The 72,089-nt window shown below is 36.9% G+C and overlaps 6 protein-coding genes and 1 pseudogene across 6 annotated transcripts; all 7 read left to right on the top strand.

The window, feature by feature from the left end:
- The first annotated feature begins 2,985 nt into the window (after positions 1 to 2,985).
- On the top strand, positions 2,986 to 3,912 carry LOC122104954 (olfactory receptor 5B3-like). Its single transcript, XM_042676008.1, has one exon. It carries the CDS (start codon positions 2,989 to 2,991, stop codon positions 3,910 to 3,912), a length of 924 nt encoding a protein of 307 aa, XP_042531942.1. The 5' UTR covers positions 2,986 to 2,988.
- Positions 3,913 to 10,779: 6,867 nt separating this feature from the next.
- Positions 10,780 to 11,703, top strand: LOC122104806 (olfactory receptor 5B3-like). The gene has a single exon (XM_042675732.1). The coding sequence runs from the start codon at positions 10,783 to 10,785 to the stop codon at positions 11,701 to 11,703; it is 921 nt and encodes a 306-aa protein (XP_042531666.1). The 5' UTR covers positions 10,780 to 10,782.
- Positions 11,704 to 21,701: 9,998 nt separating this feature from the next.
- Positions 21,702 to 22,625, top strand: LOC122105034 (olfactory receptor 5B2-like). Its single transcript, XM_042676122.1, has one exon. The coding sequence runs from the start codon at positions 21,702 to 21,704 to the stop codon at positions 22,623 to 22,625; it is 924 nt and encodes a 307-aa protein (XP_042532056.1).
- Positions 22,626 to 31,260: 8,635 nt separating this feature from the next.
- Positions 31,261 to 31,805, top strand: LOC122104805 (annotated as a pseudogene).
- A 2,146-nt stretch (positions 31,806 to 33,951) lies between these two features.
- On the top strand, positions 33,952 to 44,325 carry LOC122104804 (olfactory receptor 5B2-like). The gene is made up of 3 exons (XM_042675731.1): positions 33,952 to 34,010; positions 40,474 to 41,419; positions 44,266 to 44,325. The coding sequence occupies exons 1-3, from the start codon at positions 33,952 to 33,954 to the stop codon at positions 44,323 to 44,325; spliced, it is 1,065 nt and encodes a 354-aa protein (XP_042531665.1).
- A 3,479-nt stretch (positions 44,326 to 47,804) lies between these two features.
- Positions 47,805 to 48,752, top strand: LOC122105039 (olfactory receptor 5B17-like). Its single transcript, XM_042676134.1, has one exon. It carries the CDS (start codon positions 47,808 to 47,810, stop codon positions 48,750 to 48,752), a length of 945 nt encoding a protein of 314 aa, XP_042532068.1. The 5' UTR covers positions 47,805 to 47,807.
- Positions 48,753 to 61,597: 12,845 nt separating this feature from the next.
- LOC122105027 (olfactory receptor 5B2-like) lies at positions 61,598 to 63,421 on the top strand. Its single transcript, XM_042676118.1, has 2 exons — positions 61,598 to 62,506; positions 63,404 to 63,421. Exons 1-2 carry the CDS (start codon positions 61,601 to 61,603, stop codon positions 63,419 to 63,421), a joined length of 924 nt encoding a protein of 307 aa, XP_042532052.1. The 5' UTR covers positions 61,598 to 61,600.
- Positions 63,422 to 72,089: the final 8,668 nt, after the last annotated feature.

Genomic DNA, 72,089 nt, shown 5'->3' with positions numbered 1-72,089 from the left:
ACTACTATTCATCATAAGAAACATTTTTAATTTGGGAAATTTTGATGTAAAGTAAAATTTAGAGGCTAGAAAGACAATAAATTATCTCAAGAGTATGTCAGATTTTCACATTTTATTCTTAGGAGTTGGGAGTAGAATGGGCAGTACCAAAGTCTTCAAAGAAGATGGGGAAAGGAATACTGAGAATGATGATCAATGAACACTAACACAGTAAGTTAGCAAAAAAAAGCTCTGGTGTGCTATTGCACCGTAGGGTGACTAAAAATAGTAATTACATACCTCTTTTAGTAGCCAAAAGAAAGGATTTTGAATTGTTTGTCATAAATAAATGTTAACTGTATGGGTAGTCATATTTAACCTGATTTAACCGTTAAACATGGTCTTGTAATATGGAAATTATGTATTAATTCAGACATTTAGTTGTTATACAAAAGAGTTGATATCTAACAAAGCAGTTTGTGAATACGATCCATCTTGATCAGTGTCCACCCATTTCATCATTCCCTTTCCCTGACTTGTCTTAATTTTGTAGAATATAGTATGAATTCTCTTTTTTTGCAAATGTAATTAAATTTTATTTTTTAAATACAATGCATTATTGAAATACCAATGAAAGAGCAGCTGAGAGGATGTTTCAAATACTAGAGTGTCTGCCTAAAGAGCATTTTTCTCATTCCAAACATCATTATTTCCATCCTTCCTTCTCCCACTTAAAAAATCATAAATAACTACAGAATTAACCTACATGTTCCTTAATCATCCATTGAAGAAAGACATTGTAATATATATATATAAACACATATGCACAATGATATACTATTTAGCCACACATAATAATAAAATCATATCATCTTCAAGAAAATAGATAGAACTGGAAAACTTCATATTAAAGCAATAAGCCATACTGTGAAAAACAAGTACTAGATTTCTCATATGCAAACTCTAGACCCAGATAACAAAATGAATGACCCAAGTATAAAAGATGGAACTGATTACATTTGGAAAAAAGTAAGAGAGGAGACGAAGAGAAATATTGTGGAGTAAATATGTTCAAAAGAATATAGTATGAATTCTTGATTGCATTCTCCTCCCTTCATTCTTCTACTCCTCCCTCCTTCACCCCACCCCCCCTTGCAAGTACCTATTTCCTGTACTTATTTTGTTGGGCTTTGACTTTTTCTTCCTAAGGAATTTGAGTTCTCCCTAGAGTCCACCATGTTTCAGTTAGTACAATGGTAACTACTCGCAAACCACCCCACGTGTTTACTCATAATCCAAACATTTTTAAAATCAAGAAGTCACAAACATGAACATAACTACTATGTTCCCTACAGGTGTTTTAATTAGGACGTCCCCAGAAAATAAGGGCTGGGGAGCTATAATAGTCTCACAGGGGAATTCTGAGGAGCTCTTCAGGTCCATGTAATTCTATCCAGATCTCCATGTATCAGCCTCTGAAAAACTAGCATGACCCACATCCTAGCATTTGAGAAGAGAGACACTGCATGCCATGTTTCACTGGTCACTACTTTCTTTCCAGTGATAATCATCGTTAATAAAAACATATCTTTTTCTTACCTGAGGACCAGCTGTGAGCTTTCACTCCTGGAAATAAAAATTACATTGGTAGAGTTATAATTAACCACTTCTCCAGATGTTCAAAAACAACCCTTATCTGTTGTTTACAGTCACAATCTGTGAATTATGTGACAAATGTTGTCCTGTCAGGTTAGTTTTGAACTGGGGAAGAATTAAGCAACTCCTCCACAAAACAGAAAGTATTTATGATAAAGTTAGGAATTAATCCATGTGAATGGTTCGTCTTTCAGTACCTTAGAGAAATCATGGAACATTCTAACTTCTTCCTGAGAGAAACAAGATCTCCAATCATGTTTCTTTAATGACTGACATTTTTCTCCAAGAGGTAAGTTCTATATACCACAGAAAATTTTAGTGAGAAAAACAATTTATGGCAATACAAGGGGGAAGTTATATCTACTATGAGATATTTTTAACGGAAGACATGATATCACTGTTTTAATTAAAACAGCAACAAAATAGCAAACTCAAGTAATCTGTGGAGTGATTGTCAACATTTCCGTTGTAGAAAATTCTGTAGCTGCCATGAACTTCTCAGATATTTCTGCAAAACTATGAACCAAAAGCAAGACAAATGACCCTCTGATTGATTATTTGTTGATTTTAATTTTAAAATGTATTTACCTGGGGCTGGGAAGGTGGCTCAGTGGTAGAGCGCATGCCTTGCATGCCAGAGGCCCTGGGTTCAATTCCTCAGCACCACATAAGCAAAAAGAAAAAAGCCGGAAGTGGCGCTGTGGCTCAAGTGGTAGAGTGCTAGCCTTGAGCTGAAGAGCTGAGGGACAGCGCCCAGGCCCAGAGTTTAGGCCCCATGACCGGACCAAAAAAAAAAAAAAAGTATTTACCTATCATAAGAAGTTCGCTAGAACACAAATAAGCAAAAAGCCATAGTAATAAAATGATCTTTCTTTAGGTCTGAATAAATAAGTTAATGAAGTAATATGCTTGAGCTGAATTAGAAACTTTTCCCTAACTTATTAGGTAGAAATTACAGAGAATGTAAATCTAAATAATTTGACATATTTCTGGGGAAGTGGGTAAAACGGAAGTGTCAACTTTCACTGATATTTAGCAAAGCAAATTCACCAATAGGAGAATGTGGTCTACTTTTCAAGTTGTCAAATTGTTTATATTTAGGGAACAGTGTGAAGAATGTTTAAATAACACACATGGTAATTAAAATCTAGTAGTTGAACAATATTAACCCTTTATGTAATCAGAGCAGCACTAAATTGGGCTTTGAGTTCATGATTACATTTAAAGATTCTTGAAATACAATTTATTGCTACATCCAAGAAATGCATACTACTCTTATTTCAATCCATTTGTGAAGCACTTGATTTTTTTCCTGATAGGTGAAGAACATTTTATAATTCTCAGATAACATTGATGGAGAACAGAACGGAGGTGACAGAATTTATCCTGCTGGGACTGACCAGTGATCCAGACCTGCAGGTCCCCCTCTTTATTACCTTCCTCATCATCTACATCATCACGCTGGTTGGGAACCTGGGGATGGTCCTCCTGATTCTCCTGGACTCTCGTCTCCACACCCCCATGTACTTCTTCCTCGGTAACCTGTCTCTGGTGGATTTCTGTTACTCCTCAGCTGTCACACCAAAGGTGATGGCTGGTCTCCTTATGGGGAACAAAGTCATCTCCTACAATGCTTGTGCTGCTCAGATGTTTTCTTTCACTGCATTTGCTACTATGGAAAATTACCTGCTGGCCTCCATGGCCTATGACCGTTATGCAGCAGTGTGTAAGCCCCTCCATTATACCACCACCATGACAAGAAATACGTGTGCAGGTGTGATTCTAAGCTGTTACCTCCGTGGTGTTCTAAATGCCGCCATCTATACTGGTGACGTATTCAGTCTGTCCTTCTGTAAGTCCCATATCATCCATCACTTTTTCTGTGACATGCCTGCGGTTATGCTTCTCTCTTGCACTGTGAGACGTGTTAATGAGCTGATTATTATTTATGTAGCCAGCTTTGATATATTTTTGGCTCTCACGGTAATCTTGGCATCTTACACAATCATTTTTATCACCATCTACAAGATGCACTCAGGTGCCGGACATCAGAAAGCTTTGTCCACCTGCGCCTCCCACTTCACTGCGGTCTCCATTTTCTATGGGACTCTTATGTTCATATACCTGCAGCCCAGTTCCAGTCACTCCATGGACACTGACAAGACTGTATCTGTGTTTTACACGATGGTCATCCCCATGCTGAACCCTATGGTCTACAGCCTGAGGAACAAGGAGGTCAAGAGCGCATTCACAAAATACTTTCTAAAGTCAAAGTAATATTTATGGTTTTCACATTTATTTGGGGGGGGTGCATAATACCTATATTCATTACACTTGAATCGTCTCAGTATGTACCCTGAGTCATATTTTAAAACCCACATGATTTCAAATGCCTGAAGTAATTTCCTTCATCTACAATAACCAAATGTCTGGAAAAAGGGAAACATGACATATATAGGAAGATTATCCTTGAGTGCATATTTTTATAGTATTTTAGATATGCTTATCATAAGCACTAGTTATAATTTATTTCAATTCAATTTTCTCTGTAATGAAAACTTAATGTAAAAATAGCTACATGAAGAAGCACATGGATATTTGAAAGGTATGATGATGTTTAGTGTGTTTGAAGATGTTTGTGACTTCATAGGGCAGAATTTTATATTATGTGGTTGTTATGTGGCTATTTTATGATCATCTGACTCAATGAGAGGACACTCAAATAGTTAAGTATTTCATGTGTGTGTGCTTATGAATATGTTCTGTTGTAGAGAACTATTTAATCTAATTAGTTTATCATCCAATCCATTGTGGTTCTCTCCACTAGAAGAGTTATGAAATGTCTGAATCTTTCTCTGTCTTCTTTTTTTTTTTAAATTTTATTTTATTTTATTTGAGAACATACTGTACAGAGGGGTTACAATTACATGGGCAGGATAATGCGTACATTTCTTACCAAGCATTGCAGCCTCCTCCTTTGTTTACCCTTCACCTCCCTTCCCAGGCTCCCCCCTCCCCCCCACCCAATTCTCTGTCTTCTTTAACTGGAACATTCATATGGTCTTTGGTTTGTGCCTCAGAGCTACTAGTTTTTGGACCTTCAATCTGTAAGTCTTAAGCTCATCACCCTTCACTCTCCACTCAGATTTTTGAACTCAGAATGAATTAAAACCCAACCATGCCAGGTGCTGGTTGCTCATGCTTGTTATCCTAACTACTCAGAAGGCTGAGATTTGAGGATCATGGTGCAAAGCCAGCTCAGGCTGGAAAGCCTGTGAGACTCATTGGAGAATGAACTACCAAAAACAGCTGTAAGTGGTTCTGTGGTTCAAGTGGTAAAGCACTAGCTCTGAGAACAAAAGTTCAGGAATGACACCTAGGCCCTGATTCCAAGTCCCAGGACCAACACATGCACACACACACACACACACACACACACAGAGTCATGTTTATTCTGCAAATTACACAAGGAGAGTATGGCCCTTCTTAGCTTCCATAATCACATGTGTTCTGTCTGACCCATGACAAGTGTATTCTTTTCTTTGGGGGGGGGGGGGGTCCAGTTGTGGGGCCTGAACTCTGGGCCTGAGCGCTGTCCCTCAGCTCTTTAGCTCAAGGCTAACTCTACTACTTGATCCACAGCACCACTTCTGGCTTTTTTCTTTTTGCTTATGTGGTGCTGAGGAATCGAACCCAGGGCCTCATGCATGCAAGGCAAGCGCTCTACCACTGAACCACCTTCCAAGCTCCACAAGTGTATTCTTACAGGTTTATTCATGCCCTGTTGATTCAATTTCACTGCAGAACATTAATAGATTAATGCTTAAGGGTTGTAATTAGGTTTTGAGTTGTGGTATTAAAATATAAACATATGTATCATATTTTTATTTCTCTCCCTATTAGTCTAGGAGTCTTACTTTGAGACAAAACTTATTATACTAATAAAAATCATGTGTTTTATCTTTGCATATTTTAACAATATACATATACATATAAATTAATCTCATTTAATAAAAATTAGTTTATCTGCTTTAATTACTTTTTACAATCTCTCTCTCTAAATATATAAATTGAGTAAGTCAAGAAATTGTTACACCCATACACATGCACCTATACCCACACAGACACACACAGACACACACACACACACACACACACACACACACACACACACACACACACAAATTGTTTTTATCTATTGGGAAAAGTAATATGTCTTTTGCAGGGAAAATGATGGATCTGGAGAAAATTATGTTGAATGAAATCAATCGAGCTTTGAAGATCAATGGGCATATTTTCTGTCCTACGTGGAAGTTAGATCTAAAATATAAAAATATATGAAAATGCCTAGAGGGCCATATGCATCTGTAGTAAAATATGGGGCATGAAGGTGGGGGATGCCCTCTGAATAATTAACAGATGATTTTACAAGACAAAAATCATAAAGGAAAAGTATTTCTTTTCTACAAGGGATGGGATTTAAGGGGAAGGGGTAAATGAACGGAGAGGGGAGGGGAATGGGTGAATGCAGTCACAATACACAATGCACCTATGTAAGAAGACGGAATGACTGAGCTGAGGGGGTGGGTGGAGTTGTGGTAGGGAGGGGAGAATGATGAAGAGCGTGGTATGGCTGGTGATGTGCTTTACCCATAAACTGACATGTTGAATTGAGACACGGTGGTTTAATTGCTTAAAGGTAATAAAATAAATATATTTAAAAATAATTATTTTTAGGGGACAAAATATCTGTAACATAACAAAATTGCAACAACTAAAAAGTATTTTATGTTGGAAAGTCCTTTGTCAATAAGTTTACATTTTGAAGGAGAACCATATACAAACTAAAGGACACAAAATCATTTCTTTTCTATTGTCTTGTGTGTATTGCTGTTGCATTGGTTTCCCCCTGCCCTTGTCCTTTTTCTCACCATTCTGTTCTTCCCCTTCCTTTCCCTTCCCTAATTCAAATAAACATATATACAATACCAGGGTACCAAAATCAAATACAGTGACAACAGAGGATAGGCCATAGGAGGAAGAATGGACAAAAGAAACAAAACAAACCACACATAGTACATTACAAACAACAACAACAAAGAAAAACCTCTTGTGCCCATACAAAATACTTTCTTAAGGATAGATATACCCTACATTATCTCTGAATATTTTATTCTAATTTTATTTCCTTCAATGCTCTCTCTTCTTCCTAAATTTAAGGAAGATTATTTCTTCTCATTAATAAAGAGATTTCCTGGTTCAGTTTTCAGCTATATGAAGCCCTTCTTTTTGAAAGACAGAAAAGAAAGAGTGTTTGGATATTTGGTTATTCTGGTTTCTGGAAGAAGGCAGAGGACTAAAAAATGCTTTTATCAAACTATTTAACCAAAGTCACTACTGAATACTATAGTGTCACCCTCAATAGATGCACAAAAACCCTTTGACAAAACCTTTTATGTTAACGGCTTTGGAGAAGCTAGGAATATGCTATGTTGAAGAATACTTCAATATAATGAAGGCTCTACCTCAATAGATAGATAGATAGATAGATAGATAGATAGATAGATAGATAGATAGATAGATAGATAGATAGATATTACATATAGATATCTATGTAGATCTCCATCTACCTATTAATAGATACAAATATAATATATGTCTAAAGATATATAGCTGAAAAAATATGTAAAGACATGTAGCTGAAATTATATTACTGGCGGAAAACTTCCATTTCTGATTAATATAGTACTGAAAAGTCCAGGCATAGAAATAATCAAGATAGCAATGTAAAAGTTATCCAAATTGGAAAGAAAGGAATCAAATTATCCCTGTTTGCAAATGATGTGATTTTGTTTATAGAGAACCATAAAGACTTTACTGCAAAACTCCTAGAGCTGAGGAACACCTTTGGCACAGTAACAGGACACTGACTCAATGCACAAAAATCAGTATCTTTTTTAGCATATCAACCACTTATGGAAACGAGGTTCTCATTAGACCCTGTATATAGTTTCTCTTAGCTTTTTGTACCTCATGTTTTGCATAATAAGCAATGCAGTATGAAATGGGAGTCACCGAAACAGCAGAACAATGGATGAATCACAGCAACACTGATACTCACTTGACACTATGTGGGATATGAAGATTACAATGGGTGCGGGGGAATAAGAAGGGATAAGTAGGAGATTTGGGGTAATGGAAACAAATGTACTTATTGTCTTACCTATGTAACGGTAACACACCAGCTCATCACCTTTTCAATTAAAAAATTTAAAAATTAAAGAAGGAAATGAGAACAATCTTTTTCACAAAACCCTTTTAAAATACCACAGAATAAAGCTAACTAAGGAAGTGAAGACTCTCTATAATGGAATTCTGAAGGAAGAAATAGAAGACAATACCAAGAAGGAATACTTGTGGTTTGGCAGAATAAACATCGTGAAAATAGCCATACATGTGATCAAACCTTTAAAAATTTAACAGGCAGTCTAATGAAAGGGATTATCAAGCAGCTGAAACGAGGTTATAATGAGGGATGGGTATGGATATATCTAAAGGGAAGCAGGACAAATACATCAAGATAACTCAATGTCCCTGTTTGATAAAGGATGGAGGAAATGTGAAATGAGTGTGGGGGTAGAGAAATGGGGATAACGATGGAAGGAGCGATGGACAGAAAGCACTGGACACTTGGGTGGATGTGTTCATTTGTAACCTCCTTTGACAACCTTTTTGAAGTTCAGAAAAACTAAAGCTAAATTTAAAAAACAGGCAATGTAACTATTTCCTATTCAAGTGAATAATCGCTTAACCTTTAACAAATCAACCTGACACCTTTCTATTTACTCATATCACATAAAATCAGATATTTGCACAAAATTGCTTCATTAAATATTTATATCACTCTTACTGCTAATAGCCAACCAAGACAGTCAACAAAAATATTACTTAACTGAAGAATGATAAAATAATTTCTATTACTCTTCAACAAAAAATATCCAACACTAAGGATGAACCTCAGTTACTAAACATATATTTCTAACTTAAGACCATGTACTCCAAAATTGTAGTAAGAAGCATTCTAGCAGAATTACATGGTTAATATGTTTTTCTTATTACAGCTATAAGGAGGAGAGGCACTAGTTAAACAGAAGATCAAATAAACTGTTACAGTTGAGTACAGAAATGATTACAAAGCCATACATTTAACAAAATTCTTAGATTCCTACACCAAACATTGCTGGTCTTACATGGTGGAAAACATAAATTAATTCAAATATTCATGCAATCAATAAGTGACACATCACACAAAAACATAAGTACACATGAAAACAACCAACTTGATCCCTATAGATGTTTTAATGACTACATCCCTAGAAAGTAAGGTTTGGAGCTGCAGGTAGTCTCACAGGGGAATTCTACAGCGTTCTTCCAGTCTATGTAACTCTCTCCAGATCTCCATGTATTAGCCCCTGAAAAACTAATATGGTGCCATACCATATCATTTGAGAAAAGATGAACTACACACCATGACACATTAGCCATTATTTTTTAATGCAACAATAACCCTTGTTGGTAAATACATATCTTCTTCTGAAGATTGACCATGAGTCTTCACTCATGGTCAGGAAGAGCACACAAAGATAAAAAATATATTGGCAGAGTTTTAACTATTCATCTGTCCTCCAGGTTTTTCTAAGACCTTTCTTGTTTGATGTTTTCAGTCACCATCTGTGAATTATGTTGCATCATCAGTTTATTTTCTAAATGCAGAGGAGGGAAGCAACTCCATTAAACAGGAAAGATTCATGATACTTTTAAGAATTAATCCATGTGAACAGCCCTTGCCTTAAAGATTTTGAAATATATTGACTACAGCCTGAAAGAGAGAGACTAATCTTTCTGTGACTGGCTTTTTCTCCAACAAGTAAGTTCTGTATGCTATACATATCATTAGTAAGAAGTTCAGTACATGGGAAGGCAGAGGAAGCTATACCTAATGTGAATTGTGATTGTTTTTTTAAATTTAAATTGTTATTATAGAGGTGATGTGCAGAGGGGTTACATTTACATGAGTCAGGTAATGAGTTTATTTCCTTTCATAGTGTGGTCTGTTCCCTCTCTCTCTCTCCCAGTCCCTCCCTCCCGTCTCCACCCATGAGTTGTATAGTTCACTTTCACCAGTGTCGAGTGAGCTCCACTGCTCTACTTCTTTACCCTTTTTCCTCGAGTTCTGTGCCTTCCCAAAGATATACACATAAATACACTATATATAAGGTAAAGAAGACAGAATCATCAGGGGGGAAAAAAACCTAAAAATTAAAACAAGAAAGAAAAAGGAAAAAAGTCTTCCATTTTTATATCTTAGGAGCTCATTTTAGTACGTGTATTATTCTATATAAATATGAAGAGGCACTTAGGCATTGCATGTTTGTGATTCGCTCCTAAGAGCATCCTTTTCTGGTCTCACTGTATGTATCTAGAATCCTGTATAATTTTTCATATCCCAGTGCATTTTAGATCTAGCTTCTGCATATCAGAGAGAACATGTGCCATTTGTCTCACTGATCTTGGCTTACCTCACTTAACATGGTTTGCTCTAGTTCCATCCATTTCCTAGCCAATGACATTATTTTATTCTTTGTAATGGCTGTGTAAAATTCCATTGTATATAGGTACCACATTTTTTTAGATCGACTCATCTATTGTGGGGGATTTGGGCTGTATCCATATTTTGGCTAAACTCATAATATTAACTAAAGGGTACAGACACATTTGAATGGTTTGAAGAATTTCTTGACAAGAGAGCAGAAATGGAACTTTCAGCTTCTATTGAGCTCTGGCAGTCAACTGACCACTAGAAGATGCTTTGACAATTTATTGATTTGTTTGCATTTAGTTAACAATGAGAAAATGTTTGTTACATACGTGATAAATACTCATCATAATGAACAGAACATAAGCCTCTCTATAAGAAATGCACCAAAATGGCTTCCAGCTTCATGCTTCTAGTTTGTAAAATCTTGAAGTACAATTGATTACTACATCTGAGGAATATACTGTTATTTATATGTTTCAACTCCAGTTTATTTGTAACACTTGCTTTTTAACAGGTGCAGTATCTCTAATAGTTCTTAGATAGCACTGATGGAGAACAGAACAGAGGTGAAAGAGTTCATCCTGCTGGGACTGACCAACAATCCATACCTACGGGTCCCTCTCTTTATTACCTTTCTCCTTATCTACATCATCACTCTGGTTGGGAACCTGGGGATGGTCCTACTGATTGTCTTTGACTCTCGTCTGCACACCCCCATGTACTTCTTCCTTGGTAACCTGTCTCTGATGGACTTTTGTTACTCTTCATCTATCACTCCCACGGCCATGGCTGGGCTGCTTATGGGCCACAAAGTCATGTCCTACAATGCTTGTGCTATGCAAATGTTCTTTTTTTCAACATTTGCCAATGTGGGAAATTACTTGTTGGCCTCCATGGCCTATGATCGCTATGCAGCTGTGTGTAAGCCCCTCCATTACACCACCATCATGACAAGAAACGTGTGTGCAGGTCTGGTGGTAAGTTGCTACATCTGTGGTTTTCTGAACGCCTCCATCTATACAGGGGACACATTCAGTCTCTCCTTCTGCGAGTCCAACGTGGTCCATCACTTCTTCTGTGATATTCCAGCAATTATGGTTCTCTCTTGTTCTGTTAGAGATGTTAATGAGCTGGTTGTTATTTATGTAGCCAGCTTTGATATATTTGTTGCTCTCACGGTAATCTTAATATCCTACACAATCATTTTCATCACCATCTGCAAGCTGCATGCAGGTGCTGGACATCGCAGGGCTGTGTCCACCTGCGCCTCCCACTTCACTGCAGTCTCCATTTTCTATGGGACTGTTATCTTCATGTACCTGCAGCCCGGCTCCAGTCACTCCATGGACACAGATAAAATTGTATCTGTGTTTTACACGATGGTCATCCCCATGCTGAACCCTATGGTCTACAGCCTGAGGAACAAGGAGGTCAAGAATGCATTCACAAAATGTTTTTCTGTAGGCTAAGTAATCTTTTTGGTTTTTACATTACCTCTTGGGGCTGCATAATACCTATAGCCATCCCTCTTGCATCCTCTCAGTCCAGGTACTGAGTCATATTTTAAAACCCATATTATTTCAAGTCCCTAATGTAATGTATTTGCATCTTCATTTTCTGGTTGTCTGGGGAAAGGAGGAACAATAGAACTAGAAAACATAATACTGGAATGGGAATTTTTATGATATTTTTTGGTATGCCTGTCAAAAATGTTACCAATTCAACTATTGTTTGTAAAGCTTTTCCATTGCCAGATGAATGCAAATTTCTGTAAAATAGCTACATGTATAGTTGAAATGCATGCAGATGGTCAGTGAGATTAAATGCAATGCGTGACTAAGATGGCAGAATGGCTTATTAGATGATCCGTTATGGAATTCTTATTATGTGATCATTTATTTCAATCAAGGGATATCCAGAGAGCTAGTAGTTTGGGGGTTTTTTTCATTGTTATGGTAAAGGTGATATACAGAAGGGTTACAGTTACATAAGTCAAGTAATGAGTACATTTCTTTTTGAGCAGTGAACAAATGCAGCAGTGACGTTCACTAGACATGTTGAAAATGAGCTCTCCAACTTGTGGGGAAGGACGGGAGGGAAAAAGGAGAAAGCAAGGGAGGAAGTGACTGTTCAAAAAGAGCTTATTTGCCAGGCCCAAGGAGACATAGGTCCCATGGTTTCCCTTATTTGCAATAACTAGTATATGTCTGAGTCAAGCAGAAAAGGTCAGCTAAGTTGTTGTTAGGTGAAATGAACCCCAAGATAAGGACTCAAATATTATTTCTTTCATGCGATTGTTTCTAATATATTTATAAGATGATTTATTTGTTGCTTTGTATGTCCCTCCTCCGTGGAATAACCCCCGCTTTCACTGTATTTGATGTTGGTATAATTTGTGGAGGGGAAGGGAAAAAACAAATCATTTAAATAGGGATACAGGTGGACCCATTGCAACAGTGAGATGTACAAGTCGTTATGTCAGAAAACAAACTTTACAACTTTGGCCGAGGGGGAGGGAGAAATTGGAAGGGTTGGTAAGGGGAAACAAAGGAGGACTCAACAAGAAATGTACTCATTACCTTGCCCATGTAATTGTAACCCCTCTATCGGTATTTTCACAATAAAAAAAGAGCTTATTTATGCCTTTGAAGATGTTTCTGAAGTAGACCACTATTTAATTCAAGGAAAGTCCTAAAGAATATCTTCCCTTTATCAATGAGGGTGGATCATCTCAGCTTTACTAGGAATCACTCAACTAGAAGAAAGTGCTGAAAATGACAAATTCTCTTCCTATCCTCTTTAATTGGTACATTCATTTCCTCTCATTCTTGGACATCAGAACTCTTAGTTCTTGGACTTTCTGTCTTTAATATGTACAAACGTTACACCTCACTACTTCTCATTTGAGTCATTGAAATCAGAATGAATTACACCCTAGCTATCTCATTCTCTGGCTTACATCTTCCATAAGCACATGAGCCCAATTTATAACAAATGTCTTGTTATAGGTACTTACATATCCTACTGATCCTACTATTGTTTCTCAGGACAACCTCAATAGAGTAGTGTTTAAGAGTCATAATGTAGTATTTTTTTTTTGGTCAGGCGTGGGGCTTGAACTCTGGGCCTGGGTGCTATCCCTCAGCTCTTCAGCTCAAGGCAAGTACTTTACCACTTGAGCCATGGAGCCACTTCCCGTTTTCTGGTGATTTGTTGGAACTAAGAATCTCATGGACTTTCCTGATTAGGCTGGCTTTGAATTGTAAGCCTCTGATCTCAGCTTCCTGTGTAGCTAGGATTATAGGCATGAAACACTGGCACCTGGCATAATATAGTATTTTTAATTGTGTTGTAAAAATTCGAATTTGTATATGATGTTTTTTTCTTTCCCTCCTATTCTGAATCCAAACTTGAGGACAAACATATTAGACAGTGAAAAAAAATATGTGTCACCTTTGAATATTTAACAATATATGCATGCCTATGCATATGAAAAAATACAACATTTAATATGAATTAGTTTATCTTTTTCAATTATTTTACACAACCATTTAAAATTTTTATTGCCAAAGAACAAAATATCTAAAGTGCATAGTGCACTTTGAAAAAAATTCATTCCCTCCACTACAATCTTATTTCTATCCTTCCATCTATCCTCTTTATAAACAGATTTTGGGGATTCTACTGTTCTGTTTCATTGATGATAACCATTTTGACTGAAGTGAGATAAAATCTTTAAATGTAACTTTGATTTGCATTTCTATGAGGTTACAAAGGTTGAAATTTTCCCATGTATTTATTGGCCATTTTTACTTCTTCCTATTGAGTTAGCTCATTTACCTACTCCATGGTTGGGTTGTTTTTGGTTTTCTCTCTCTCTCTCTCTTTCTCTCTCTCTCTCTCTCTCTTTTTCTCTCTCTCATCTTCTCTCTCTCTGTGTGTGTGTGTGTGTGTGTGTGTGTGTGTTTTCTCTTTTGGTATTTATTATTTGAGTTATTTTTATATTCTGAGTATTTATTTCCTCTGAGGCAAATAACTACCAAAATTAGGCCATGATTTTAATGTATTATGTGTTTGTTTCACAAGGCTGCAACTTGTCCTTTTTCAATGTTTCTTTGAGCTATTGAACCATATTTAGAAAATGACTGACTATGACTCTTATCTTGAAATGTTGTCCCGATGCACCTCTTTACCAGTTTAACAGTGCCAGATTTTACGTTAAGGTCTTTGGACAACCGTGACCTGATTTTTACATGGAGTGACATGTAGATATCTAATTTCAGTCCTCTGCAGAGCGATTTGCAGTATTACCAGCGCAACTTATTTTAAAAAGGCTTTTTTCTCAAATGTAATTTTTGGCTCCTTTCTAAAATATTAGCTGGTGTTTAGGCTTATTTGGGGAGCCTCTGTTCTAATTACATGTTGCTTGCTTGCCACTATCAAGCTGATTTGTTACTGTTGTTTTCTACTAGGGTTTTTAAATATAGTTTCTACATCTGGCATTATGATATTCCCAACATTGTTATTTTTGCTCAGGGCTCCTTTGGCTATTCAGGGACTTCTGTGCTTTCATATGAAATATTAAATTCTTCTTTATTCCTGTGGATAATGTCACTAGAACTTTCAGGAAAGGTGCACTGAATCCATCAATAGCCACTGATAATTTAGCCACTTTCACAATGTTAACTCTGCTGCTCCTTAAAACTAAAATATTTCTCAATCATCCACTATCTTCTCCAATTCTGAGATCACTGCTTCACAGTTTCCACTAAAATGTCTTTTGCATTTTTGGTTAATGTTATGCCTTGGTAATTTTTGAGGAAATTATGATTAGAATCTTTTTCCTAGTTTCGTTTTCAGCCAAGTTTTTTTTTTCCTGTAGAGAATAGCAACTGATTTTATATTTTTTGTGTCCTCCCAATTTGCTGTGCTTATTAGAGCTAAGAGATATCCAGTGGGTCTTTTGGTCTAGGATTATATTTCTCTTGACACAATAGTCTTTTTAAGATTTAAAAGCGTTATATTAAATAGCTAAAAGAATGGAAACTCTTACCACACGTATCATGGAAAAGGGTTGTTGAATATTTTTATTACACCACCCACACCCATGACCCTGAGCTACACTTACTCAGTGGGTCCAATGGGCAAACACTGCCAAAAAGTGTTACAACCCACTCCACCCATTCCCAGAGTGGCTGCCCACACTGCCCAAGTGGGTCCAAGTAGGTCCAAAAACGAATTTCACCTAGTAGAAAAGAGCTAAATATATATTTATGAGGACTGGTGACCAACTGAGCAGGCTCCTCATAGCTCGAGGCTGTGTGGAAACTAAACAGCAGGAACAATTTCTCCCCACAAAGAGAACAGCTATAGAAACTTCCTCTATCTTACCAAGAGGTACTGTCAGGACATATAACACAACTCAAGTTAGGCACCCCTGCTTTCACTGCATTTGATGTTGGTATAATTTATGGAGGGGAAGGGAACAAACAAATCGTTTAAATAGGGATACAGGTGGACCCATTGCAACAATGAGACGTTCAAGACATTATGTCGAAAAAGGAACTTTACAAATTTGGCATGGGGGAGGGGAGGAGGGGGGAGGAGAGATCGGAAGGGATGGGAAGGGGAAACAAAGGAGGAGGCAACAATGCTTGATATGAAATGTACTCATTACCTTGCCCGTGTAATTGTAACCCCTCTGTACGGTATTTTCATAATAAAAAAAACTAAAGAAGGAGTCTCAAGAGAAACTCCCTACCCGACCCACTAGAGAGATTGCATTAAATCAGATACCAGAGTTGGCCCTGAGACTGGAAGTACAGATCATTTTGAAGACAGAACTCAGCCAGTAACCAACTGTATCCAGAAGGATGGCAAATTGACAGGTCTTACATTACTAAACAAAAACTCAGACCCTAGTATATCTAATGGAGCTGGATATGTAGATAAGCTACCAATGGTATCCTGCTCTACGTAACTATTTTACTACATTTTGAATTGAGGAGGGCATTGGAGATGAGATACATCCCCACACCAGTGATGTGAAAAGGCAAATCAAGCCATCGAAAACCCAGCCCAGGGGAAGGGCAGAGGGCAAGGGCGCAAGAAACAGAGACTATCCCATTGGGATGACTTCAAAAGACTAAAAGCCCAAACCACAAAACGTCCTCAAATAAGGAAAATACAATAAAGAAATACAGGAAAGATGAGTAAACAGAGAAATGCAACACTTCTGGAAACAATAAGCCACACTTGAGCCACAACTCCACTTCAGAATTTTTTCATAGCTAATTGGAGATCAAAGTCTCTTGGACTTTCTTACTTGAGCTGGCTTCACACCTCAATTCTCAGATCTCACCCTCCTGAGTAACTAGGATTACAGGCAAAAGCCACTAATACCAAGCATGATAAAAAGGAACACAAATAGCAATTATCCATGTTTACAGACAATATGATCCTATAACTAATAGACACTAAATATCCCACCAAATCCCTTAGATTAGGTTAACACTTTCAACAAAGTAGCAAGATATAAAATTGACATATAATAATTGGTCATTTTGCTATATACTAATAATAATCTAAATAATAATAATGCTAAATAATCCTATTCACAATCTTACTTTACAAAAATGCCTATGAATAAACTCAAATGATGAGGTGAAAGATCCCTACAAGAAAAACTATAAAACACTGCAAAAAGAAATCAAACAATACACTAGAGGATGGAATACCTCTCAGGTTCATGAATCAACAGAATTAATATTGTGAACATGCTAGGGAGGAAAGGAATGGTAGGGGAAAAATAAAGGAGGGGGTAACAATGCCTGATAGGAAATGAACTCATTACCTTGCTCATGTAACTGTAATCCCTCTGTACAGCATCTTTACACTAATATATATATACATATATTAATCTACAGATTAACTGAAATTCTAAACAGGCAGCTGCAACCTCCCTCTTTCCATATATATATATATATATATATATATATATATATATATATATATATATATAGTTTCATGCATATATTTTCATATATATAATTTCAAAAACCAGAAAAATCACTCCATCTATACAAGTATAATAGAAGATCCAGAAACAAACTCACAGCTATAGATCACCATGTGATCTTCACAAAGAATGCATGTACAAAAGAGCAAAATGAAACTCATGAAAATGATAAAATAGAAGGAAGCAAAGTGGTAGAGGGACCAGAGTGTAATAAAGCATGCAGAATCTCACTGGAAGTTGTAGAATAATAAAGTGTTGAGGGAAGAGAAAAGAGAAAGCAAAAGAGAAGTGTGTGTGTGTGTGTGTGTGTGTGTGTGTGTGTGTATGTGTGTGTGTGTGTGTGCTGCATAGGAGAAATACCAGGGTGAAACTTTTTGGTCATGTGCATTTAAAGAAAGGAATGGTAAGAAAGTAAAACATACTCTATTGGAAGGATAAGTATCAACAGTAAGGGAGAGAGTAAAATAGGGCAAAAATCTTGGCAGCACTATATATACATGTATGAACATAGAATTTTAAAATCTGTTGAAGTTGTTTTAAGAGGAGAAGGTAAGGGAGAGTGATCGACGTTGATTGAGGTACATTGAATGCATGCAGGGAGATGTCACACTAAAATCCCCTTTGTAGAACTAATGTATGCTAATAAAATAATCCCTAAAATGACAAGTATTTGAAGAGATAATATTTAAACTGATTTAAACACCACGTAATTCAAATACACAAAAACCTCATTGTAACCCTTAAACATTATGAATGTTTTCTATTTGCCATTTAGAAGTAAATTTACTTTGCAATGGATAATAACCAGTTTCTTCCCTTTAGGCAGGCTAATTGCTTCTTCCCTTGCATAGCTGAGTGAGAAGATTTAGGTATTCTCATCGGAGAAATCTCCAGAGATCTCCAAGTCTCTATAATTGTCTACAGACCTTCCATTAGCATCAGAAATCCCAATATGACTCAACATCAAGTCGTTTTCAAAGGAGCATGCTATATGATGTGCTTTGCTGGTCATCATTTATTCCTGTGAATGGGCAGCATTGGGAGTGCATCCAGATCTGTGTACCTTCAGCCATGACCAGGAAAAACATCAAAGGTAACATGACATGGATTGACTTTTAAATTACCACCTCCTCACCGAATGTGTTACAAAGCTCTCATTTGTGTTTTTTTGTTCTGTTTTGTTTTGTTTTTGCAGACAAAAACAAATAGTGAATAGTGAGCTAGAAGGAATGCAATCATGTTCATTTGACAAGAGGAGGTAAGTGACTCTTCCAAGAGTGCAGAAAGAATTTCTGGCAGATTTAAAACCCGACTCACATTGACCATTTCTCCACATCTCATGTCCCATAAAGTTGGAACATTCTGAGCCAATGTGAAATGAATCATATAGTTTTCTAATAGTATGTCTTCAACAATACGATTTCCCAATAGTACTTATTTAAAAAATAATAATTTAAAAATCACTATTATGCCAGGGATCAGTGGCTCCCACCTGTACTCTTCGCTACTTAGGAGGCTGAGATCTAAGGATCGAGCTTTGAAGTCAGCCTGTCAGGAAAGTCCATAGACTCTTATCTCCAATAAACTACTCAGAAAAAGCTGGAAGTGGAGCTGTGGCTCAAGTGGTAGAGCACTACTAGCCTGGAGTGCAAATAGGGTCAGAACCTAGGTCCTGTGTTCAACCTCAGGACTGGCAAAAAAAAAAAAAAATCACTATTATGATACCTACCTGTGCTATCTCTTCTAGCAGAGTGTCACACTTCTGTTTTCTATAAGCATTATGATGAGAAGTGTAACATATTTTTGCATATTTTAAATAATTTTAGTATGAACTTTAAAAGATCTATCCTATGGACACTAGTGATTCATGTGAAATAATCATATTTCATTCCAAAACACATGAGCAGGAAAGGTAAGATACAATAATTAAAGGGTAACTTTGTTTTGTGCACTATATATTTAGATCTGATTGTTGGTTAAAGACTCACACAAAAATCAGAAAGAAGTAAAATCCTGAAGAGTAAAATTATCCTTCTTTATTGCACACATAACTTAAATGGATTTGCAGGTTGTAAATGCCTCTCAACACTTTGACCATGATCACATGCTTTCCATTGGAAGGTAGATTTAGTTTGTGAATATGGACTCTTCCTCATGCAGCCTGTAGAATTTTAGAGCATCAAATAGTTTCTGAAATACTCCTTATTTCAGCTTTTTGTTATATCCCTTCCCCTCCCCAAATTATAAATAAATGTATATACAAGATGCAGGACACCAGAATCAAATACAGTGAAAACAAGGGTTATACTGTGGGGGAAGAACATGCAAAAGAAACAAGAGAATCACAGTGCATTATTAGTACGTTAATAGGGATACAGGTGGACCCATTGCAATAATGAGATGTACAAGACGCTATGTCAAAAAGCAAATTTTACGACTTTTGGGGGGGGGGGACGTGTAGTTGTGGAGATGGGAGGGCAGGGATGATAGGGGAAAAACAAAGGAGGAGGCAACAATGCTTGATAAGAAATGTACTCATTACCTTGCTCATGTAATTGTAACCCCTCTACATGGTATTTTCACAATAAAAAACATTTTAAAAAAAGAAAGAACCACTTCTGTTAAGGAAGAAATTTTGAATAAGAATGTCTCGCTGTAACTGTAAGAGTCAATACTGATATTCTTGGAGTAAGGACAGAAAGAGAAATACTGATGAACACAGACAAGATCAGTAAGCTTTCATGCAGGACGAAAGGCAAATTGGGATGGAGAAACTAAACATGGGCATTTTCATACCAAAACAACATAAAAGTCATTATCTCTTAACTCAAGTATGGTATACAGTACACAGAGGAAGACTCCAGTGGTAAAACTCCCTTGAACAAATAACCTACAGTTTAACAAAATGAATTCTAGGTAGTGAGAACTTCCTAGGTGTTGGGGGGGGGGGAAGGGGTCAAAGGGAAGGAGGCAGACCGATGAAGAGAGAAAGGGTGAGAGAATGCAGTCATAATACCAATGTACACCTGCGAAGATGGAACCAGATAATTTGAGGGGATGAGTGGGGTTGGGAAAAAAGGAAGAGAATGATGACATTGGTGACACCAACCAAGAGGCATTACCGGTAAAACTCATTTGTTGAATTCAATCCCCTTTGTCAACCACTTGAAGATAATAAAAGATATATTCTTTTCATAAACTGACATGGTGAGTTGAAATCTGCTTGTACAACTACTTAAAGACAATAAAAACACAATTTAAAAGACTCTTATGACATCTGTTAATAACACGGGAGCTATCAAATACCATCTGTGGCTAATACTCCAAATGTTATTATCTCTTATGTAACAGCACCTTAGTGAATTTTCCCCCTGGAACCTGAACGTCTCACTACAGATGGACATAGGATGTTTAGTGGAATTAGGCTATGACTCGTGACTCCCAGATGGACAATAGAATGTCTGACATCTACGTCTGTCAAGAGCCTCAGCCTTTGTGTTGGCCACGTATGAAGACGTGACCTCATTTACAGTCGCCACCACATTATTCTCAACGTACAAACTCTGAATAAAGAATAAGCTCATTCCAAAACTAGCCAAGTGTTTATCATTTGTAAATATATGTAGATGTGCTAGTGACAAATGTTTCTAGGTTTTTAATTTGTGGTTAACACTTCTGAGAGTGAAAGCAATCATTTCACTCTTCGGGATTGGTGTTTGTTTGCTTTATTTCCAACACAGGTCAAATATATCATCACCGAGATGAAATTACAAATTAAAATTATTCACTCACTAAATACACTGTGAACCAATAAACACTGAATTTGAACTAAAAGAGACAATCAAGAAGGATACATGGAAGTAAATTCAATTTGATTCATATTCACTTTAGACCCATAGAATCAGAACTACTTGGCATAGGTTAATTTGGCTTGGGTACAGAGATGAGATTGCCAATTAGTGCTCACACAAATATGAATGTGTTACTAGAATAATTACTCAACTGCTTGTGCTTCATAGTTTACAGGAAAATAACAACCAATCAAGCTTATTCTTAACAGAAGACAAGGAACAACCATCAAAGGGCTGGGAGGAGTGCAGTAGTTTAGCACAAGTATGCAAATAGAGTCAGCTTTTCTAGGCACTAGGGAAATAGCTGGCAGATAGATTCTTCCATAGGAGCCATTTTCTCGTCATCCGATTATCTATATATCTGTTTAGAAATTTAAAAAACTATAAAGTTGTATAGCTGATTACTAAGATTCTTTACACTTGATAGTGTATCACCCTAGAACACATTTAATGAAATTTGGTTGTCAAGAAAATGATATTTTAAGTAATCATAACACAAAGCTATTGTTACAATGTCACTGTACTTCTACTCCTCTATTTCAATTTCTTTACCATTTTCTCCTTTCCTTCATCTCTGCAGACAATTTCAAATCTCTTGATGGAGAACAGAACAAAGGTGGCAGAGTTCATCCTGCTGGGGCTGACCAGTGACCCCAACCTGCAGGTCCCCCTCTTTATCATCTTGCTCATCGTCTACATCATCACGCTGGTTGGGAACCTGGGGATGGTCCTCCTGATCCTCTTGGACTTGCGTCTCCACACCCCCATGTACTTCTTCCTTGGTAATCTTTCTCTGGTGGACTTTTGTTACTCTTCAGCTGTCACTCCTAAGGTCATGGCTGGGCTCCTCATGGGAGACAAAGTCATTTCCTACAATGACTGTGCTGCTCAGATGTTCTTTTTTGCAGGCTTTATTACTGTGGAAAATTACCTGTTGGCCTGCATGGCCTATGATCGGTATGCAGCAGTGTGTAAGCCCCTCCATTACACCACCACCATGACAACGAATGTGTGTTTGTGTCAGATCACAGGCTCTTATGCCATTGGTTTCCTGAATGCTTCCATCCATGTTGGGGACACATTCAACCTCTCCTTCTGTCAATCTAATGTGGTCCATCATTTTTTCTGTGATATCCCAGCAGTCATGGTTCTCTCTTGCTCGGATAGACTGGTTAGTGAACTAGTCCTTGTTTACATAGTGAGTTTCCATATCTTTTTTGCTCTCATCATTATTTGGGTATCCTATATCTTTATCTTTCTCACCATCCTAAGAATGCACTCAACAACAGGACATCAGAAGGCTTTGTCCACCTGTGCCTCCCACTTCACTGCAGTCTCCATCTTCTATGGAACGAGTATATTTATGTATGTGCAGCCCAGTTCCAATCATTCCATGGACACTGCCAAAATCTCATCTGTGTTTTACACGATGATCATTCCCATGCTGAATCCTGTAGTCTACAGCCTGAGGAACAAGGAGGTCGACAACGCATTCAGAAAGATTTTGTTGAAGGGAAAATAGTCCTTATGGTTGCCCATTTCAGTTTCTGGGATGCATAATATTGCATTTATTCCTTCAAGACTCCTCCATGCCCTGTATTATATTCGAAACCCACACATAAATTTAATTTATTAAGTAGATTCACAGTAGAGTCTCAATAAATAATTATTAATAAAGTAGTACTTATGTATAGAGTAGTTGAGCTTTGATCTTGAATGAACAACTTTAATGTCATATAGCTTTAAACTACTGCCTTGTGATAGTAAAATTGCATAATAATATACTTCTAGCTCCTCCTGTCAAAAGACACTCCTAATGATTGGTGCCACACATTCCCATGCAGCTGTCACTCCTCTCTTCAAACAGAACAATTACATGAATGATCACACCTAACAGAATACATGAAGTTCCACCTATCACTTGGACTATACCAAGCATTCTCATACACTTTACCAAGAGTTTATATCTCAATAAGTGGCTAGGAACACATCAGTTAAATGCTATCATGAAGTTCATAAAGCATGTACAGCTAGTAACTGTGTCACAAGCTAGCATCTAATTTTACAGGAGAAGAGAAGAACTACATGGATAATACACAATTAATTGAAATAATTTAAAAATTCCAGGGGGAATATGACCTTGATGTACATCATAGTCGACATAGCTAGCACGTACACAGCACAATGGTCATATTTTCAGTTTTTTTCTAGAGAAGCAATGGACAAAAACTACTTGGATTTATATATCTGGGTACAGTTTGTTGCATCTACAAAATAGGAGTCCTCAACATCTCAGTCTTTGTACTATGAGATTATATTATAATATCTATACTATCCCTTGTGAAGGAACATCGTACAATGCAATATTTACTTCTCTATTTATGGTAAGTGTTCTTTTTTTATTGTGGAAATACAGTACAGAGGGGTTACAATTACATGAGCAAGGTAATGAGTACATTTCTTATCAAGCATTGTTGCCTCTCCTTTGTTTATCTAAGCATTTTAATCATTATTTAATAATTATTTAATTTGTTAATTTAATTAAATAAATTTAATTAATTTAACCAAAACAAAGTTTTTCTAGTGTGCCACTGTGCTTTTCTTATTGTTTTCTCTTTTTCTTATTATATTTAAGTAGTTGTACAAAGGAGATGCCATTTAACAAAACAGTTTTTGAATACAATATATCTCAATGTCACCCCTTTCAACATTCTGACGCCTTCCTTCACTCATCTTGGTTTTGTAGGAAAAACAATTAATTATCAAATAATTATTTAATTTTGTAATTATTTTGGACTCAAGAAAAATCTTCAGATACTGTAGAATGTGACCATATGATCCTGGGGTCAGGCTCAATAATGCCCAGCAAAGATCCATATACTGTTTTTGAAATGCTTCAAAATGACACTTGGAGCCAAAAAATGGACTATGAAGATGTGATTAAATTAAGAATTGAAAGAATGATTTATCATTCATGAGTGTCTGTGTTTTTTCCCGAGAAATAATCCTGTGCATCCTCATAAAACACAGTTTGAAAAACTGAACTTTTACAAGAGAAAAGTCTTCAAAGTAACACAGACATGATGTGACCACTAGCCAATGAATTAAGATCGCCACTGGTGGATAAGACAGATAAGAAATGAGTTGATTCCAAAAGCTGATGAAGAGATCTGGCTCTGATAGATCACTGATTTTAGGTCAGTGAGATTTCAACCTTTGAATTCCCACAACTCTAAAGAAAGATACATTGTGAGTTTCCATGTTTATTCTAAGTTGCCATAGGAATTGCTTGTCTTCTTCAGCTTTAAAATCATATATTACTATGACACTTTCATTGCAGAAAGTTCACTAGTGAAATAATCTGTTCCTGGAACTTTTTTTTTTTTATCCCTAAGTAGTAGTACAAATAAGATGCCATTTAACAACATGGTTTATCAGTGCAATGCATCTTGATCAGTGTCACCTCCTTCAACTCCCTCAGACCCCTTTGACCTAAGCCTTCCCTTACTTTTTAAAATTTTGTAGTGTATACCCCTCTCCCTTTGGGTCCACCTCCACATCTTGGATGTACCCATTTCCTGATGCTGATTTTGCTGGGATTTGACCCAGTCTTTTGAAGATAGTATGCTATTTTCTCTCTCCATAATGTCGATTATACTTCAATTAATTCATTTGTAACCACTTGCATATCGCCCAATGTGTTTACTTATAGATTTATAGGCACATTCCATCTACCATAAATGAAGGAAATCATGCAATCTTTGTTTCTCTGGGCCTAGCTTACTTCACTTAACACTTAAGTGTTTTCATTTCCTTACAAATGGTACTAACATTCTAATAGATGAGTAAAATCCCATTGTGTATGTATATATAGATAGATATAGATATACATTATATATATACTACATTTTCTTGATCCATTCATCCATTGAGGGCTTAACAAAGATATGAAGGATCTCTATAGTGAAAACTTCAAAAAATTGAAAAAGAAATTGAAGTATATTTAAGGAAATGGAAAGACCTTTCCATGCTTCTACATTGGAAGAATTAATAGGGTAAAATGGCAATACTGCCCAGATAAATTGACAAATTCAATGCAATATTTAGAAAAAGCAATACAAAAAGTTCATATGAGTAACATGAGACCCCAAATAATGAGGGTGAACTGTATCAGGTAGAACCGTGTTGGAGAAATAACAACATCAAACTTCAAATCCATACAAAGCGATAGTAATTAAAATATCTTGGTCCTGGAGTTTTCTTTGTTGGAAATTATTACCTCTGAATTCTGTCTCTACACTAACTAGACAAATATTCAGATTCTTCTTTCTCATGAACTCACTTTGGTGTTGTGTTAATTCTAGAATTTTGTTCATTAACTATATTTGCCAGTATGTTTGTATTCAGATGTACAGAATATTCTGTAATAATTTTCTCTTAGGTCAGTAATTATATCATAGTTTCGTTTATGAGACAGAGATACAGAAAGGGCCAGAAAAGAAAAAAAAGGGCCAGAAAGAGAGAAGAGAGAGATACGCTATAAGGAATTGAATCCATGCAATTATAGAACTTGGCAAGCTGAAATGTGCAGGATTGGCCACCCCACAATGACCAAGAAGAATTTATGCTCTGATGGTCTGAGAGCCATATGCTATTGAACTACCCCCAATCTGCCATTTTCCCCAAGGTCTCAGAAGGAATTACTACTTATATTTAGAACACAGTTAATAACTCAGATTAATCTTATCTCATGATCTATGAGATCTTATCTCACTATGAGATCTTATCTCACTATAAGAGAATGATCCCTATCTCAAGATGAGATAGGGATCATTCTCTTATAGTGAGATAAGATAATTGCAATTTAATAAAAACTGCAGTAGTGTTGTCACAAAGGGTAATATCCACAGCCACCAGATTTTAGGATCTGATAGTGGAGCACCATGATTTAGCCTTCAAACCAATTGTGAAGGTAGATGTAGAACTTCAATGAATGAGAGGTACCAGACTCACGGGCCACATTCTGGAATATACTTTAGGACAGTCTACAAAAGGCAAAACTAATTGGTTAAAAACAGTTTACTTGCAATGTAGGCGGGAGAGGATATTTTCAGAGAGAAACACAGATGAATTTGTTTGGTGATTGTGTAGCAGATACCTGACAACATACTAGACAAAATTCTTATTAGAACAATATATCAAAAATGCTGTCCTTATTGATTATAATTTCAATTTTTTTCAGAACAGGAAAATACATAATGCAAAATACACAGGCACATTACAAATAACTAGCATGGCCCCTAGAGACAACTTAATTGCTTATTTGCCAGGAAAATAGGGTAAGAGCTGTAGATTGTTTCATAATCTCCAGAGGTCTCAAAGCAATCTAAGTCTCTACAGATCCCATTATCCTCCTAAATCCCAAAATGACTCAATGTCATATGTTTTACAAAGAGTTTATGGCACTCCAGACTCTGTTGGATATCATTTATTCATTTGAAATGATGATCATTGTTAATATCTACAAGCTGACCTCAGATAGGAAGATTCACTATGAGCCTTCAGTTATGGTTAGGAAAACACTCACTCAGACATGTAAAGTACATCGAGTTAACAGAAACCCACTTCATGAGATGCTTTAAAAATGTGTGTGTGTGTGTGTGTGTGTGTGTGTGTGAGAGAGAGAGAGAGAGAGAGAGAGAGAGAGAGAGAGAGAGAGAGAGAGAGAGAGAGAGAGAGAGGAGAGAGAGTCGTGTACTGGAATTTTAAAGTCTAGGTCAAGTGATCTCCCTTAGCATTTTTCCCAAGGCTGGTGCTCTACCACTAAAGCCACAACATCATTTTTACCTTTTTGGTGGTTATTTGGAGATAGTCTCCTGGATTTTCCTGCCTGCTCAGGCTTTGAACAATGAAATCTCAGCCTCCTTAGTAGTTAGGATTGCAGCCATAAACCAAAGGCACCCAGCTTTATAAAATGCTTTTTTGTATGTTTTTATTTGTAAAAAATACTGTACAGAGGGGTTACAGTTACATGAGCAAGGTAATGCGTACATTTCCTATCATGCCTCCTCCTTTGTTTTTCTCCTACCATCCCTTCCCTCCCACTTCCACAACCACTTCCCCCAACCAAGTGTCTGGTATATCTCATTGTTACAATGGGTCAACCTGTATCTCTATTTAAGCATTTTGTTTTTTCCCTTCCCCTCCCCAAATTAGAAAAATGTATGTACAAGATGCAGGATGTTTTTTTAACCTATCTTATTTGGTATGTATAGTCAACATCTGTAAAGTGTGTGAGAGACATATAATTTTGCCATGTGTTTAATGCAAATGCAAGGAGGAACCCACTCTTTGAAGCACAAAGAATCACTGGTAAAATCAGACGTTGATCTGTATTAATAACGTTCTTTCCACCATTTTCACCTGCCTTAGGGAAGTTAGGACTTTCTAGCCACCAGAGAAGCAGCTCCTGAGAAAGAGCTCTTCTAACAGTACTGTTTCAACATTTTATGGCTGTTTTTATGATTTCTGACTTAGTACTCTACATGGACCATTCTTTTTCTTCCAGGAAACTAGTGGGTATCTCTATTCCATAAATATTGTTAGTGAGAAGTGTAATGCAAATAAAAAAAAATGGAGCCAGGAGCCCGTGGTTCATGCCTGTAATTCTAGCTACTCAGGAGGCTGAGATCTGAGGATCGTGGTTCAAAGCCAGCCCAGGCAGGAAAGTTCGTGAGACTCTTATCTCCAATAAACCACTCAGAAAACCGGTAGTGGCACTGTGGCTCAAGTGGTAGAGTGCTAGCCTTGAGCTGAAGAGCTGAGGGACAGCACCCAGGCCCAGAGTTCAAGCCCCATGACTGACCCCCCCCCCCAAAAAAAAAGTTGGGCAGCTATATTTCTGTGAGTTATTTAAAGAAGAAAGAGATACTTTCAACGTTTGAATTAAAAACTGAAGAAAGTATGTTGTATGCATGTGAAAATTTTCCATTATGGAGAATTCAGACATAGCATGATGCAGCATGTTATACCTCCATCAAAATGAACAAAACCAATGCTGATTGATTGGATGCTGGGTTGTCTGTTACCTGTATATTTCTCTATTATCTGATGTAAACAAATGAACAACCAAAACAAAAGATTCAAAAAGCTTGGGAAAGTAAAAGTGGGTTACATATGAATTAATACATTCTGAACATCATTTTATCATTTTCTCAAATCACAAAATGGATTTTTATTCTTAATAGTGTGGTTAAAATTAGTATTGCAATTTTTGAATGATTTGCCTGTGGTATACATTTTATTAGGTTAAAGGTGGCTGGAATTTTGAGTCACTTTCATAGTACTTATATATATATATATATTCAGAAGATTGGTTAGCCTCTTAAATTCCTAATTTTCTGAACAATATTGTAAGATTGATAATATTGCCCTACACGTGCATGAGGAGGCTCAACTGCATCCCACACACAAATTCACTCATAAGGACCTTATAATGTACGTATCTCATGATGTTAAAGTTTGGGCAACACACATAGAAGGGACATAAACTGAAATTGCAATGTTTCAGGAAGATGCTAGGGAATGCTGGTTAGTTTTTAATGGATACCCCTCCAAAGGCTTCATTAGAAACAAAGAATTTAAGTGGAATGGGGTAGCATATCTCTGTAGTCCCAGCTACTTAGAAGATTGAGGCAGAGCTATCATTTCAGCCTAGAGTTCAAGTACAATCTTAGCAAGGTAGCAGTATCCAGTCTCAAAATACAAGGAAAAAATGTAATTTAAAGTCCTATTGTTAAATGACAATGTAGCCAAATAAAAAATTTGGCAAAATAGAATATAGTAACAAAACTAACCAGTGAACTAATGACTTCTCTGAGGATTTCCAGTTTTTAGTTTTATGATCTGGCTATTGGAAATGGTAATGAAAGGATGAATTTAAGAATAATAGGCATCAGTACAATTGAAAACATGTTTGGGGGAGGAAATTTTGATAAAGAATGTTCACATAGCATTCCCAGAGAAGCAATCAATGTTAGGAACAAGGAGACAGAGAAACACTAGAGAGGAAAGAAAATAGTGCGGGAGAAAGGCAAATATGGGAGGGAAGCTTCAAGAATTCAAACTCACCTACAACTGATATGCTTTGTGTCAGTATTTACCTTGATCAGACCAACATAAAGACTAATAATTAGATGATTGTCAGAGCTCATTAGGTCATGTTCAAAACAAGAATTTTATTATGTTTTATATTATCTTCATTAGTATTATCATTGCAATGTTATTTTTTTTTGTCGGTCATGGGGCTTGAACTCTGGGCCTGAGTGCTGTCCCTAAGCATTTCAGAGCAAGGCGAGCGCTCTACCACTTGAGCCACAGCGCCACTTCTAGTTTTCTGAGTGGTTTATTGGAGAGAAGAGTCTCATGGACTTTTCCTGCCTGGGCTCGCTTTGAACTGTGATCCTCAGATCTCAGCCTCCTGAGTAGCTAGGATTACAAGCGTGAGCCACTGGCACCTGGCCATAATGTTCATTGTACATGTTATTGATGTGCTCATCTTGCTGATGGAAATATGATTTTCAGGGAAGTTAGGTTAAGAACAAGGACTCATAGATAGTAATTGTAAGGTTTGATATGTATCAGTTATAAGAATATAAGCTCTTTTTCTGCTACAGCTCTACATTGCCTGTTCATGCAAATATACATTTAGGTTTAATTTGGTCCCACTAGACAGTTATCCCACCACTGCTAAGATGCATGGAGACGTGACATGCTTATTTAAGAATTAAATTCATCTTTAGCATAATCAAAGTTTTCATATCTCTAGGCTCTCTGTCTCATTCTCTCTCTCTCTCTGTCTTCTCCTTCTCCATATATACACTTGCATATGCATATGATAATATACAGGAACATGTGTGGAAACTCTGAACATTATTCTGCGCTTGTTAATTTATTTAAGATCCCTTCAAGGACTCCCTACTTCAAGGACTTATTGGCTGCATATTTATTTGCTCTATCCCCAATGAGGGGAACAATATATACTCAGGGTGAGGGCAGGGGGACTGGGGGTGGGAAGATGGGAAGGGATGGTAAGGGAAAACAAAGGAGGAGGCAACAATGCTTGATAAGAAATGTACTCATAAGTACAAAATGTCATGTCAAAAACGAGCTTTACAATGTCGGTGTGGGGGGGGGGGGAGGGGGGGAAGGATTGGGTGGGGGGGGCGGCTGGGAAGGGAGGTGAAGGGTAAACAAAGGAGGAGGCTGCAATGCTTGGTAAGAAATGTATGCATTATCCTGCCCATGTAATTGTAACCCCTCTGTACAGTATGTTCTCAAATAAAATAAAATAAAATTAAAAAAAAAAGAAATGTACTTATTATCTTGCTCATGTAATCATAACCCCTCTGTACAGTATTTTCACAATAAAAAAGTACCAGTCACTTCTGTCTTTCCCTATGAAAACACAAGTACTGAGTCTGGATCCAAGGAGTAAAGAAGCAAATAAAAATTCAATTATCTTTAATTTGATGTAAACCCAGTTTAGAGCCTGAGACCTAGAAATCACTATGGTTGAGCATTTGTAATGGGTAGAGATTGTCGGTTCATACTTGAGTAATGTGAACACATTATTAAACTTCTTGCCTTCATAATTCACAGGAAATACCATCAACCAAACCCATGGTATTATAGAGAGTAGACCACGAATGCACTTCAACGTGTCTACAGCCAATCTTGACAGGTGAACGTAATGAAGTGTCAGCTTTTTCTGAACCCAGAATTAAATTGTCAAATAGATACATGAGTGTCACCAAGTTATTAAACTTTCTGCAACTTAGTTCACAAATGATGAATGCTTAAAATGAGGGAGGTATTCAATTCATTTTCTTCAAATTCTAGAGTAATACTGTGGATATTAAATTACACAAATTGGTTTTAAACCCATGCATTTTCTAGAGAAATTGCAAGCAAGTTATTGTTAAATGATAAGAAATGTACTCATTACCTTGCTTATGTAATTGTAACCCCTCTGTACAGAATTTTCACAATAAAAAACTTATTTAAAAAAAGGAAATCTGTGTTTTGGATATATATCATATATCCTGTCCCTTTTTTCTCATGTCTACAGAGCAACTAGAGTCTCTCAGATATCATAGATGGAGAACAGGACAAAACTTACAGAATTTGTCCTGCTGGGATTAACTAATGACCCAGACCTGCAGGTCCTCATTTTTATAACCTTCCTTATCATCTACATCATCACATCAGTTGGGATTGATTTTCCTGATTCTCGTCTCCACACCCCCATGTACTTCTTCCTTGGTAATCTTTCTCTGGTGGATTTTTGTTACTCTTCAGCTGTCACTCCAAAGGTCTTGGTTGGGCTTGTTAGAGAAGACAAGGTCATTTCCTGCTTGTGCTGCTCAGATGTTCGTGTTTACAACCTGTATTACTGTGGAAAACTACCTGTTGGCCATAATGGCACTATGGCCGCTATGCAGCAGTGTGCAAACCCCTCCATTATACCACCACCATGACAACTCGTGTGTGTTTGTGTCTGTTCATAAGATCTTATGTCGTTGGCTTCCTGAATGCTTCCATCCATGTTGGGGACACATTCAACCTCTCCTTTTGTACATCTAATGTGATCCATTATTTTTTCTGTGACATCCCAGCAATTATGGTTCTCTTGGATGCATAATACTTGCATTTCTTCCTTTAGGATTATCTGTTGGAACCCGCACATAAATTCAAGTGTCTGATGAAGTCTATTGTATAGAAAAGAAGATATATCTGAATAAATATACGTGAATAAGAATGGCTAAAAAATCTTGCATATCTCTAAAAGTATCTTTTGACTAATAATAAAATCTGTCATTTAGGGGTGATCCTAGAGTCACAGGATTGTGGGACAAGGCCAGCTCCCACAAAAATAGCATAGAACCAGACCCAGTACTGTCAAAAAAATCATTCATTCTTGATACTCTTGTGCTTTTTCTCCTCCCACAAGATAGAAATAGAAATACATACACTTCAATTCCATAGGAAACTCATAATGCAAGAAAATGGATACTGACTTTCACACGCTGATAACTGCACACACACAGAGTAAATTTGCCTGAATTAAAGGTAATTTGGATACTGTGGTCATTAATTTTCTATGCTAACTTGACTGGATTGAGAGATATCATTGTAACGAATTAAAAAAATATTTTTCTGTAGGTGTCTGGGATATTTTTCCAGAGGAACTTACCTAAGTATCGCCAGCCAACAAACTTGGTAAAGATTCATCATCAGCAGTGTGAGTCTATCATTAGCTAAATAGATATAAAAGTAGGCAAAGAGCAATGCTCCTTCTATCAATGTTCTCTTTTTTCTCCCCTCTTCTTCCTCCTCTCCCCTCTGTTCCTTTTCCTTTCCTCTCCTGTTCCCCTCTTCTCTTCTGTCACTGTCTCTGTCATCTCTCTGTCTCTGTCTGTCTCTGTCTCTTCTCTGTCTCTCTCTGTGTCTATCTCTTTGTCCCTGTTTGTCTCCCACCTTCTTTCTCTCCACTTCATCTTTATTTTCTCCTCTCCTTTAACTGGAAAAACTGGGTCATCTATCTCTCGGACATTAGGGCTTCTAATGTATGCCTGATATCTTGGGCTTTGGTTCTTCAAAACAACACCAGCCACATCTCATCTCCTCTTTCTCAGGATCTGAACTCAAATCTAAACTCAAACTAAATTTACACATCATTTCTGCTCTGCAGCAGCCACAAGAAACATTCAAGGACTTCCCAACTGCCATAGCCCTACTAGATGTGACTCTACTTACCCTCTTGATTCCGTTTGACTGAAGAACACTAACCAATTAAACTGGTAAAAGAAGTAAAAATAAATTATCAAAATAATCAGTAATGAAATGAAAGCAAATAATGAATCAGTAAATTCAAAAAATAATAAAATGAATAAAACACCAACAAAGACCAATAAGAACTGATGGTTCTCCCTGTTTGTTATATAAGAAATTACTGCCTGCATTTAGAATATGGATAATAATTTAGATTATCTCAGTGTCCATAATTTAATTACAATTGCAGTGTCATGGTCACATAGGGCAATATCTCAGGCACCAGATTTTATAACCTGATACTGTAGGACCATTGTTTAGCTGCCAATAGATTTGTGGACTAGACATAGAATTTTAATGAATGCGAGGTACAACGTTCCAGACAAAACCACTACATAGCTTTAACAATATGGCAATATCTAGCCTCAGAATAAGTCATAAGAAAAAATGCAATATACAATCCTGTGGTTAAGTGACAACATAGTCAAATAAAAGATTTCACACAAAAATGGAATGGACTAACAAATCTTTGAGCTAGTGACGGCTCAAAAGCTTGGCATTTTCCAGACTGGTTTCTGTGATTTGTCAACAGGAAACAGTATTTTATTGTACCAATGAGTCGTATAAGACACTATGTTGAAAATGAACTTTACAACTTTGGGGGGTGGGGAGGGATGAATTGAGGAGGGAGGGAGGGAAAGGATGGTAGGGGGAAAACAAAAGAGGAGGTAACAATACTCAATAGAAAATGTACTCATTACCTTACTCATATAACTCTAACCCCTCTGTACAGTATCCTTGCAATAAAAAAGAATGAATTTAAGAAAACTAAACCCTGGAACAAGTGAAAAGATGGGTTTCAAGGAAGAAATCTTGAGGAAGATGGCTCCCATGGAATAATGACTGCTCAATGAGAGTCTGCATCTTGAACTCACATTGTCCAATCCCAGCTCAAAATTTGTATCACTGTCCTTCTATTCTCATGGCTACAGCACAGTTAGACACTCTCTAGGAACATGGATATGGAGGTAGGACAGGATAGAACTGGTTCAGTTCATGCTGCTGGAACTGACCAGTAATCCAGCCTGCATGTCCCCCTCTTTAGTACCTTCTTGTTCTTCTACATCATCACCCTGTTTGGAAGCCTGTGGATGGTCTTACTACCTCTCTTGGACTTGTGTCTCCACATTCCCATGTGTATTTTCCTTCTTCACCTGTCTCTAGTGAATGTGTGTCACTCTTCAGCTGTCATTGCTGATCTCCTCACAGCAGACAAGGACACTTTTACAATGCTTGTACTGCTCAAATGTTCTTTCTGGCCTTCACTACTGTGGAAAGGTATCTGTTGGTTTCAGTGGGCTGTGAACACTGTGCCCCAGTGCGTAAGCCCCTTCCTTGGCATGACAGCCCACATGACAACTAGTGTGTGAAACAGTCTGACCATATGCTCCTATGCGTGTGCATTCTTAAATCCTCTGTTCATGTGAGGGACACGTCGAGTCTTTCCTTCTATGAGTCCAATGTGGCCTGTCACTGTTCTGTGATGCTCCAAGAGTCATGTTGGTTCGCTAGTTCTCATTTACCTAATGAGCTCTAAAGTGGGGGTGGGGTTGCCCTCTTAGTTATCTGGATAACTTACATATTTATTTTATCATCATCTGCAAGGTGCCATCAAGTGCTGGACTTTGGACAGCTGTGCCCACCTGGACCTTCCACTTCACTGCAGTCTCTAGTTTCTACAAGACTGTTCTCATGTACAGTGTGGATAGTGATTAAATCTCCTCTGTGTTTTACCCACTGTTTAAGCCCATAAAGAGCCCTGTGGTCTACAGCCTGAGGGACAAGGAAGTCAAGAATACATTCACTAAGATTTTACTGGAGACAAACAGACTTAACCATTTTAATTTTAATGAAGCAGGATTCACAAAACTTGGATTTGTCCCTCTAATATCCCTTCTATGAACTATTCCTTTTTTAAAGTAAATTTACCTGTAATCCCATTAAAGTTGATCTATGTAGTGTTTCTCTTGCTTCTGCAAGTGTACTGCATACAATGCAAACACATTATATAGAGAATCATAAAACTGAAAGAGAAATAAGAATGACTAAGACATTTTGAGGTTAGCTTCACACTTAGGAAGGATATTGGCATGATGGTTTTAAAGGACATGATACTGGCCACTCTTGTTGTATCAGCAGTTTGTATAACTTAACTATTTTCAAAAATAGCTGTAATTGCACACATATATCTATGTGTTTGGCCTCACTAGACAGCTGACAAGAAGAAACTTCATAATCACTTGGATGTTATAACAAGTTCTGAATGTTCTCAGGGTCACTTCATAACACTCTATTTATTTTGATGACAGCACTACTTCAGTACTGAATTGTACAACTTGCTGTCTCTAGAAGGCAGTGGCTGAGGGAGCGCGCGTATGCTCTGTCTAACAGTCACTTAATACATATTCTAAGGAGTTAGATTCAAATATGTTTTGTTAAATGGATAAATAAGATCCTGAGCTCAAACTCTGCTTTGTGTGTCTAGAATAGAGAAGTTTTATTTATTTTTTTTACAATGGAGTGACCATTGCTTCTACAGCTTGAGGGGAGCCAATAGTGAGGACTTTTCTTATTTAAGTACTGTGTTACTAGGGTTCTCTATGTGTTTATATTTAATTATCATAGCTCTGTGAAATAATACATATATAGAGAAATATGTGGAAGATATATATATATATATAGATATATATGAAGTGTCTTAATGGAGCCCCTTTCTTTGTGTTTTCTCTTTATGGAGTGAGAAAAAGGGAGTATATGTATATGTGCGTATATACATACATACATACATACATTCATACATACATATAGTATACTATACTATATGACAATATGCTCTATAAGTTTATATAAGCAAATAGAGAAAATACAAGATATTCTGAATAAATGAATTAGGAGAGTTCAAATTCAAAAATTTTGTGAAAAAATTTTTGACAAGCTGTTTTGCAGCTTGGTATGATTCACCCAAACAAATATATAACATTAGAAAATAAATCTGGTTGCTAGAAATCTACTCTTATGAAATGAAATTTTATATCTACATGAAGCTCTTTATTCCAATAGTTAGATCAGTCATATTCATAATCACTAAACACTAAAACCAACATAAATATTTCAACCAAAGAAGGGCAAAAGAACCTAAAATGTGGATATAATAAAATACACGTAATTTTTTGTTACCAATGTCACACAAGTGAGTATATATGTAGAACTCAAGTAAATGGTAGATGCCAGACCCGTCAACCATGTATCCTATAATATAGTTGAGGACATTGTAGCAACGTTCTTGGATAAAAAAATCTATTTAAGCTTAGCACCGGGTGCTCATGCCTATAATCCTAGCTACTCAGGAGGCTGAATTCTGAGGATTGAGATTCAAAGCCAGCCCATGCAGGAAAGTCTGTGAGATTCTTATCTCCAATAAGCCACCAGAAAACCAGAAGTGGTATTGTGGCTCAAGTGGTAGAGCACTAGCCTTGAGCTGAAGAGCTGAGGGACAGTGCCCAAACCCAGAGTTGTAGCCCCACAATTGACAAAAAAAATAAATCTATATGATGCCATGGTACTTGTTAGGACAAAAAGTTATCAATGATAGGTTCAGATAAATTTGTTTAGTTAATTGTGCTCTTAGATACATGACAACCTACTCAACAAAATTCTTAAAACTCTATGGTCAGCATTACAGTAAGACATATATGTATTAGTTAGGAAACAAAATATAACAAAAAATAACTAGAAATGCAATATACTTGAATAGTAAAAATAACCAGTGTGACTTGCCCTCCCCCCACCACGGACCAGATAATTGTTGCTGCCCTAGGAATGTAAGATGAGTGCTGTGGATAGTCTCATGGGTTTTATCTCCAGAGATATTTGAGACTAATTATCTACAGATCTCAAAATGATTCGCTTAAATCACAGTATTATTCAATATCAATTGTTTTAAAAGATGTCCATTATATTCAGTGCTTTGCTGGATCTCATTTATTCATGGAATGATTGTAATTGTTGTTATAGATAGCCATCTTCTGACCTGAGGATTTGTTATGAACTTTCAATGGTTAGGAAAACACTTAAAGACAATAACTACATCGATTGACTTTTAATTAACAATCACTTATGTTTTATCTAAAAAACAATGATTATAGACCTCACTCATTTGTTATTCACATATACAACCTGTACTTGATAAGAAATATGGAACCTTACATTTATTTCACAAATGAAAAGGAGGCAAGTGAATCCATATGAAAAGAATTCATGGCAGATTTTAAAATAGATCAAATGCTAATGTTCTTTTCCTTTCCCTGCTTAGAGATTTTTTACCCTGGCCCAAGAGATCTCTGCCAAAACTTTTGCAGCAACCCATGACTTTATGATTTCAGACTTACTGTTGTAAATTGACAACTTGTCAGTCTCATCTGAGAAACAGGTAAATTCTTATATTCCATAAACACTGTTTGTAAGAAACATAGTGCATACTAAAACATAGAGGCAGCTCTACTTAACTGTGGGTTATTTCAAAAGAAAAACATGCTTTCAAAATTTGTATAAAGAACTGAAGTGAGACTGTTGTATGAATGCCAAAGCTTGTAGAATATAGTGTTCAAATATTCTAATGACACACTATGTACTTTTCAAAAAATAGAAACAAAAACAAGCCGCTCAGGTTAGCTGGAGATTTTGTCATTTCTCTTTATTAGAAGCAAAGAAATAAGCAAGCAAATGACCCTTCTTAAAACATACATAGATGCTACCTGAATGAACCCACCATTCATTTAAACCTTTTCCACACAATCTCATATGGACTGTTAAGAATATAGCTGCTGTTGTTATTATTATCATTTTTGCATTGATACACATGGACAATGAGAGAACTAGAGGCATACTATTACTGAAGATAGCTTTAATTTTTTTGTTTTTTTATTATAGCTATAAAGATTTAGAGGATCGGATGAGTTCTTAATCTTCAATTATCTTGAGGTAAAGTAATGATGATAATTAGTAATAATAAAAGGCCTTACACACACACGTGCTCATATACACATAAATTCATATTCATATGTAGATACCTTTCTGAAGGACAGAAATATTAAATAGGTCCTACCAGGGACTGGGTTATTACTGAGAAGGGTAGACAAATGAGGAGGGGGAAGGAGAGTGAATATGGCCAAAATAATTCATGTCTATGTGTAAAAGTAGAACAATGAAGATTGACTAAAATACCTCATGTATTTTGTGTGAAAAAAAAATAGAACAATGAGGATTGTTGAGTTAGTTTGAGAAGTGGGTTAAGGGGGATGAGGGAAAGTGAGGGAGGAGGTAAGCTGATCAAGGTACACTGTGTACAAAAATGGATGTGCACAGTGACAATAAAATCTCCGTATATACATGATATATAAATATATATGTTAGGAAATGTTTTAAAGACCATATAATTAGTTGTGGAACACAGTGATTATTAAAAGTAGTCATGTGTGCTAATAGTTGACAAACACAATGTCCTTTTGGAAGGCTCATGAACAAAATTACCAAAGATCCAGTAGAAAGACTGACAGGAAATAGAAATTCATTTCGTGTGAATATCTTTCCATATGCAAGCTATCATCTTTTTCAGATTCAAACCAATAAACTGAGCAAAGTGTGATGGTACATTCATGTAGTTCTGTCTACTGGAGGTTAAGGCAAGAGTACTGTTTTAGACTAGAAACTCTGTCATAACCAAACAAAGCTAGGAAATTCCTGTTGCTGCATGACAACATACACAAAATATTCCACAAAATGGAATGTGCCAACCAAACAAATCTGTGAGCCAGCAACATCCCATAAGCTGGAGGCTTGCAGCTTTTTCTGTCACTTGGCAACAGAGAGACAATAATGCAAGAATTAGTTTAAGCAAAACAAACTCTTTCACCCAAATGAAAATAGGAATGTTTAAGGAGGAAATTTGGAGAAAGAATGGCACAAAAGAAATTCCAGGAACAGCCACAAAGCTTGGAGCAAGAATATAGAGAAAGACTTCAGGGCACAAAGACTCTTTGTGATCCTAGAGTTAAGTGAAATGCAAATAGATGAGGGAAGCTTCTAGAAATCAAATGTAACTGAAATGGCTACCATACAGGTCAGCATTCACTTGAACAAAACATGATAGACAGTGCTCCTGAGATTGTGTTTAACACCCAGGATTTTATCCCTATTATCTCATTTAAACCTCACAATAAGGGCTGGGAAGGTGGCTCAGTGGTAGAGTGTTTGCCTCTCACGCATGAGGCTCAGGGTTCAATTCCTCAGCACCACATAAACAGAAAAAGCCAGAAGTGGTGCTGTGGCTCAAGTGAAGAGCCCTAGCCTTGAGCTGAAGAGCTGAGGGACAGTGCCCAGGCCCAGAGTTCAAGACCCACAACCAACAAAAACAAAAGCAAAAAAAACTTCACAATAATATTTCATTCCAGGTCTCATTACTTGTTTATATTGCAGATAGAAATATAATGGGAAGGGAGAACTCCTAGATGGTAATTGATGAGCACAAGCTACGCTGTGCATCTCTTCTGTTCATGAGGTGCTTGCTCTTAGAACTACGTCTGCAGGTTAAATTTGCTTCCACCACAATACTTGTCTAGCCTACTTCTAGGCATCATAAAAATGTTTCATTCTGATTTCTCGGTTAAAGTTATCTTTATCCAAATAAAATTTTCATGATTTTCTCCATACTATTGTCAAGTTTAAATGTGCTTGTCTGTGGGGAGACCTTAAAATGTAGCTCAGAGCTTATTAATTCATTCAGGAACTTTTTCTACTAGAAAGGGTCATGCACCCTTCTATTTTTTGTTTTCTGGATGTTATCTCTAATGGAAGATAAATACACAGTAAAAAGGGTGATGTTACCATACAATGAATCACTTATATACTTCCCAAAGAGATCATCCTCAGTTTAAACTTAAGGAAGACAAGAAGTAGTTCCAGCATGTAATGAATTTTAGATTAGACTCTCAGATTAAATGTTTTATGGATCCATTACCAACTAGTAAGTAATATGGATAAATTGCTCTACTCTTTGTGCTTCATAATTTACGTGAGTATAACAACAACAATTATTAAAGGAGACAATGAATGTGCATGTAAATTTTCTACACCCACTCCTGGCTGGTAAGCAATATTTAACTAATTTAATTTTAATGAGTTCAGGAGAAGTCAATTGATAGACTTGTTCACATAAGTTATTTTCATGGTATCAAAATGTCTGCATCACAATTGACAAATCAGAAAATGTTTAAATTGGATAGACAATCCTTGAGTATTCTTCAAATTCCACAGGATGCCACCCAGTATGTAATTATTGCCCTAAATTGGGTTTTCAGACTGATGCTTACTTTGAAATAAAAGTTTTTGCCCAGTGCAAGAAAATATTTTGTACTTATGTAGTACAATTTTAATCCATTATGTTACCATTCGCTTTGCTTTTTTTTTCCTCATGGCTACAGAGTATCTTGTGATTCCCTGGTAACTCTGATAGAGAACAGGATGGAAGTGACTGAGTTCATCCTGCTGGGGTTGACCAGTAACCCAGACCTGCAGGTCCCCCTCTTCATCACCTTCCTCATCATCTACATCATCACGCTGTATGATGGGGATGGTCCTCCCACGCTGGTTGGGAACCTGGGGATGGTCCTCCTGATCCTCTTGGACTCTCATCTCCACACCCCCATGTACTTCTTCCTTGGTAATCTCTCTCTGGTGGACTTTTGGTACTCTTCCGCTGTCACTCCAAAGGTCATGGCTGGGCTCCTCATGGGAGACAAGTTGATCTCCCACAATGCTTGTGCTGCTCAGATGTTTTGCTTCGCTGCCTTTCCTGGTGTGCAGAATTACCTGTTGGCCATAATGGCCTATGATCACTATGCAGCAGTGTGTAAGCCCCTCCATTATACCACCACCATGACAACCAGTGTGTGTGCGTATCTGGTCATAGGATCTTATGTGACTGGTTTCTTGAATGCCTCCATCCACGTGGCAGACACATTCAGTCTGCCCTTCTGTAAGTCCAATGTGGTCCATCACTTTTTCTGTGATATCCCGGCAGTCATGGTTCTCTCTTGCTCTCATAGGCATGTTAGTGAGCTGGTTCTTATGTATTTAGGGGCCTTCCATATCTCTTTTTCCCTCCTGGTTAACTGGATATCCTATATATTCATTTTTATCACCATCTTAAAGATGCACTCGGGTGCCGGGCATCAGAAAGCTGTATCTACTTGTGCTTCTCACTTCACAGTGGTCTTCATTTTCTATGGGACTGCTATCTTCATGTACTTACAGCCCAGTGCCAGTCATTCCATGGACACTGACAAAATCACATCTGTGTTTTATAGTGTGTTCATCCCCATGCTGAACCCTGTGGTCTACAGCCTGAGGAACAAGGAGGTCAAGAATGTATTAAAAAAAGATATATTTAGCCTAAGAATGACCTTAAGGGCTTTTCTTTCAATGATGTAGGAATCTTATCTCATTTCTCTCAGACTTTTTTATAACCAGAGTCACAGTTTTAGACTGAGATTTAAATAATTGTCCATAAGGAGTTCTCCAAATTTTGTGAATATGAAGCGATATGTTTGGAATCATAAGACCTGAAGAGGATATGTGGAGGATCCTTGTCATAGCACTGATGAATGATACTGATGTGATGGTTTTAATAGTTATGTCATTAACCATTCTAGTAAAAGCAGTTTGTATAAATTATTTTGAAAAGTATCTACAATCTGTGTGTGTGTGAAGAACTTCATAATCACCTGAATCATCTATATTCTGAATACTTCTTATTGCTGGCAGCATTAGTAAATGGGTAGTAACTCTAGGTAGAACTTTCTGTCACTATCTGCATACAAATAAGGAAAGATGTTTGATTTCCAGAAATGAAAAGAGCTGGAATTTAGTACGCTTTGATGAAAAGAATGAACTAGGTTGTAATATTTAACGCTGTCTTTGTTAATCATTTCTTCATTCTGAATAGTTGTATAGAGCCGATTTACTATCAAAATACCATTTAGGTCTAAAGCTTGAGGGAAGCAAATGCCATGGACACTTCTTGTTTCAGGCATTGCATTAGTAGATTTCATATATGTTCAAATTTACTTTTCACAGCGCTGTGAAATAAGTACTCTGGGTATTGGATGGTTACAAAGCATGACACTGGGATTCAAAAAATGGCTGTTAATCAGTTCCACTAATCTATACAATCTAGGTAAATTACTGAATAACTTCTACTTGTAATGCAGCATAAATGATCTTCAGTAATATACTTCTAAATACTAACATTGTTTCTATCAATATTAATCTGTCTTCTCATTCTTCTTAACTTTCATTTAACCCTCCCACTCTCTCTCACACACAATCCTATATCTCACATCCTTGTATATAACTTTGTGATTGCAATTTATACTGATTTGTATTATACGAATACAAATGTCAGTACACAGGTTTTTTCTCTTTTCATACTTTTACCTGTATAAAGCTCCTATATTAATAGTAGATAGTATAATGATAATGGCAATAGTAGCGATGGTAGTAGAATTTGATATTAATCAGTACTTGCTATGAAATTGAGATTGCCCTAGCATTCAAAATGATTGTATGTATTAGCTGTGCCACTTAAATAGATAAAATGTTATTAACAAAATCATACAGATAAAGTGACACACAGAAAAATTATTTTGAACTATAGTGTCTGGAATGGTGCAGTAAGATTATGTATCTTATGCTATTCTTCATTCAGGACTAGAAACAGTGCTGAAATAAAGTATCTTTTGGTATGGTTATTTCATTTGTTTGACTATATCTATCTGATCGTGGGATAACTTGATCATATTATAGCTCTGTCTTTAATTTTTAAGAGATCACCATATTGTCCATAATGGCTGTGCTAACATATCTTCACCAATAGTGTGCAAACTTTTCTCCAAAGTCTCACCAGCATTTGTTAACTTTAGTCTTTTTCATAATAATCATTCTTACTGGGATGAGATGATATCTCACTGTGGATTCAGTGAGCAGCTCCCCGACAATCAATGATGTTGAACAAAGTTCAGATGTCTCTTGGTCATTTATATTTCTTCCTTTAAAGAGGTGTCTATTCAGGTCTTTCCCATGTTTTAACTGGATTATTTTATTTTTGCCATTGAGTTGTTTAAATTTCTTGTGCATTCTAGATAATAACCACATTGTCAGGTGTATAAGTAGGTGAATAATTTTCCCATTTTGTAAGTTGTCTCTTTTTAGCATCAAATTAAAATTTTACTAACATGAAGTAAATTAAAGATGTCTTATATGGTCAAATATAGCCTAATGCATTATAAGAATATGTCACAAGGTGATTTCATCATTGAGTAGTCATGGTGTGTGTGTAAATGTGTGTGTATGTGTGTGTTTATATATATATATAGAATAACAATTCAAGCTATAATCAATATAATTAACAATTATAATAATTATGATTATTCATAATATAATTCATATAATTAATATGAAGGCTATAATTAATATTTTACTTGGGATTTTGGCTGACAGTAAATTTTAGGTGAACATATACACAAGAGACTATGTATATGTCCATTTGCTTGACTGTACCATCTCTCATGCACACACATGCACACACACACACACACACACATACACACACATATATGGTCATGATTATCTTGATATCAGAAGCAGAATATTTCTGCTTGAAATTAGAAATTTGTAAGTCAATATCTATGAAGAAGAAGTTGCAAAAAATCCTTTGTAAAATACTAACAAATTAAATTCAGCATCCATTACAAGGATCATTCACCAAATGAGATTCATCTCAGGAAGAATCCAAGGACGGTTTAATGAACTCAAATTAATAATATAATACACCGCATTAACAAAGTGAAGGGCAAACTCTCTAGATTAGTCATTTCAACAGATGCAGAAGAATCATTTGACAAAAGACTCCTTAAGAACAACTCAACATATTTGCATTGAAGATTCTATAAGTATATATAAAGCCCATATATAAAAAGACATCATAGAAAATATCAAACTCAGTGGTCAGGAATTAAAAGCTTTCCTTTTAAGAGTAGAAATAAGACTAGAGAGAAGATAATACCTAATTTTTAAAGAGATAATTTAGACATTAACATAAAAGAAGGGATTCCAAATATTAAAGGATAAGCATTCAATCTTGATTGCTGGAGGGTAATTTATAAGAGAAAGAAAACCCACTTGCCTACAGATGTCAGAAAATTTCTAAGTTGCAGGCACAGACACAATTCTATGATGTACATCAGTCCATTTTATTATTTCTCAATCAAAGGTAAGGAAACTGAGCTCAGCAAGTAGATTTAAAATTCCCATGTCCCTGAATCATATGTGTCCATCTGTTGTAAACTGAGGAAATGAAAACAGAGAGATTATTTATCATACTTCTAAACTTCATATTGGCCTTATATTTAATTGTAACACCTTAAAGAATAAATACAATAAAGTGAAAATTTAATAGTGATGGCAGATAGAAAGCAAAGTAAGTTTAGAATCTATTTTAATATCAACAGTCATAATAAATGTAAAGAATTATATGCCCAGTTTATGCAAATTGCATAAAGCTAAAGCTGAGAGGAATAAAACAATGGCAATGATTACTGCAAACGCATAGGTATTCTTGAGCCATCAGTCCACTGTTCCTGCACACAGTTTAGCATCCTTTCCCCTAGGTAAGTAGAAGGAGGTGAATAGAGTAGGTGGAAGGAGCAGATAAATGGACCTCAGAGGGAGACTCTCCTGAGAGCTTTGTAGTTGTGTAATGTTCACCTACTTTCCCAATCATTAAATTCTGAAATCCCACAGTGACTCCACAGGACAGCATTTTAAAGAGGCCAGTGTGTGTGAACACAGTATACAGTCATCATTTACTGAAATGGATGGTTTTATTGTAGAGCAATTCTTTCTCCAAACATGATTTGCAGTGTGGCTGCAACCCCTGGGAGAGAAAAATGCTATAAGATCAAAATTGTATTGGATCACACCAGAAGAATAATCTTTACTAAAACCTTGTGCACTACTCTTACTTGCTAGGCACAAACACAATTCTATGATAGATGTGGGGCAATCCGTTTTATGGTTTCTCAACCCCAAATAAGGATACCAAGCTCAGCAGATGCTCAATAACTTTTCTATGAACATGGTTCCATGCATGATAGGCATGATATGTTATGTGTTAAAGATTCAGGGTCCTTTTGACTTATTCTTCAATGATGAATCTGACTTCAGATAGAAGCACAACTCAAGATTTCCTTTCCCTTCTTTTCAAGATGCAAGGTAAGGTTCTATATTTAATAAACCTATTAGTGAAAGGTAAATTAGTGATCAATGATGAAAAATGGACCACCTACATCTTCTGTTCATATTGGGCTGAATTCTTTTTCTCAAACTTTGATGAAGTTCTGGGATCCAAATTCTTTGAAGTATTTTATTTTACTCAGTAGACAGCACAATGATGTGAAATTACATGCAGGAGTAGCAAAAGCTAGGATATTTGATGCTCTCATTAAGCAGATGGTAATTATCTCATTTAAGTATGTTGTGCTATCATTGAAAAGACAGCTCAGCCAGAGTCAAATGACACTTTATTAGCTTCTACAAATTCTTTCTGAAACCACCAAAGTACCCACTTCTTTCCACCCTCACCCTTTTGTTACATTTTCATACAGAAAATATGTCACGCAGTGATTAAAAGCACATTCACAAGAACCAATTAAATGTTAATTTGCATCTTGAATATCTTATATGAGGCATAGAGTTTTAGGAAGGCATCTAAACTCTCCTGCTTCCATTTTGTTTAATGGTCAGTGAGATTGTATTCATACATGTAGGAGTATGTGTGCATACACACTCCACCTCTTCCCCCCCCCCACCCCACCCCAACCCCGCCCCAGGGCTATCTACGTTAACTTTTAGATGGCATTCATCTAAAACAGTCTTTGCACACAAACCAGTCTTATTTTCAATGTCACTATTTCTAGCTAGAAATAGAAATTTCATGTGCAGCCAGTTTATTGTTACTAAACTGATGAGATTTGTTTTGGAAGAAGAATTTATTTTATGTACACCGACTGGGCCATGCGTATGCCTCTTTCTTCATCTCTTTTGCAAATAAGCCATTTGCAAATTAGAAATGTGATCTCTAAAGATGCTTTCATTTCAACAACCCCTTATGCTAAGATAACTTACTCTGAGGTTTTATGTTCACTGCAGTAGCTCATCTAATGGCTAATGATTAAAAATAATGCTGCACTTGCTAGAATTATAATGTGTCACCTCACATTGTAAAAGAGAATGTGTATATGTGATTGAGTTAAAGGTATTGAGATGTTAAGCTTCTTTAGATTATACAAATGGAGTGAAAGCAAGAGTCCCTCAGTTTAAGACTCAGTACTGCAATACCAGCATCAATAAAAGAAAAAGATACCTTACAAATAGTAAGCACTAAATACTACTTATTGCTATTGTTATCACATAGGCCTGAGAATGATAAACTTTTCTCTACACAGTGATCTAAAAGTCTGGGCTGGAAGGTGGCTCAGTGGTAGAGTGCTTACCTTGCATGCATGAAGCCCGGGGTTCGATTCTTCAGCACCACATGAGGAGTAAAAGCCAGAAGTGATGCTATGGCTCAAATGGTAGAGCGCTAGTCTTGAGTTGAAGAGCTGAAGGACAGCACCCAGGCCCAGAGATCAGGCCCCACGACCAAAAAAATAAATAAATAACAATAGTAAAATCAGTTTACTATAAAGAAATGATGATGCTTCTTGTGCCCTGTCTTTTACTTGACCCTTCTTTGGGTTGTTGTGAGTTTTCCTAGATATTTTCTACATTTAATTCTTGTTGCATAGATGATTGGCATTTACATACTTGGGTTGCTATTCTATATGTTTCCATGTCACTTTGTTTTCTCTATTTTTTGTATATATTTGACTGTTTGAAGAACAGACATGTTTATTTTAACTTGAATGTTTTATACTGTATACATGCATGGAAATGGCATACTTACTCATTAATATTTAAAACTTTCTATGGCTTTATGTGTCAGCTGAAAGAAAATTAAATATAAAATGTTCAAATTTATTAAGAGTATTTGATTTAGAAATTACCTTGTTTGGGTCTAAGTTTTGGATTTGTCTTATAATATCTATAAATAATTACTTAATCTTAAATAATTACTGAACCTATCTGTTCCCAAGTCACTTTATATAAAAGGGGCATAATAACAAACATACAAAGTCACTTCATATAAAAGAGACATAATAACAAATTAACCCATCAGGCTTGTAAAGAATATTAAGTGAAGACACAGAAATGTAAGCAATTAGTCACAAAGGCTTAGAAAATAGAAATACTCTCATGTATGGGATCTTGAGAAACATACTACCACTCCTGCAAGTTAGTTGATGTCTATAAAAAATTAAAAAGTTGAGCTGGGATGTAGCTCAGTGGCAAATCACTTGCCTAGCAAGTGCAACGTCCTGGGTTCGATCCTCAGTACCAAAAAAGAAAAGACAAAAAATACAGCTAAAAAATTAAGAAGTCGAAAATGATGTATGTAAACACTGTTTCTTCAAAAGTCTAACATTGCATAGGTAAGTTGATCACTAAATTTATACTATCATCAGACACTTTAGATAAAAAACTATTTAAAAACAAATTGTTATTATAATGGAATAGTGCTTTCACAGTTCAATAGGTACACAATTGTGTTCTCTGCTTGTCTTTGCTACAGAAGACCTTTGATTCTGAAATTCTGCCTATGGAGAATGGGACGGAGGTGCGTGAATTCATCCTCTTAGGACTAACCAATGACCCAACACTACAGGTTCCTCTCTTCATCATCTTTACACTTATCTACCTCATCACCATGATTGGAAATCTAGGAATGATCACGGTCATCCTGCTGGACTCCCATCTCCATACTCCCATGTACTTTTTCCTCACCAACCTATCTCTGGTCGACTTTTGCTACTCTTCAACAGTCACTCCCAAGGTCATGGCTGGGCTCTTGCTAGGAGACAAGGTCATGTCCTACAATGCCTGTGCTGCTCAGATGTTTTTCTTTGCAGCCTTTGCCACGATGGAATGTTACTTCTTGACCTCCATGGCCTATGACCGCTACACAGCAGTGTGTAAACCCCTCCATTATGCCACCATCATGACCAAACATGCCTGCGCTCGTCTGGCCATAGGCTGCTATGTCACTGGTGTTCTGAATGCTTCTATACAAACTGGGGACATCTTCTGCCTCTCTTTCTGTATGTCCAACGTGGTCCATCACTTCTTTTGTGACCTTCCAGCAGTCATGACTCTGGCGTGTTCTGAGAAATACACCAGTGATCTGGTTCTTATACTTGTGACAAGCTTTAATGTCATTTTTGCCCTTATGGTTATCTTGATTTCCTATGTGTTCATCTTTATAACAATTTTAAAGATGCGCTCAAGTGAGGGATACCAGAAGGCTTTATCTACCTGTGCTTCACACCTTGTTGTGGTCTCCATCTTCTATGGAACTGTTATCATCATGTACATACAGCCCAGCTCCAGTCATTCCATGGACACTGACAAAATTGTATCTGTGTTCTACACCATGGTGATTCCCATGTTGAACCCCCTGGTCTATAGCCTGAGGAACAAGGACGTGAAGGGTGCATTCAAGAATATTGTTGAGAAGGCAAAACACTCTTTAGGCTTAATCTTTTAGTTATGTAGAATTCATAATAAGCTATATCAGCCTGCTTAGATTCTTCTCAGTGGAAGACATCAAGTGCCTCACTTTAGTATTAATAGTCTAGTTAAGAAATTATTCTAAATATGCAAAAATAAAGAAAATTATGACGACAATTATACACATCAGATTTTTATTGACTTGTGTTGTTCAAATAATTATAGTAATTTAATAAATCAATGTCCAAATTGTCATAGAGGAATTTGGCTCTGAGAGTGTGGTTCTATTTCCAATACAAGGTAATATTAGAATAAGCATGGAACAAATGGGTATTGCTTACTTTAATCTATATATACCATCAATTTCTATTTTTGTGTATGTGTATTCTAGTTCTAGAGCTTGAACTCAGGTCCTGGGCTCTGTCACTGAGCATTTTTTGCTAAAGGCTAACACTTTACCCCTTGAGCCACAGCTCCACTTTGGACTTTTTGGTGATTTATTGGAGAGAAGGGTCTCCAAAGTTTCCTGATTAGGTTGCCTTTGATCTGCAATCATCAGATCGTGGTCTCCTGAGTAGCTAGAGTTACAGGTTTGAGCCACTGGGACCAATTTACATTTTGGTTTTTAATCTACTTTTGCTTTGCTTTCTTGCTCACACCTGATTCTTTATGATTTCAGACATGCTTGTGTTCCAGTATTTTGATAGTTCATTGAAGATCTAGTCTCCTAGACTTCTCTGTCCTAAACAATCCTTCAGATCTCAGCTTCTTGAGTAGCTAGTTTACATGAGCCATCAGTGCTCAGTGAAGTTGTCAGTCTGAAATTTTTTTTCCACTCAACATGGCACAAGCTTTCCACTTTGAAAGTCTGCAGACTTTCATTCCACCCTGATAGCTAAAAACTGTTGCAAGTAACTGTAGCTGATACATGCAACCAATCAATCTCTCCCAATCCCAAAAGACCAATTTTAATTTACAAAGTAACTGCAGTCTTCTGTGCTGACTCAATATATTCATTTTGCTCAATAAATTTTCTCTATTGTCTCATATCCAAAAACTCTTCATTTAGTGAAAGAAATAGAGTATGATTTCTTTTGCTTTACGTTTATGAATGCATCACCTTTCTTAATTTTGCATTTGGTAGTTTTGCATCGCATATATTTCAAGAGTGGTAGTGGAGAAAATGGATAAGAAAAAATGTTTTTTCAAAACATTGGACAAGAGTCCTAGGAAAACAATTTGAAATGGAATTTTCTCCAGAGACCAAAAAAACAAACAAACACACAATTAGTGTCTTAAGAAGAGCTGTTTCCTACTCTCCAGAATTAATTGGCTTCATAATGCAGTTAGCAATATTTCAACATGACTAGTGTTGGATAATGTTTATTATTGTCTTCTATAAATAGGAAGGGTTTTTTAAAAAAAAATTCTCTTTAGTCTGGCTGGTCTAACGTTATGTATTGGGTATGTGTGAATGTAAAAATATAAAAATAAGTTTTGCTTAACTCTAGAGGAGATAAGCCGCCATATCTAGACAAGTATATCATCTAACTTCTTTGACAGTATGGACATTGAGCTTCTGTAGTCATTATTTGTAGATAGGCTACATAAACAAGAACCTTCTCATTAACACATGTATCAGAGTAGGAAAGAGCGGTTCTCTATGTGGAAAGAAGTTACTATGTGTGGGAATTGTTATTTTTATTCTAGACATAAGTCGTTCTTGCTAAGGTCAGGCAAAAATCTCAATATTGTTTTGATTTGGATCTCCTTTATGGCCAAAGTTGTTGAGCATTTCTTCCTGTGTCTTTTGGACAATTTAATTCTTCTGAGAAGTTTCTGTTTAGCTCTCTTGCTCATGTATTAATCGATATGTCAATCCTTTGGGTGGTTAATTTTTGAGATCCTTGTGTATTCTGGATAGTAGGTCTTTGTCCGATGTGTAGCAAAAATCTTCTCACATTTTGTAGGCTGTCTGTTTAACCTAGTGACTCTGTCATTTGCTATGCAGAAACTTTTTAGCTTGATGATGAAATCTCATTTGTCAATAATCTTTCCTATTTGCTGGGTCTCTGGAATTCTACTCTGAAATTTGCCTCCTCTGTCAATAAGTTCTAGTATTTTACCTACTCTTGCCTGCAGTAGTTTCAAGGTTTCAGGTATTATGTTGGAATCTTTGATCCATTTTGAAGTGATTTTAGTACATGGTGACAGATTAGGATCCAATTTTAGTGTTCTCCATATGGACATCCGGTTTTCCCAACATCATTTGTTGAAGAGACTATCTTTATTCCAAGATATATTTTTGAGTCCCTTGTCCAATATCAGATGGCTGTGGCTGTAGATATATGGGTTTATTTCTGAGTTTTAGAGTCTGTTCCATTGGTCTTCAGCCCTATTTTTGTGCCAGCACCAAGCCCGTTTTGTCACTATAGCTCTGTAGGAAAGTTTAAAGTCTAGAATTCTGATACCTGCAGCATTGCTTTCTTCACTCCCCTTCGCCTCGCCCACTGCCCCAATATTGCTTTGGTGACTCAAGGCCTTTTGTGATTCCATGTGAATTTCTGGATTGTTTTCTCTCTGTGTGAAGAATTGGGATTTTGATGGGTATTGCATTGAATTTAGCTAGCCTTTGGCAGTACAGCCATTTTTCACAATATCATTCAATCAATCTGAGAACATTAGAGGCTTTCCCATTTCTTAGTGTCTTCAATTTCTTCAGAGGTTTGTGGTTTTCATTTTACAAGTTCTTTACTTCTTTGATTATGTTTATTCCTAGGAATTTTTTTTTCATTTGAGACCATTGCAAACAGAATTGTTTTTCTGATTTTTCTATCTGCTCATTATTGGCATACAGAAAAGCTACTGATTTTTGTGAGTTGATTTCGTATCATACTACCTTGCCAAAGTTATATATGAACTCTAAGAGCTTGGAATTGAATCTTTATGATCCTTTAGATAGAAGCTCACATCATCTGCCAATAGTGATAGCTTGATTTCTTCCTCTCCAATTTAGATCACTTTTATATCTGCTTTTACCTTATTGCTCTGGCTAGAATCCTAGTACTTCACTAAAAAGAAGCACAAAGAGTGGATATCTTTGTCTCATTCCTAAAGAATAAATATTTTTAGTTTTACGTCATTTAGTGTGATGTTGGCTGTAGGTTTGTCATCAATAGCCTTTAATTCCTAGCATCTTCAGAACTTTTATCATAAAAGGATTTTGGATTATATTAAAGACTTTTTCTGCATGTATTGAGATGATCATGTGATTCTTGCCTTTGATTTTGTTAATGTGTTATATTTACTGACTTACATATATTGCACTAGCCTTTCATCCCTAGGATGAAAACAATTTGATTTAGTATATGATTTTCTTTTGATTAGTTGTTAAATTTGGTAAGCGAGTATTTTGTTAAGAAGTTTTGCATCTATATTCATTAAAGAGATTGGAATATAATCCTTTCTTTTAGTGTTTATGAATATGTTTATATATGGGCCACCAGATGGACAATGTGTGCCATGGGAAGTGGATAGACCACCAACACCATCAGGATGGAAAAGAAGCTCATCTTCTTACAGATCTGAATGAAATGTTTGAACAGAACTATCAGTGACAGACTATATTCTAATGTCCACATCTTTGACATACCTCATATTTTTAGTTGACCATAAGGACCATCATGAATATTATTAATCAGTCTCATAAAATTTTAGGAGCCCTGAGGTAAGTTATAACACAAAACAAGATGAAAAGGAGCAAATAAGATCATGATGGAAACCAAAACAAATACTGAGCCTATACCACAAATATTAGTAACATAGCAGATGTTAATGAATTGAACACACTATTAATGTGTGTAACAACTTAATTAAATTCATGTGTTATGATTTAATAAAATTATACAATTACACATATTTTTATCTGTGCCAATTCTTTTTTAATACTTTTTATTTTAAAAATACTGTACAGAGCGGTTACAATTACATGAGCAAGGTAATGAATATATTTCCTATCAAGCATTGTTGCCTCCTCCTTTGTGTTTTCCCTACCATCCCTTCCCTCCCACCTCAACAACAACACTCCTCCCCACTCCCCCACCTAAATTTTTCAACATAGTGTCTTGCACATCTCATTGTTACAGTGGGTCAACCTATATCCCTATTTAAGCATTTTATTTTTTCCCTCCCCCTTCCCAAATTAGAGAAGTGTATATAGAAGATGCAGGGCACCAACATCAAATACAGTGAAAGCAGGGGTTATACCCTGGGGGAGGAACATAAGAAGGAACAAAAAAAATCACATGGTTCATTATAAATACATTAGAAACAATAGCAAGGGAGAAAAACAACTTGTGTCCCCATCCTGGTGTTCATTTCACTTAACATCATCTTTTTTTTTAATTTAATTTAATTTTTTTGTGAACATACTGTACAGAGGGGTTACAATTACATGGGCAGGATATTGCATACATTTCTTATCAAGCATTGCAGCCTCCTCCTTTGTTTACCCTTCACATCCCTTCCCTACCTCCCCCCTACCCTCCCCCACCCAATCTGCCCCCCCCCCGCCGCCCCCCCCCCCCACCAACGTTGTAAAGCTCGTTTTCGACATGACAACTTGTACTTCTCATTGTTGCAACAGGTCCACCTGTATCCTTAAACGACTTGTTTTTCCCCATCTCCTCCACAAGTTATACTGACATCAAATATAGTGAAAGCAGGGGTTATACTGTGGAGGAGGGACATACAAAGCAACAAAGAGATAATCTTATAAATGCGTTAGAAACAAATGCCTGAAATAAAAAAGCATTAAAATACATATCTAAGGGTTCATTTTCCTAACATCACATTATCTGACCTTTTGCGCTTGACTCATACATATACTAGATGTTGCAAATAAGGGAAACCATAGGACCTATTTTCTTTGGGCCTGGCTTACTTCACTTAATATAATTTTTTCCAAGTTTTTCCATTTCCTAACAAATGGGGCGATGTCATTCTTTCTGATGGAGGCATAGAATTCCACTGTGTATATATACCACATTTTCTTGATCCATTCATCTACTGAGGGGCATCTGGGTTGGTTCCATATCTTAGCTATGGTAAATAATGCTGCAATAAACATAGTTGTGCTGGTAGCTTTAATGTGGTCTTGTTTGTAAACATTTGGGTAAATGCCCAAAAGTGGGATTGCTGGGTCATAGGGGAGCTTTATGTGAAGTCTTTTCAGGAACCTCCATACTGCTTTCCAAAGTGGTTGAACAAGTTTACACTCCCACCCACAATGAAGTAGCTTAACATCATCTTATCTGACCTTTTCTGCTTGTCCCAGACATATACTAGTTATTGCAAATACGGGAAACCATGGGACCTATGTTTCTTTGGGCCTGGCTTACTTCACTTGATATAATTTTTTCCAAGTCTTTCCATTTCCTGACAAATGGGGCAATGTCATTCTTTCTGATGGAGTATGCCATGTATTTTGCGCTAAGTATTAGAAAAATATCCTTGTTTACAGCTTAATTGCTTCATCATCAGGTAAATGAGATGAAGAGAAATGATTGCTCTCAAAGGGAAACTGTTACCCAAGAGTGTTCCATGTTTATAAGATCTGGTTCCCAGTCAGTGAGCTCTGAAATTATATCATAACTTTAACTTCACATGTCATTGTTTGAAATAGATAAAGCTCTACCCACAGCACCTTTGCTCACCATTTATCAAAGTGAGTGCCAATAGTTTTAGCGCGCACACTTGCTTTCACTTGATGGAGGGTTTCTACTATCACACTCACTGCACAGAAATTGCAATGAGATAAGCAGTAAACTGTTTTCTGAAGAAGATAACATTTTACTGAGATCTCTAAAGGCACGTCCTCATTTGCTCTCCATAGAGACAATTCTGTGAAGCTGCAGTACAGATACCTCTATCATTTCTCATTTCACAAGTGCGGAACCTGAGCTCAAGTAAGGTAAATTACTTTCAAGTACACAGAACCCTGTGCAGTACATAAAAGACCTAAGTCCAGCCTCCCGAGCTCTGCGTTCATCCTCCTTCTCTCCTGCTCGAGATCTCAACGAATGTGGGACAGATAAGAGCATGAGGATTTCTCCGGGGATGAATTTCTGCTTTCAGACACTCACTATTTTAAGAGTGAGTTTCCTTTCTTTTCAAAGATCGAGGTAAGCTTTTTATAGTCAATGTTCTCTTTGGGTGAAGAGCTATCATTGAAATCATGAGGAAATTGCATTTTTCTATGCATTTCTGCAGTCTTAATCACTTTGAATATTTTCTCTGAAACATTGGCATGAGGCAGGCTGGATATAAACAAGAGGGGCACAGTGGTTGCTTACCATGAGTAAAAACCCTGAGCTTGGCTGGCTTAATGTTGATCCCCCCCAAATATCCACATTCTAGTCCCTGATACCTAAGATTATGTTGCATTACATGGTAAAATGAACTGTGCACAGTGATTAAATTGAGTATTTTGAGATGCTACTATCTGGGCCAATCCCACATGGGCAATACGGTGTTCGTAAAACATAACAACTGCTAAAAATAAAATAAATTAATTAAAGCAGATCCTGTCCAGAGCGGGTAAACTTTTGGCAAGCACAATTCATTGGAAGCCCTGTTATGTCAGCTAATACATGGAAGGGCCTAGAGAAGATAACAACCATTACAGTAAGAATGAGTCTAAATAAGGTAAAAGACACAAGTTAAAATGTGCTTTGCCAGATAGAAGTTAAGCCAGAGAAATCCCTGGGTTCAAAGCAGAGCATCTGGCAACACCATTAACAGGAGATTTTAAAAAAAGAGTGAGAACAAACATAGAATGTAAGAACACAGAAATAATAAAGCTAGCAAATAATAAAGCTACAAAAAAGCTAGAAATAAGAAATCTACAAAATGTCTCACCTTGAAACCAGCGGATTACTGCCTACCTTCTCTACGTTCCATCCTGATAATAATCGCTACCATTCCAGGTTTATATGTATTGAAGATATGCAATGTGGCTTAAACAATAGCCCATTGTTTAATTAATGCTTTTCATAGTCCTTATATAACTCTTCCTGATTTCATGATGCTAAGATGTATTAGACATAATACGTCTAAGTCTGTTTCACAAATAAATAAACTGTGGTTGGCAGAAGGTAATAGACAATTTCAAGGAAACACTTTTGCCTGTATTTAAGAAATAGCTCTCCTGTAGAATTTACTCATTCTTCTACAGCAAAGGTTTCAGATATATGGTGCAGAATTCAAGATTCTCAGTAGTTCTTTGCAAGGAATGAAGTAATCTTCATACCACGTACATTTTTAGCTGGAATCATTGTGCATGTAGATACAGAGAGAAAGCTGCATCTGCCACAAACTAGATAATCTCAGAAGAGGAATATTTTTCTGAAAGAATTAGACTAGAGTCCTAACAACAGGATCTGACCAGATGCCTAGGAAACCTTTGATCCAGGAAAGCAGCTATGTTTCCTATTAAGGAGGGAAGTATAGAGTAAGAGAAATTTTATTTGCCATCACCAAAAATAGAACTAGCATAAATTTCCCTAACCCAGAGATGGAAATTACTTCTTAATTAGAAGATTTCACTACTGAAATAGGAAGCAAAACTGATGAATGGCAGATATGTTATGATAAAATGAGTGTCAGGACGAAAGACTACGTATTCTATGTGAGTGGATGCAATCATTACATTCAATGTATGCATATGGAAATGGAACTAGGAAAACGGAGGGGATGCGTGGGGTTGTGAGAGATGGAGGGAAATGAGGAGAAGGGTGACACTGATCAAGATGTGTTGTACTCCCAAACTGACGTGTTGAAGTTAAACCCCTCTGTACAACTTTCAAGAGATAATAAATATTTTTAAAAGGTTACACATTCTAGGATTCTAGTCTAGGACATTATTGCAAAAGGCAAAAATATATGAAAATAAATTCATAATGTTTTCCAGGAGTTCTGCGAGTGATTAAGTTGGCCATAAAGATTGAGTAAATATATTGTGACGGGCTGTATTAGTTAATGAATTCACATTTGGCCAAATGTTAGAGCTGCACACTAAAAAGTATCCGTAGCACATTTTGTCATTTACATGTAAGCTAAAGATTAAAAATCATAAATAACAAGCAGTTCAAAGTTATGTGCACACAAATTTAAAACACACTCAGCTGACTCCCATAGGAAGTGCAATTGCTTCTTCTCTCGCTAAGTGGGATGAAGTACGCTGTAGAGTCTCTTATTCAGAATTCCCTGCTGGTTTGCATGCATTGGTCTCTGAAGTCCAGCTTCATGACAGGTAACTTTATTTTAGAGGGAGCAGATGTTCCCACTAAACACATGGATCCGTGTGCTCCTGATACATTTATCTGAATGTCAAGCTCTATTATTACATGCAAGTCTTGTTCCAGCCTGAAGATACACTACGAGTCATGGTGAAGAAAAAGACTCACAGGGTTAAAATTATATTAAGTGATTTTATAATAGTAGCAGTAGTAGTAGTAGTAGTAACAATAAGTCACCTGGCACACTGTTTTGTAGGTTTTGCTTTATTTGCTATTTACAAATACAATTCCATGGGTTGTGTTAGAGGGAACATCTTTTTGACCTTATTTTAAAACGGGATGCGGTGAGTCTTCCAAGTACACAGGATTCATGATAGATTCAGGACTTAAATGAGATGTGAGACACGTTTTCTTTACATTTCCCTGTCTCAACGAGCTTAGACCCCTTTGCCATAACCTTCAATAGAGCTACTCCAACAACACATTATTCTGTGGGAGAACTTACTGGTTTCAAATTCATTGCACAGGATCGACTAGCATTTGTTTCCAGGGAACAAGGTAAGCATCTATTCAAGGTACCAATTACAGTGGGAACTGCAATCCATACAAATGAGTACAGTATATGCATCTCCCTCAACTCCTTCTATGAGCTTAGGACAGGAATTGAAGTGCTGAACATGATTCTAAAACACCAAGGTGAGCCTAAAGTATAGAGATGCTTAAGTTCTGAGAGCAAACCATTTGGTGATACTACTAAAACATTATATTGGTGAGGATTTTTTAATATAAGCCAAAAATATTGGTGATACACTGGTTAAATAGGTGACAATTTCAATTTGTTCCCTGGGTATTTCTTATTGGAGATAAAACAAAAAGAATGAAATAAAAACAGAGTAGCATGGTCTTTCTTTGTTGTTGTTTTGCTTTATACATTACTTTATTTTTTTTGCGGGGGGGTGGGGGGGGTCCGGTCGTGGTGCCTGAATTCTAGGCCTGGACGCTGTTCCTCAGCTCTTCAGCTCAAGGCTAAAGCTCTACCACTTGAGCCAAAGCACCACTTTTTTCTTTTTGCTTATGTAGTGCTGAGGAACTGAACCCAGGGCCTCAGGCATGCAAGGCAAGCACTCTACCACTGAGCCACCTTTCCAGCCCCTACTTTATATTTTTAATTTAATAACTCTTCTTTATTGTAAAGATACTGTACAGAGGGGTTACAGTTACATGAGTAAGGTAATGAGTACATTTCCTATTGAGCATTGTTACCCCCCCTTTAGTTTTCCCCCTACCATCCCTTCCCTTCCTCCCTCCCCCCACCCAGTTGTAAAGTTCATTTTTAACATAGTGTCTTGTACATCTCATTGTTACAATGGGTCAACCTGTATCCTTGTTTCAGCATTTTGTTATGCTTTATTCTTATTGTAGAGGTGAGGTTACAGTTACATGTCATATAATGAGTACATTCTTTTTGAACCATGTTTATTTTGAGGTAAGTTCTATGAAGCTTAGGCTAGCCTTCAAATTCACAATTTTCCTACCTCCACCTTCCAAGTGCTGAGATTATTTGTACGCACCTGGCTAATGATTCTTCTTTATACTACATGGACCTAATGAATCATCAGAATCTGACCTGAATTTAAACACTCTCCCACTTCGTCCCTTGATCTCATAAGTATTCCTCATCTACAAATACAATCATGTGGCTACATGGACAAGCTTTTACTTAGGATTAAGTTGCATTTAAATATTGACTCTTCCTAAATGTACCCATAGAATTGTAAAATATTACTTAGCTTCAAAATTATCAGTTCCTTTAATAGCAATAAGAAAAAATGAAAATAGTACCAACCTACATACATCTAGGCAATAAATACACCCATACACAGTAACATGTGCATTTATACATAAAGCTCTTATCATGTGTTTTGGAGCAGAATCTATGATGAAAATGGATACAAATAAAGACCTGGTGGATTAGACTTATATAGTGGAGTTGTAAAAGGAAAATGAATAAAACAATATGGAGTATTAGTTACTAGGTACTAGATAGACTTCCAAAGCAACTTCAAACAAAAAGATTTTAGCATCTTGGTCCTATCTTGCCATAGATTCAACTTTAGAATCTTCTGAACTTTAGAACCTTCTGCTTTTGTCCACAAAAGCAGAGCTATAAGCTAAACAAACTGGAAACTCCCAACCCGTACTAACTTTGACTCAGCCATGGAATGATAGTAAATGAGAAAAAGAACACTCGTTCAACTAGAGCTAAATGTGGGGATGAAGCACAGGACTGGCTCCTGGGGGTTGTCCAGAGCAACAGTCACATGTGGAGAGCATGGACACGGTGTAAATTATTGGGTGATGGGGTAGAGAGAGGACAAATAAAGTCTCCGTAGATTTGGTGTCCACCTGTGGGCAGTTTATGAACAGTGTAAATCATGGGAGAAGGGGAAGAAACACAGAAAATCTCGGTGCACATAGTGTCTGTCCACTAGCAAAGGAAAAAGAATGGAAGGAAGGACTTGAAACTCATCCACACTTGAAGCCCTACATGTTGGTACTTCCTTTCCCAGACACTCAAAAGCCATCAGCGAGCAATTGTCTGGATGAACCGAACATGCAGCACTTTATTCGTGATCAGTATAGTATCTTATTTAATTCTGACAAAAATACCTCACTACCATCTGAATTCTACATATGGAGAAAATGTTACATTAGAATGAGGAGGCTTTCGTTGTACATGTAAGGCTGAAATGAGTCCTTCCCAGTACCCAAGCTCCGTACCTAAAGTCAGAGCTGTCTCTGCTGGTTATAGCAGTTCCTCCTGCTCCAGCCATCTCACCACATCTTCTATTCAGTATCCCTCATTTAATTCATGGAAAACCTCAAATACTGACTTTAGAATAATGGAGAACATTAGTAAGTATAAATTGAGTTAAGTTCAATTGAACTCAGTTCTATTACAAATTGATTTAAATTCATTGAATGTAGTAGTTAACCACTCCACCTGGGACCAAAGCTGGACTGCTAACTTGTATTTCTGAGTGGCTACAATTATATTACAACCCTCACAATTCAATTCATACAGAAGTTATAACTATTCAGCTTGATAATAGAATAGATGATAGAAAAGGGCTTAGAACAGTTCCTGGCACATTAGCAATCAGGAATTCACCATGCTAAGAAAAGATTGAATGATTGACAGATTAATCTCACTGACTTCATCTAGAATGTTTTGTTAAGATTTTGATATATTTTTTCCAAGTCTTTCCATTTCCTAACAAATGGGGTAGTTTCATTCTTTTTCATGGAAGCATAGAATTCCTGTGTGTGTGTGTGTGTGTGTGTGTGTGTGTGTGTGTGTGTGTGTGTATCACATTTTCTTGATCCATTCATCTACTGAGGGGCACCCGGGTTGCTTCCATATCTTAGCTATGGTAAATAATGCAGCAATAAACATAGTTGTGCTGGTAGCTTTAGTATGGTCTTGTTTATGATCATTTGGGTAAATGCCCAAAAGTAAGATTGCGGGTCATAGGGGAGCTCTATGTGGAGTCTTTTGAGAAACCTCCATACTACTTTCCAAATTGGTTGAACAACTTTACACTCCCACCAACAATGCAGTAGGGTTCCATTCTGTCCACATCCCCTCCAGCATCTGTTGTTATTAGAGTTCTTGATTATAGCCATTCTAACTGGGTTGAGGAGGAATCTCAATGTTGTTTTGAAAAAATTATATTAAGTGAAGTAAGCCAGGCCCAAAGAAACATAGGTCCCATGGTTTCCCTTATTTGCAATAACTAGTAGATATTTGGGACAAGCAGAAAAGGTCAGATAAGATTATCTTAAGCAAAATGAACCCCAAGATAGGTACACAAATAGTGTTTTCTTTCTTGCTATTGTTTCTAATGTATTTATAAGGTACCATGTGATTTTTTTGTTGCTTTGTATGTTCCTCCCCCATGGTATAACCCCTGTTTTCACTGTATTTGATGTCAGTATCATTTGGGGAGGGGAAGGGAAAAACAAATTGTTTAAATAGGGATACAGGTGGACCCATTACAACAATGAGATATGCAAGACGTTATGTCGAAGACGAACTTTACAATTTAGTTGGGGGGGGGTAGTTGAGGAGGCAGGAGGAAAGGGATGGTAGGGGGAAAACAAAGGAGGAGGCAACAATGCTTGATAAGAAATGTACTCATTATCTTGCTCATGTAACTAACACCTCTGTACAGCATTTTCACAATAAAAAAAAACTTATTTAAAAAAGGGAGGAACTATAAACTAAAATTTTCCCAAGTACCGAAATAGCATTTTTAAAAATAAAATATATAACCCTAAAAAAAGATGTTGAAATCTCAATTTAAGCTAGATAAATGTTTTTTAAATGCAGATGTGATCCAGAAAGATTCTCTCACTAGACAGTCTGAGGTTCTAGAGATAATTAGTGCACAGTTTTGCTGATGTTCATGCTTTGTTTCGGGAGAATATTGAAACACACGGTATTACCACAATAAAATGATGCCTATTTCTATCCAAACACTTCCATGTCATTGCAGTCATTGAAGCCACAGCCTAAGTAACACTGATGGAGAACAGAACAGAGGTGACAGAGTTCATCCTGCTGGGGCTAACCAATGTCCCAGAACTACTAGTCCCTCTCTTCATCATGATCACCCTCATCTACCTCATCAATGTCGTTGGGAACCTGGGGATGGTCCTGCTGATTCTCTTGGACTCTCATCTCCACACCCCCATGTACTTCTTCCTGGGTAATCTATCTCTGGCAGACTTTTGCTATTCCTCAGCTGTCACTCCCACCGCCATGGCTGGACTCCTTACAGGAAGCAAGGTCATTTCCTATCATGCTTGTGCTGCTCAGACATTCTTCTTCGGAAGCTTCGCCAGTGTGGAAAATTTACTCTTGGCGGCAATGGCTTATGACCGCTATTCAGCTGTTTGCAAACCCCTGCATTACACCACCACCATGACATCAACTGTGTGCATATGTCTGGCTGTAGGTTGCTATGCCGGAGGTTTCCTGAATGCTTCCTTTCACACTGGGGAAACGTTCAGTCTCTCCTTCTGTGAGTCCAATGTGGTCCATCACTTTTTCTGTGATGTCCCAGCCGTCATGGCTCTGTCTTGCTCTGACAGACATGTGAATGAGCAGGTTCTTGTTTATGTAGCCAGTTTCAATATCTTTTTTGCCCTTCTGGTTATCCTGGTATCCTACCTATTCATATTCATCAATCTTCTAAAGATGAGTTCCTCCGTGGGATACCAGAAAGCTTTGTCCACCTGTGCCTCCCACTTTGCTGCAGTTTCCATTTTCTATGGGACAATCATCTTCATGTACATACCACCCAGCTCCAGTCACTCTATGGACACTGACAAAATCGCATCCGTGTTTTACACAATGGTCATCCCCATGCTGAACCCTGTGGTCTACAGCCTGAGGAACAAGGAGGTCAAAAGTGCATTCAAAAAGGTGGTTGCTGGGAAGGTGGCTCAGTGGTGGAGTGTTTGCTTCACATGCATGAGGCCCTGAGTTTGATTCCTCAGCACCACATAAGCAGAAAAAGCCGGAAGTGGCGCTGTGGCTCAAGTGGTAGGGCGCTCGTCTTGAGCTGAAGAGCTGAGGGACAGCGCCCAGGCCCAGCGTTCAGCCCCCACGACCGACAAAAAAAAAAAAGTTGTTGGTTGCACCATTTATTGAAGTGACGTTCTTTTTCAGTGTCTGCTCTCTGCACCTTTGTCAAAAATCTATTGCCTGCCTGCATGCATTCATTCTCAGGTTATCTTCCCTACCACTGGTCTGTCTGTGTGTTGATTTTTAGGTTTGTTCTATGGATTGTTGTATATTTTAAAGTCAAATACGACGGTGCCTTCAACTTTCATGTTTCTTTTCTACCCTCAGGGTTGCTTTTCCTATTCTGGTCTCTGGTACTTTGTTTTGATTACTATTGTGATAGAGAGTGTGTATACATAAGACAGAAGATTGGGTTAATTTAAATAATTCACTGGGGAATTATAATGTAAACTTAAAATTGTCACTTTCTTCAGTTGAGTAACTGTTCTAAGAGATCTAACTTGAGAATACAGTCAGAAAAATTGACATTTTAAAAGAAAGCACATGTTCCCATTGTTGTACATTTTATGGAGAGAGACAGAGATAAAATATCTAGAATAAATTATTTACCTCATATTTACACAATGGAATTCTATGCTTCCATTAGAAAGCATGCTATTGCACCATTTGTAAGGAAATGGACAGACTTGGAAAAAATATATATTTAGCAAAGTAAGCCAGACCCAAGGAAACATAGGTTACATGGTTTCCTTCATGTGGTAATTTGAACGTGCCTATAAATCTAAAAGTACACAATAGATAGTAAAAGACAAATAATTATACTTGGACGTAATAAATTATACAGGACTCTACACATTTACACAGTGAGACCAAAGGAGGATATTCTTGTGAGAAGATCACAAAGGTTCAATAGCTATGTGCCTATGTTCATATAAAATGGTGTTATCAAAATGAACTCCAAGAAATTGAAGTAAGAGGATTTTTGTTATTTTGCTTCTCTCTCTTTTTCTCTCTCTTTCTCTCTCTCTTCCTTCTCTGTGGCTGATTTTGTTTCTGGACATCTTGCCTTGTATGTAAGTTTATCTGTTTTGGTGAGGGTAAAGTAAGACACAGAAATGGTGGGACAAAGGGTGAACAAATGTATCAGTGATACTCACTAGACATTATATTGAAAGTGAACTATACAACTTGTGGAGGAGGGGTCAGGAGGGAAAATTTGGGAGAAAATGAGGGAAGAGGTGATGCTTCTCAAAGAGAAATGTACTCATTACCTGACTTATATAACCATAACCCCACTGTTTATCACCTTTACAATTAAATAAATACATAAGTTACATACCTTGACTAATTCATTTGGTAGAATCTGTGTGTTCATTTTACTCTTTTCGGGAGGGACAAAATAGTCACAGTAAAATTTTAAAAAATGAAAAGCAAAATAAGCTTAAAACTTGTCAGCGTACTAGTCACACTCTTAAAGAAAAAGAATCTAAGATGTAAGGTTCCCTATTTTTCTTTCTAAAATGCTTGAAACGCTTAAAGTTGTTCATTGATTCTTTGTTTTTGCATTTTGATTGGCATTGATTAGTTGTACAAGGGGGAGTTATTTCATTTTGACCCATCCCATATCTGCATCTAAGATACCTTGATCAGACTCACCCCTTCCATCATCCTCCCTAACACCTCCTCCCCCCACTCCCCAAGCTAATCTCAACACGCTTCACTGTTCCATTTCACACACATTGATAGGATTTTGTCCTTACTCAGCCTCCTTCCCCTCTCCGTTCAGCCTCGCCACTCCTACTTGAATTCACGCCTCAGACAAGACTTGTCTTATATGACTTATCCCTTTTTCATATGTGTGCTATCCATTATATCATCTTGCCTCTGCTTCTAAGCCTTTCATTCTACTTTTTTTCATCCTAATGTCCTTGACCTTTCTTCCTGATTCTACCTGTAGACCCTGCCTCTCCAGTCCCTCTGTGTGATATTCCCTCACTCCATTCAGGTCTCTGCCTAATGAGATGTTATGCTCTCTTGACAGACGTGGCCACTGCTATTAAATGGCCTCTCTCCCCTCCCAATTCACACAGTCTCTTCATTCTGTCCTGGTCCTCCTAGATCCTACCACCATTCCCTACCATATAACTCATCCACTTGTTTATCATCCTCAACCACCACTGAAACGTCACAGCAACAGTAATTTTATGTGCTTTATTTATACAGTCTTGCTCGACACCTAAATAGATGTGTGTTTCTTTGAGGATTCTTGATGATTATTTGTTAAAAATGAATGGATAAAATTAAGCTATAAATCCAGCGATGTTGCTAGGAGTCTCTGATTGACTGAGAGCCATAATGACTCATCCATACATAAATCTTCCAGTCGTGGAGTGCATTTCAAGGACTACGATTCATTTTCTGATTTGCAAAATAATTTTTATCTATATTCTCACTCGGAGTGCACACTCTCCACTTTCAAGTTCTGAATTCCTGGAAATCCCATCATCACGTAATCACCTCATAATTTCTACTTTGAAATGATGTCTCATTAAGTGGCAAGACACAAGCTAAATAAATACTGTTTAGTAAATCATGTAAAGCAACTAAGTATGAGATTATATAAATGTTTAATGTATAATCCTATTTGGAAAATTACTCCCTATGTGTGAATTACATAATGAATTGAAATGATTCTAAATGCCAATATAAAATATAAACATTGTAATATCTGTTGGTTATAAATACACCCTCAATATGCTTATACAGTGTGTAATATTTATGGCTTTAATTTTTATCCACAGGAAGCTCTATAACATGCAGAAACTACCCACAGGGTGTGTTGACCATATCTTCTTTTTCTGTATACAATTAGATGCCATACATCTAATTTTTTTTTACAATAACGATTTGAATGTGCTATGGTGTCTTTGAACAGTGCTGAGTATAAAACAGTTTTTCACTTTATCTTTTTGGAAATGTTTTCCCTCTTATGACATTTCTAGTTCTCATTAAAATCATGGCCTTTATCTTATGATTATCATAGATTTAGGGAAAGTTTTCAAACACAGTGCAAAAAGTTCCCATCTAATACAGTGTCCATCTGAATAATTACCCTACCCAAAGATCCAAGTCCTAATTCTAGGAAGTTGTAAATATTGCCTTATGTGGAATGAAAGGGAAAAGAGCAATCTGAATAAGATCAGTACTTAAACACTGAGATATTATCATGGCTTATTTTTGACCCCTGTTACTACAAAGCCAACATCTAAGGGGGAAAAAAAGGTACATTTCCAATAAAGGAACTGTTTTTAATCTTTCAGAAGTTGTACCAAAGGAGTTGCCATTTAACAAAACAGTTTATGGATACAATATATCTTGATCATGGTCACCCAATAAAGGAACTTTGTAGATTTTGGGATAAAACAACAGCAAAGATGTTGGGACAAGATGGCCTGGGCTGTGTCCAGAGCAGAAAGGAAAGATTAGTGTTTCACTGGGACAAAGGAAGCTGTACACAATGTTGTGTGCTTATTGATGTCAATGGTTACTAGGTAAGAGCCATGATCTTCAAGAGTCATGATCATAGCCAGATGTTTTATTGAATTGGGTTCGTGAAACACAGTCAGGCAAGTGTTCCTTGTACTAATCTGCATCCTTGCACTTGTGGGAGCCCTCTTCTCATTGCTTTCCCTGGCTCCATTTGCCAGGATTTGACAAGGTGACATTGCGTGACTATGACTAGCTTCCCATTTTCTCATAGCTGATCAAGAACTGTCTCTGAAAGCACTACTGGTTATTCTGTGCTTCGGAATTGATGACCCCTGGGTGCTGGGTTGCACCTGTCCTGCTTGGCTTGGTGACTGGTGGAAATGACTGATGCGAAGACCCTGTGACTGGGTGTGTCAAAAACCTTTTAGCTCTGTGTGAGTATCGGGAGAGGGTGGATGGGAGGAGCATTTGTTAGGCAAAAATCACTGGGAGCCTGTCATTAAGTTCAAGTCTGTCAGCTCCACGGGTGTTGGTTATCATTCTGAAATTCTAGACCAGTGATATTAGATTGGGTATTGCTTCTGTGGAAGCTGGACATGGGTTTAAAGAAAATAGTTTATTTTGAACATGGGATTTCTTGATAGTTATACAGGCTCTCCACACTTTGTGCCATGCCTCTGGTACTTTTTGTTTGTTATTTGTAGAAAGGGTATCCAGGCTAACCTCGGACCATGATCCGCTTATGTATCCAACATAGCTGGGATATACAGGTGAATACATGCCATCATACCCTGCTTATTTGTTGAGATTAAATCTTACTAACGTTTTGCCCAAGCTGGCCTCAAATTGTGATCCTTACAATCTCTGCCTCCTGTAGAGTTGGGATTGTAGGTATGAGACATTGTGCTCAACTGATACAACATTCAAAGAAAATAATCTGATAGAGAAGTAATAGGAGCATAATATAATTTACACAGTGGCTGTGACCTAAGAACCCAAGTCTAAGAGCAACCATAAAAAGACCATGGGGAAATGAAAGAATTTATAGGTCTTACCTTTAAATGGACAAGTCCTGTGTCATTAGCCTTACCAAGTAAACAGAGCAGCACAGAAAGAAACAAGACTTTCTCACTATTGAAAAGTATGACAAAGATAAAATGAAAAAAATCTTTTTTTAAAAAAAAGAACACTGTACACTTTTTTTATTTTGGTCATTACTAGGATTTGAACATGGGGCCTTGAGTTTACTAGACAGTGCTATATCACTGAGTCATGCTCCCAATTCTATTTTGTACTGGTTATTTTTGACAAAGTATCCTAATTCCTGCTTGGGCATGATCCTGGACCTTGAGCCATCTATTTGATACTTCTTCCCAGTATAGCTAATAAGGATATACCAACATGCCCAGCCTCCTCCAGACAGATGGAGTCTCTCAAATATTTCTGTCTGCTCTGACCTGCAACTGTGATGCTACTAATCTCAGCTTCCCACATGACATGCTACACCTATCATGCTCCCAGGCTGGCCTCAAACTATGATTCTTCCGACCTCACACTCCTAGGTAGCTAGGATGACCAATCTGAGCTATTGGCACCCAGCTTTAAAACGAGTGAGATAGAGCCTCAAAAGTTGTTTTGATACTTAGTCTTAATCATTTGTGTGATTAACAGAAATAAATCTTGTAATACTGCCCAAATGATCCTAATTTATGTTCGATTTTGACAATGAAAGCCTGCACCATTTTTAAAGTATCTATTTTACTTGAGACTTGACATGTCACAAAGAAAAATTCATTTACTTACTTTTCAGTTTGAAGAAACCATTATTTAAAGCTGTAACTAAGCTGATGGATTTGGCTTATTCCCCTTCTCCCATTATTATTCTCTATATTATTCTTCTATATTATTATTTAGAAGAATAATATAGTACCATAGATACTTTATATTGTATGTTATCCCCTAGTTGCTGACCTGTTAAACTTGTTCACTCATTCTCCACAGAAGAAAATAAGTTTAATGACCTCTTCATGAATTCACATCTTACATAATAGTATTATATGGTTGTACATCTGTAATCTCAGCACTTGGGAGGCTGCGGAAGGATAATCTTAAATTCTAAGTCAGCCTAGGTAACATGATGAGAACTTGTCTTTAAAAAAATGTGATTGACCTGCTTTCACTGTATTTGATGTCGGTATAATTTGTGGAGGGGAAGGGGAAAAACAAGTCGTTTAAATAGGGATACAGGTGGACCCATTACAACAATGAGATGTACAAGTCATTATGTCAAAAAATGAACTTTACAACTATGGGGGGGGAGGGGAAGAAATGTACTCATTATCTTGCCAATGTAATTGTAACCCCTCTGTACAGTATTTTCACAATAAAAAAATAAAAAATGTGGTTGACATCAATAAATGGGCAAAGGAGCATAAAGAAGACTTCTCAGAAGAAATAAGATGACAAATAAACACATGAGGAATGCTTGCATCCTTGGCCATAAAGGAAATGCAACTCAAAACAACATTTGAGGTTCTATCTTACCCATTTTAAAGCTGGGTGTCAATAGCTCAGATACATCACATCTTTCCTTTTGCCAATCATGAATGTGAAATAGCTTTCCACTGGCTTGTGTCTTCCTTCATTGAGTCCAGAAATGTTTTCTAGTTTCCAAATTCTGTCTTTTGCTCCCTTGGCTAACGTTACCCTCAGTATATTTTTGTTTTTGCTATAGTACTATAAATGAGAATGTTACCATAATTCCTTATTTGAATCATTCCTCATTAACCTGTAGAAGCACAAGAGGGTTTTGTATGCTCATTATGGTATCCTGCAACTTTACTGAGTTTATTGGTTCTAACAGATTTCCCCATGTAGATGTTTTTAGTATTTTCTATATATAAGATGATGCCATCTGTGAACAGAGAAGCTTTTACTTCCTTTCTGATTTGGATATATCTTATTTTTGTCATCTAATTGCTTTGACTAGGACTTCTTGAATTATATTAAAGAGAGGGTAAGTATGAGTTTCCTGGCCTTGCTGCTGACCTTAGAGGAAAAGCTTTCAGGTTTTTTTTTTTATTATAGATACATTAGCTATGAGCTTCTCCTACCTGGCCTTTATCCAATCTCATTTTTTAATGTGGCTGACCACTTGTCCTGGCACCATTTGTTGAAGGGACTTTTCTTTCCTAACAAATGGGTTTGGCAGTGATCATCCAAAATCAATTGGCCATGGATAAGTGGTTTTTATTTCTAGACTCCAAATAATACTCCATTGATCTAGATCAGTATCCATAAGCCAGTTCCAATACTGCTGGGACTTGAGATTTTTTTTTAAGTGAATTCTATTTTGTCTTTTTCTTTCAAGGTTATTTACTAGGAAGGATCTCCAATAACTCCAAATGAATTGCAGGGGTAGTTTTGCCATTTCTGCAAGTTGAACTTTGAAATAAGGATTGTTCATATATGTATGTATACATATATATTGTTTATATATATATAGTTTTGAAATATAGCACAACTTTTTAGTAATGTTAAAGCTTTCAATCATAAATAAAGGTTGTGCATTAATTTACTTAGGTGTTATGATATGACCCTCCTCTAAATGCCATGTGTTGAAAGTTAATTCCCGTCACAATCACCTGCAGAGGTAGGACCCTTGGAAAGGGATTGAGTTATAAAAGCTCTACCCTCATATTAGTGATTCATACAATAGCTAAAGGGAACTAGCTAGGGCCTTTGTTTTCATTTTTGCTTTGTTTGAACTCAGAGACTCATGCTTGTTAGACAAGTGCTCTACCACTTGAGCCATGCCCCTTGTCCTTGCTGCTTAAGTTGTTTGTCAAGTAAGCCCTTGTGTTTTTGTCTACACTTATCCTTGGACCATGATCCTCCTATCTACACGTCCCACAAAGCTTGGATTGCAGATTTGAACCACGATAGAGAGCTTGTTTGTTAAAATGGGGACTCACTAACTTTTAAAACAGAGCATCCACAGAGCACACCTGAATAAATTCACCCTCTCTACCATACTCTCATTTACTTCCTCTTTTCTCCTTCCTTTTTCATGGGTTTTAGTATCTGTGTTAGTATGTGTCTAATAGCCTCTGTCCTCTTTATCCCTCAGGATTCCAACCTTTTGCTCTCTAACCTTCCACCAATCTCCTCCTAGATAGTCCTAAACGTTTTCTTTGTCTGAGCTGGACTTGAACTATGACCCTCCCAATCTCTTCTTCCTGACACCTGGGTTCATGGGTGGTTTCATTTGTGTTTCTTGCTTGCATTTCCTTTCTACTGCCACATAAGGATATGAGTATAGTACCCATTTGAGGAATATACCATCACCAGAGACCAAACGTTCTGGCATCTTGATCATGCATTTGCCACCCTCCAAAGCTGTGAGAAGTCAATTCATATTCTTTTTTAACCACCCAGTGTTAGATACTTTATATTAGCATTATAAATGCCCTAAGACATTAGATCTCCTTGACAATATATTGCAATTTAAGTGTGCACGTCTTGCACCGATTCAGTTCAATTTATCCTGGAGTGTCTTATCCATCTGTATGTTGTTGTTTGCTTTTGTCTGTTGCTCTTACCCTATAACTTTGATAGCTTAGTTTATGATCTCTAACAGTTTTTGTGTACATACTGTCATAATAAGTGTAGCTCTATTTCTTCCTTTTCATTTTGAATGGCTTTCATTTCTTTTCACTGCCTAATGCTCTACATAGAATTTCAGTTTAAAAAAAAGTTCAGTTAAAGAACAGAAAGTGCCAGCCTCTTTGTGTCACTGAAACCTTCAGATAAGATCTTAGTTCAGACCCAAGGAGATTCCTAGAAACCATAATCTCAAACTAGGGCTCTGAGTTTGTAATACAGGGTACTGTTTGGTGTCACCTATGATGACTAAGTTTGTGATATCAAGGGGAATGAAGGAAAGTCTGGTTAGATGTGATGTTTCTAGGTTTCCTTTAGCAGAGAAGAAGTAAGCAGAGCACATCCTTGTATACTGGATATGTTTTTACAATAATAAGTTTGTGATTACCAGAGACCAAAAAAAAATCCTTAATTAACCTTGGTGATATACATTTGAGAATCTACTGGGTGTTTTTCCCTAGGTAGTTATTTAGTGCAGGAAATTCTATCAGTAGAAGATATGATGTTTATTTTTCTTTAACAGTTTCCTTCGGAGTTGAAGGATGTGTTTTATCAGATGTTTGTGTTAAAATGTTTATCTAGGGCCTGCTTATCCACAACTCTGAGCAAGTCATTAGTACAAGGATCAGAGTGTAGCTAGATGCTATAACCTAATAAAGAGTGAGATACTTCCAGTTACCTATTAATAGTGTTTGTTTTTAGTTCCTGGCTCTTAAGTCCAGTACCTTAATGTCCTTAACTAAGCCTCATTCATGTAGGCTTGTCTTGAGAGCAAATATTTCAAAGTGTACCTTAATTAAAAAGTATTGAGAAGAAAAGAGTTGAAGTTGAATCATTTCTTTATAGCATGTACAAATATTAACTCAAAATATAGTCCAGAATGCAAAAGTTACATCCATCCGACTCTTAGGAGACTATTTCAGTACATGTATAAACAGTAAATACCTAAATGACAACTAAGCACATGAAGTCACAACATGTGTTAGTCGCTAGGGAAATGCAAATTCAAGCCTACATTTCACATCATTTCAGCCACAAAAGGAAGGCTAAAATGCAAAAGAAAGATAATAACAAATGTTAGATGAGAGCAATATATAGACATAAGAACCCTATTAATTTGTTAGCAATCTAAACTAAGGAAAACAATATGCAAGCACATCAAGAATTTTAAGAGTAGAGTTTACTCTGTTAGTCCATGTAGGCTACTATAACAAGAGACTGCACAGTAAGTCATTCATTTAAACACACACACACACACACACACACACAAATGCACTTCTCTGGACATGGAGGCACCACACTGCCTTCCAGAGTGGTAGCCTGGACTTCCCTT

This window comes from Dipodomys spectabilis, unplaced genomic scaffold (assembly GCF_019054845.1).
Source record: "Dipodomys spectabilis isolate Male_0828 unplaced genomic scaffold, ASM1905484v1 ptg000030l, whole genome shotgun sequence".
NCBI classification, from domain to species: domain Eukaryota; kingdom Metazoa; phylum Chordata; class Mammalia; order Rodentia; family Heteromyidae; genus Dipodomys; species Dipodomys spectabilis.
Note: the sequence above shows the minus strand (reverse complement) of the source record. Positions and strands in the feature narration are given on the sequence as shown.

What these genes read in the sequence shown, in the direction of transcription:
- LOC122104954 (XM_042676008.1), top strand. Translation starts at nt 2,989, where the DNA reads ATGGAGAACAGAACGGAGGTGACAGAATTTATCCTGCTGGGACTGACC.
- LOC122104806 (XM_042675732.1), top strand. Translation starts at nt 10,783, where the DNA reads ATGGAGAACAGAACAGAGGTGAAAGAGTTCATCCTGCTGGGACTGACC.
- LOC122105034 (XM_042676122.1), top strand. Translation starts at nt 21,702, where the DNA reads ATGGAGAACAGAACAAAGGTGGCAGAGTTCATCCTGCTGGGGCTGACC.
- LOC122104804 (XM_042675731.1), top strand. Translation starts at nt 33,952, where the DNA reads ATGGATATGGAGGTAGGACAGGATAGAACTGGTTCAGTTCATGCTGCT. An exon ending in CATGCTGCTGGAACTGACCA is followed by an intron (nt 34,011 to 40,473) that starts GTAATCCAGCCT and finishes TCATGGCTACAG; the next exon opens with AGTATCTTGTGATTCCCTGG. An exon ending in GGAACAAGGAGGTCAAGAAT is followed by an intron (nt 41,420 to 44,265) that starts GTATTAAAAAAA and finishes TCTAAGTTGCAG; the next exon opens with GCACAGACACAATTCTATGA.
- LOC122105039 (XM_042676134.1), top strand. Translation starts at nt 47,808, where the DNA reads ATGGAGAATGGGACGGAGGTGCGTGAATTCATCCTCTTAGGACTAACC.
- LOC122105027 (XM_042676118.1), top strand. Translation starts at nt 61,601, where the DNA reads ATGGAGAACAGAACAGAGGTGACAGAGTTCATCCTGCTGGGGCTAACC.